The sequence below is a fragment of the Dipodomys merriami genome, unplaced genomic scaffold (assembly GCF_024711535.1).
Source record: "Dipodomys merriami isolate MVZ:Mamm:240054 unplaced genomic scaffold, mDipMer1.0.p SCAF_25, whole genome shotgun sequence".
In the NCBI taxonomy this organism is placed as follows: Eukaryota; Metazoa; Chordata; class Mammalia; order Rodentia; family Heteromyidae; genus Dipodomys; species Dipodomys merriami.
In genome coordinates this window covers 21,044,331-21,116,419 of record NW_027203937.1, presented here as the reverse complement: position 1 = coordinate 21,116,419, position 72,089 = coordinate 21,044,331, and the positions used below count along the sequence as shown (strand labels likewise).

Here is a 72,089-nt window from a genome sequence, read left to right as displayed (position 1 = left end):
AGACACTAGGAAATGGAAAGACCTCCCATGCACTTGGATAGGCCGACTTAATATAGTAAAGATGGTAATACTTCCAAAATTAATATACAAATTCAATGCAATTCCTATTAAAATCCCAATGATGTACATCACTGAAATACAGAAAAAAGTCCAAAAATTCATATGGAACAATAGAAGACCTAGAATAGCCAAAACAATTCTAGGGAATAAAGAAAACATGGGAGGGCTATCCATGCCGAACATCAAACTCTACTACAGAGCTATAATAACAAAGACAGCATGGTACTGACACAAAAACAGACCTGAAGACCAATGGAACAGAATAGAAGATCCAGAAATAAATCCACAGGCCTACAGCCAGCTGATATTCGACAAAGGAGCCAAAGACATACAACAGAAGAAACACAGCCTCTTCAACCACTGGTGCTGGGAAAACTGGGTGGCCACATGCAGAAAACTAAAAGTGGACCCCAGCCTATCACCATGCACCAACATCAACTCAAAATCGATTAAAGACCTTAACATTAAACCTGAATCTCTGAAACTACTGCAGGACAGAGTAGGAGAGACACTTGAATTAATAGGCACAGGAAGGAACTTCCTGAACAGAGTCCCAGGGTCACAACAAATTGGAGACTCGACAAATGGGACTACCTTAAAATAAAAAGCTTCTGCACAGCTAAATCTATTGCAACCAAGCTAGAAAGACAACCAACTAATTGGGAAAAGACATTTATCAGCAATATATCAGACAAGGGGTTAACATCCTGTATATACAGGGAACTCAAGAAACTAATCCCTCCCAAACCTAACAAACCAATTACTAAATGAGCAAGGGAACTAAAGAGGGACTTCTCAGATGAAGAAATAAAAATGGCAAAGAAACACATGAGGAAATGTTCATCATCCCTGGTGGTGAAGGAAATGCAAATAAAGACAACCCTGAGATACCACCTTACCCCAGTCAAAATGTCCAAATCCACAAATCAGCCAACGACAAATGCTGGAGGGGATGTGGAGAAAGAGGAACCCTATTACACTGCTGGTGGGAATGTACACTTATACAACCACTTTGGAAAGCAGTCTGGAGGGTCCTTAGAAAGCTAAAGATTGACCTCCTTTATGACCAAGTCATACCACTTCTAGGCATCTACCCTGAACAACAGGAACCAATATACAAGGACACGTGCACCTCCATGTTTATTGCAGCACTGTTCACAATAGCTAGGATATGGAAACAACCCAGATGCCCCACCACAGATGAATGGATCCAAAAATTGTGGTATCTACACACAATGGAATATTATGCAGCCATTAGAAATGACAAAATAATGGCATTTGCAAGGAAATGGATGGAGCTAGAAGGAATCATGTTGAGCGAGGTAAGCCAAGAGCAAAGAGACAAAAGGTACATGGTCTTCCTGATAAGTGGATGCTAAATCCAAAATGTTAGCTGATATGACAAAATTAACAGGACTTAAGAAACAAAGAATTCCTACTCATCTGGTCGAACCACTACTAAATATCCCCATGCTGCTGATCACATGTATGGTGTATATGTGTACACTGTTATATGTTATAGACTGTGATAGACAATTTGCTCCAGGAAAGTTAGAATGAACTTGTGACTTTAAATGAGAATCATTATTCCACAATACTGTGAAATTTGGGAAATTATGTAATCACTTAATCACAATTAAAAAAAAAAAAAAGAACCTCGGGGAAGGTAGGGAGGAAAGGGATGGTAGGGGAAAAACAATGGAGGGGGTAACAATGCTCAATAGGAAGTGTACTCATTACCTTGCTCATGTAACTGTAACCCTCTGTATAGTATCTTTACAATAAAAATTAAAAAATTAAATGTTTCTTTTATGGCCAATACACACATTTCTTTGTGTGTATTGGCTAGTCTTTTGAGAAGTCTCTTTAAGTCATTAGCCCATTTATTAAGGGAATTGCTGTTTCTTTGAGGGTTTTTTTAGGCCATCTAAATTTTTGAGCTCTAAGTATATTTTAGGTATGATATTCTTGTCTGATTCATTTTGTGGGCTTTGTAATTATCATGTTAGCTATCTCCTTTGCCAAGCAAAAACTCTTCAGTAATTAGACCCAAAGAAACACAGTTTGTGTGGTTTCCTTCATTTGTTGTAACTAGAATGTGCCTGTAAATCTACAATTAAACACACTGGGTGGTAAAACAAAAAATTACACTTGGACATGATGAATTATATAGGATTTTAGATAGTCACACAGTGAGACCAAAGGAGGATATTCTTAGGAGAGGATTATAAGGGCTCAATACTTACATGGGTATGATTATATAAAATGATATTTAAGAAAATGAACACCAAGAAATGGAAATGAGGTTTTTCTTTATTTCCCCTTTGTTATCATTTTTGTTTTCTGTACTTTTTGTCTTGTTTGTAAGTATATAATTTGGGGGAGACAAGGAAAGAGCACAGAAATGGTGGGTCAAATACAACAGTAATACCGCATAGATGCTATGTTGAAAATAAACTACACAACCTTTTGGGGGAATGGGAGGGGAAAACTGAGAAAACAAGGGAAAGGATGACACTATTCAAAGAGAAACATGCTTATTATAAGACTTTTGAAACTGTAACCCATCTGTACATCACCTTTACAATAACAATGGAAAACATTAAATATGTAACACCGATGAAATAGCTGGTTACATTCAAATATCCATATGATATAAATTTATACTAACACTTAATATTTTCAGAGTAATATAATCCTTGGAGACTTAGGTTTCATGTGAAGTAATTATTATGTGGTGGATGCCTCACTATCATCACATGTATTTTAGAGTTTCAGCTTCCCAATTATACTATGAAATGGAATTCTATACAACTGTAACTTTATCACTTACAGGACTGCTGACTCTGGTTCCATAAGGGTAACTATCATATTCCATATTAGTGAAATATGTGTGTTGTATTACATTCTAACTTGAAGAATTCTATAGTCCAGAAACTGACCCAAGACTCTTCACTATTACTTAGTTCACTATTGCTCATAATGCAGAGGAAAGCATCACTAAGTACCATACATGAGACATTGCTCTTCATGAACATATGAAAGCAGTAAATGTATACCTACATTGAAAATGGAAGGAAACTCATCTAAAAGTATACAGTAGTCATGGTAAAGAAATTTCACATTTTTCCCATATCTAGTCTAGTCAGTAGACTTATTTGTAGAAAGTACTTTAACTCATTTAGGAGCTACATATAAGCATAAGATTATATATACATATATAAATGGTTTATCTTATTATGCTTTGCATATATATAATGCAAAATATTAAAATGGGATTAAATACTTATCAATTTAATTAAATTTATTTTTCTGACATTACTGCATTTTGAACATAGAGCTTGCCACTTTATTTTTCTAAAATTCAATTTTATTGTAAAGGTGATGTATGGAGGGGCTAAAGTTACATAAGTTAGGTAAAGAATACATTTCTTTCTGGACATAGCTAGCAAGATCAATAGAAAGCACACTAATTGGGAGAAGATCTTCACTAGCCATACAACGGACAAAAGTCTCATATCTGAAATACACCTGGACATCAAAAAACTAAATTCCCAACAACAAATCCTCAAAGAAACAACTGCCCAATAAATAAGTGGGCTAAAGACTTAAAGAAAAACTTCTCTGAAGAGGAAAGAAGGATGGCCAATAGACACATGAAGAAATGTTCAACCTCTCTACCCATAAAAGAAATGCAAATCAAAACAGCATTGAGATACCACCTCACCCCAGTTAGAATGGCTATAGTCAAGAACTGTAATAACAACAGATGCTGGAGGGGATGTGGACAGAAGGGAACCTTACTTCATTGTTGGTGGGAGTGTAAACTTGTTCAATCACTTTGGAAAGTAGTATGGAGGCTCCTCAAAAGACTCCACATAGAGCTCCCCTATGACCCAGCAATCCCACTTTTGGGCATTTACCCAAATGATCACAAATAAGACCATATTAAAGCTACCAGCACAACTATGTTTATTGCAGCATTATTTACCATATCTAAGATATGGAACCAACCCAGATGCCCCTCAGTAGATGAATGGATCAAGAAAATGTGGTATATATAAAAAATGGAATTCTATGCCTCCATCAGAAAGAATGACATAGCCCAATTTGTTAGGAAATGGAAAGACTTGGAAAAAATTATATTAAGTGAAGTAAGCCAGGAGCAAAGAAACATAGGTCCCATGGTTTCCCTTATTTGCAATAACTAGTATATGCCTGAGACAAACAGAAACTGTCAGACAAGTTGATGTTACACAAAATGAACCCTAAGGAAAGTATTCAAATGTTTTTTTTTAATTTCTTGCAATTGTTTCCAACATATTTATAAGATGATTTCTTTGTTGTTTTGTATGCACCTCCCCCATGGTAAGCCCTGCTTTCACTGTATTTGATGTTGGTATAATTTGTGGAGGGGAAGGAAAAAACAAATTGTTTAAATAGGATTACAGGTGGACCCATTACAACAATGAGATGTACAAGATGTTATGTTGAAAAAACGAACTTTACAACTTTGGTGGGGGGTTGTGGGGTGGGGGAGGAGGTGGAAAGGGGAAGGGATGGGAAGGGGAAACAAAGGAGGAGGCTACAATGCTTGATAAGAACTGTACGCACTATCTTGCCCATTTACTTGTAACCCCTCTGTATGGTATTTTCACAATAAAAAATAAAAACAAATACATTTCTTTCTGAACAGCATTACCCCTCCCTCATTTTCTCCCACCTTTACCTAACACCCCTCCCCCCAAGTTGTAAAGTTGAACTTATGGCATCTAGTGTATCATTGTTGGAATTGGTTCACCTTTTGTCCCACCATTTCTGTGATTTCCCTTCCCTTCCCCAAATCAGATAAACTTATATACAAGACAACGGGTACAGAAATCAAAAGGATGACAACTGGGAATAAAGCAAAGGAGAAAAAAGAAAGAAAAAACAACTGCAAACAGTACCATAAAAAAATCCTCATTTCCATTTCTTGGAATTCATTTCAATAAAGATAATTTTATATGGTCATATACTTAGAGGTATTGAGCCATTATGATCCTCTCTTAGGAATATTCTCCTTTTTTCTCAGTGTGTGAATGCTTGGAATAAAAATTATATTAAGCAAAGTAAGCCAGACCCAAAGAAACATAGGCTGCATGGTTTCCCTCACTTGTAATAACTAGAATATGTCTACAAGTCTACAAGTTAATCCAATGGACAGTACAAGACAAATAATTACACTTGGATGTGATTAGCTACTTAGCACTCTAAGCATTCCCACACTGAGAACATAGGACCTTGTCACACACAATTCATTTTGTCGCCCAATGCTGGAGCTATCCCACTGAGCCACACCTCCACTTCCTTCCTTGCTTCCTGCACAATGTTCAGAATCCTTTCAATCTTCTTGTGAATTACTGTCCATTACTCCCATCTACAGTCATTCTACTATGGGATAACACACTAGACCTTCTTGTTTCTATCTAACCCCATCTAAAAACCCAGAACAAGAGTCCTCTGTTTATCTCATTTACCAAGACTGGAAACCACTGCTGTATTTTCAACTTCAATAACATTACTTAAATAGAAATTCTTTTAATGTTATAAATAAAGTAGTTTTAGTTCTAATTTATTTGGAGGAAAATTAAAAAGCACGATGAAAGCAATGACCAAATTTCCAGAGAATAAGACCCTTTTCAGTATAGCATAGCATACATAAGTTAGTTACAAAATAAATTTTGTTGTCTTCTTCTTCTCTATGTCAAATTATATTTATGTGTAGGTGATATATAAAAATGTACATTATGCTGGGTGCCAGTAGCTCACACCTATAATCCTAGCTACTCAGGAGGTTGAGATCTTAGGATCATGGTTCAAATCCAGCCTTGGCAAGGAAAGTCCATGGGACTCATATCCCCAATTAAGCACCAGAAAACTGGGAGTGATGCTGTAGCTCAAGAGGTAGAACACTTGCCTTGAGCTGAAGAGCACAGGGACAGCATCTGGGCCCAGAAATGAAGCCCCATGTTTAAACATGTACTATGTTAGACTGTATTTTGATAAGTGTCTGCTTTTTTAAATTAAAACTTTATTGTTATTATAAATGTGATGTTCAGTTACATACGTGAGATAATGAGGACATGTGCTTTTGGATAATATCACTTCTTCCCTCACTGACTCCCAGGTTTCTCCTTGAGTCATGTGTGTGCATTTGATAATGTAGAAATACAACACCCACACCAAACTTGAACACCTTTCACAGCTATACAGGCATAACAAGCTTAGAAACCAGAAAAGCACATTCTTACTCTGTTTCTTTTTTTTATCAAGAAGAATGAAACATAGATGGTTTACTTAAATTTCCAGTGAGACAAAAATATAATAAAAATTATAGATATCAACAATGGCTCCCTCTTATGGAATCATATTCTTGTATTGGAATTTTAATAATTCCATGTGAAGTACAAAACACTAATACACACAAAGTATAATGATATATGTCAGAGCACACATGAAGGCTAATGCTAGGAAAAGGCTGAACAAGACACAAAGACCTGATAATGACTACAGCAGGTTAGTAGAAAAAAATTCTGTCACTATCACCCTATTATAATTTGTGCAAATTTCTGAGCCTTATTAGAACATCTTTCTGAAACTATTGGTTATCAAATTGATTCAAAATGGTGCACAAAGATCATGGGCCATGTCCAACTTGGTGATAATCTTTAAAAAAAAAAAAAACCTCTTAAGAAACCAGCTACCAGACAGGAGAGAGACTAAGTTAGAAACAGAACAGCAATCCTACTGTAACTGGTGGCTCACACCTGTAATCCTAGCTACTACTCAGTAAGCTGAGATCTCAGATCTACTTGCAGCGCTATCCTGTGAAGGAAACTCCATGAGATTCTTATATCTAGTTACCCATCAAACAGTCAATAGTAGAGCTGGAGTTCAAATGGGACAGCAACAAGATCCTGAGTTCCAATAACAGTACCATCACACACACACACACAAACACACACACACACACACACACACACACACAGAGAGAGAGAGAGAGAGAGAGAGAGAGACAGAGACAGAGACAGAGACAGAGACAGAGACAGAGAGAGACAGAGAAAAATAAAGAGAGGGATGAAGATGTATGAGAAGACAAGAGCACTAATAGAGACAAAAGTCTCTATGTATCTTAGAATGATGGACAGGGACCCATGCTAATGGGCCAGATTTTGAAACCATTTCTTTGGTAAGGGCCATCCCTAGCCAGATCAAAAGGGACAAAGACATTCATCAAGTCAGAGCTAATTTATAGTGATATTTTGTTAACAAATGTAACATTTTAGATGGTATCACAGGGCACCAGTCCAGAGAGACTAATTAAAATGAAAGTTCCAGGAGTTGTGTTTTCTTGGGAGCCCATGTCACCAGGGAGGAGGAGACAGTGAAAAGTCCCCCAGGACGAGGCCAGATTCCTGCTGCCTCTGACACATTAAAAATAAACAATAGAAGGTTCCCTTTGAGTATCCCTGACCATTCTCCTTTCCAAAAGTCCTACCAGCCACCTCTATCATTGGTGACTCAAACTGGGAAGGAATATGAAAGTTGGGGCACATGGACTCATCCTCATCCATTACCAGTGCAGAGCTGAAAACAGATTGGATGAGGACATTCTGAGGGAATCAACTTAGGGCTTCCCCAGCCACCCTTTTCCTAGAATTAGCCTTCATGTGTGCTCTGCATGATCTGATTCTCAGATCATTATCTGCATCCAATCCTTTCCTCGGAGAGGACTGGCCATGGTGGAGACAGCATGTGCCTTTGAGCCCTCAACGTAGTGGCAGCCATGCCCACCCACACCCTCCCCCTCAGAAGAAGCACCTTCTCTTTCCTCAGCATCTTTAGCCTCTTCACCTCACAAATGACACCCAGGACACGGGTATGATTGAAGGCTGTATCTTTCCTCTTTAGAGGTAAGGGTTATGTCTTTGACCCTAAAAGGTGTGTGGAGGTAGTGAACCTGCGGTAACCAAGACCAAGATTTACTATCGTGCTCTCAGAACGTCTCATTCCTCAGACTAAACAGCAAAATTGCTCAATCTGTACTCCAGGTGCTTGATAACAGCACATGCATCTGTATTGGTGCAGGTATCTCAGTAACGCATACAAGAGTGGGCAACTGCAATATTCAGTACTATTGACCAGACCTAAGTTTCTAGAATTCCTGATAATGGTTTTTGGGTAAAATTCTCATTGCATTCTGGGTTCACATGGCTCATGCCTATAAGTCCTAGCTTCTCAAAATCTGATACCTCAAAAATATGGGTTGGAAGCCAGCCTAGACAGAAATGTCCACTAGATTGGAATTAGATAGTGAAAAAGCTGGGTTGCAAGTATGACAGAACACACACATTAGCATATGAGCCAAGGAAGCACCAGGGATCCAAGTTCAACCCCAACTACTGTGTTCAAGTCTCAATACTTTTGGTGCATCTGCATTTCCCTAGGCTCTAGTAGACAGTTAAGAACTCCTTGAATAGTACCTCAAAAGAGAACTATCACAAAACCATGTCAATACATTAGTTTGAGCTTCACTCTTCTACATAACAACTTGGTTGTAAATATGCATCACAAAAGCCAAGTAAAAACAGGCATGAATATGCCTGTTGTACTAGCATTCAAGGGGCTGAGGGAGGAGGATCCATACATCAAATTTAGCCTGGGTCTACTACTAATAGCCTTTTTAACCCAATCCCAATAAATAGAAAAAAATGGAAACCAATTAATCATTTAATACACTGTGCAATACCCTAGCAATACAAAAGAAAAAATTAATTTAAAATTAAAATTAATTTCAAATTTTAGCTTTATTGAGCATTTCTGAGAAATACATATCTTGCATTTTTAGTAATCTCAGCATGTGAGGAGAGTTATCAGGGTGAAGCTCACCCTTCAGAACTTCCTTACACCACACACTTTACAAGAATGGGCCATCCTCTGTACACCCAATGTATATTTACTGGCCTGTCTCAGATGATAGAAGCAGTAGATATGTGTGTATCTGTGTATACCCTTGTTTCTGAGTGTATATGTATATACCTATGTGTCTATATGTACACACATACAAAGGAGATAAACAATTTAGTGAATAGTTTTCACTCCTCTTCCACAGTGCCTCTTAGGTCTTCTAGGCATCTTGGAATGCATTTATGAAGAGCAGGCTTAGTGGAAGATTTCATACACATACTGCATATCCTGTATTTTTCCGATTCAAACCATTCCATTGGTGTTATTGCTTACATTCAGTGCCATCAGAACAGCATCCTTCCACATATACTAAAATTTGTGAGAGGAAATTATGTATGGTTCCTGCTCAGAGTGTTGCTGTGAATCTTAGGTAGTGGGATGGCTTTTACCATTCCTACAATGTCTGTATTATGAACATGACCCTTAAATACATACCCTTCACTACCAGAAACTGCTTCCAGGCTTGCAGAGATCCACCATTTCTTACCTTAACTTCCATTGAGTAAATATTTTACCACTACCTTGAATTTTTAAATTTAAATAATTTTATACTGTTTCTATTAATTTATGACTTAATGTACTCTTGCCTATCCATTTATACTAGCCCTGAATTCCTTTACCTCCAGGAGACCAATAGTACAACCGCCAAGGAAAATAATATATTTGAAGACTATAAGAAATCAAGTGACCAAGACCTAGAGATTCCTATAGGGACAAGCTAACAACAAAGCAGATACCAGGTCAAGAAGAACATGGCAAAGAGTTTTATATGCAACAAACTTTTAAAAATGAACTGTATTCCTAAGTAGATTGTAAGCATGGAAACTCCTAGATTTTATACTAATGCTAGATCTACTTCATGATTATGACTCAAGGGATGTGTTCTTTCTCTGTAAGAGTATGTCTGAGTGTATAATTCTATTTGATGCTTTATATATGATACAATTCATGGTGAACGGTAGTCAATATGTCTGTACTCTGTTTAACTGAAACATCATTATAATTCACTGAAAACATTCAAGAAAATCAGAAAGCACAGGGGGATCCTAGGGGATGAATAGATATTCCACAAGATTGCTGTTGGCTCTCCTAGTTGGCCTGAGTCAATTCAAACATAGACTGAAAACCCTTAGAAAGACTTCCATTAGACATCTGATTCTAGACAAGATAGAATGGAGGTCTGGAACTCGACCTTGGGAAGTGGCTTCATCTTAGTGGGCATTCTGAATGACAGCAGGGTTCCTGAACTGCTCTGTGCCACAATGACATTCCTGTACATGCTGGCCCTGACCAGCAATGGGCTGCTGCTCCTGCTCATCACAATGGATGTGAAGCTCCACGTGCCCATGTACCTCCTGCTTAGACAGCTCTCTCTCATTGACCTTCTCCTCACATCAGTTATAGCCCCCAAGGCCATCATGGACTTTCTGCGTGGAGATAACACCATCTCCTTTGGAGGCTGTGCCCTTCAGATGTTGCTGGAACTGATTATGGGTGGGGCTGAGGACATCCTTGTGGCTTTTATGGCTTATGACAGGTATGTGGCCATTTGTCATCCTCTAAACTACACAACCTTCATGAGTCCAAGGGTCCTTTGGTTCATGGTGATGACAACATGGATTGTGGCATCTCTGAGTGCCATCGTATATACCAGTTACACTATGCACTATCCCTTCTGCAAATCCCGGCTGGTAAAACATCTGTTCTGTGAGATCCCACCTCTGCTGAAGTTGGCCTGTGCAGACACCTCTAGATTTGAGCTCATGGTTTATTTGATGGGTGTGATGTTACTGATTCCACCACTTGCTGCCATTCTGGTCTCCTATATGCTAATCCTGTGCACTGTGCTCCGCATGCCCTCCAAGGAGGGGAGGAAGAAAGCCCTTCTCACCTGCTCCTCCCACCTGACTGTGGTTGGAATGTACTATGGCCCAGCCTCATTTATATATGTCCTTCCCATTTCCTTCCATAATCCCAAACAGGACAACATCTTCTCCTTTTTCTATACAATTTTCACCCCAGCCCTGAACCCCATCATCTACAGCCTTAGAAATAAGGAAGTCATGGGGGCCTTTAGAAGGGTCCTTGGAAAATACATCCTGCCTTCACACTCCAGCACTTAGAGTTTACCTTTTACTATACATTTTCTCCCCCAAATTGTCAAACTTACCACTTCGTTAATAATAGAAAAACACTGTTAAGGATGTTATATACACTTTTCAAATTCTTATTTTTACTTCTTACTGTAGCTAGTATATTCACTGAACTGGCAGGGATGACCTTAGGTTTGGAATCCCCTCATACAAAAACAACTTGGGGAAGTCAAGCTTTGAAGGGATCAGGCTCACTCTGGTGGGGTGGTCTGCATCATCTACACTATGTGGTAGACAGGGAGGGGATTGGTCATTCCTTGATAAGTAGACAATATGGCATTGAACTTTGTCTTAAAAAGTTTGGTCCTTAAACTATATTCTAAAGAATTGATAGTTCAGTTAATATGGTTACTTCTAATTTTGTAGTGATTTATTTCAATTATGTAGTCAGTCATGTCTTATTTCTTATTTAAAAGCTACCAACATACATGGTAAATTTTACTGAAATAGCCATGTTGTTATTCAATTACCTTAATCTTTTTTTTTTAATTTTTGGTCAGTCGTGGGGCTTGAACTCTGGGCTTGGGCACTGTCCCTGCGCTCTTCAGCTCAAGGCTAGCACTCTACCACTTGAGCTATAGCGCCGCTTCCAGTTTTCTAGTGCTTTACTGGAGATAAAGAGTGTCACAGACTTCCCTGCCCAGGCTGGCTTTGAACCGTGATTCTCAGATCTCAGCCTCCTGCATAGCTAAGATTACAGGCATAAGCTACCAGAGCCCAGCTTCAATTATCTTAATCTTTTATGTCCCCTATTTACTATAGCTTTTAATTTACAAGTTTCTTAATTATTAATATTCCTTCTTTTTATGAGGAAGCCACATGTAATGCAGGAAACTGTTGCATTTAATTTACAATGTATTTATCAAAAAACATAATATCCTTAAATCAAATGTTAAAGTCCTTTTTACTAAACAGTTGCCATTACTCTGTAGGTTGTTAACACTTGCACACTACTATGTATGTGTGCACGCATGCACATACACACACACAATCACATTCAATGATTCTTGGAGGTAGGTTTGGGAATAGAATTGGAATAGAATGAAGTAATCATATGAATTAAGGCATAAAAAGGAACATTTTCTATCCTGATAAATACAATGAAAATCAAACAAAATGCATGGTAACCTGCTTAGAGTTGCGTGCACATTACTTAGATTGGTAAGTTCTTTAACAAGCTAATGCTGTAAATGGTGAATTGTAAGAAGCCATGCATATTTCATAAAAGAATTCTGTAGACTTATGAGAAAAGCTAATTGATACTAAATAAGAATGATTATTAACTGAGTACTTCAAAAATAGTTTTGAGGGCTGGGAAGGTGGCTCAGTGGTAAAGCGCTTGCCTTGCATGCTTGAGGCCCTGGGTTCGATTCCTCAGCACCACATAAGCAAAAAAAAGCCAGAAGTGGCACTGTGGCTCAAGTGGTAGAGCGCTAGCCTTGAGCTGAAGAGCTGAGGGGCAGCGCCCAGGCTCAGAGTTCAGGCCCACAACCGGACCCAAAATAAAAATAGTTTTGAAAAAATAAAAAAGATTTGGGAGAAAAAGCAAAAGATATAAATTATTGCATACAGAACTTATGAAATAGTCCAGCCTATGAGTAAAATTTATAGAAGATAACAATAGCATGCTCACTTGTTCAAATACTTTACTATCTTTTTCATTTTGAAAGCTCCCTCATCATGATTTAAATAATGCCAAATTAGAAATTTACAAAAGAAGCTATTATTATAATAATGAAATGATCCATGACTTTAAACATAAAATGGTCAAGAATTTATTAAGAAAATTATACATTGTACAATTTAATAGATTTAAATGTTATTCCTAATAAATTAGTAAAGACTGGCTAATTACATTACAAATGTCCATGATATAAATTTATACCAACATTTACCATATTCAGCACAATATAATCTTGAGGATTGAGGTTTCATACTAAGTAATTCTTACTTGGCCAATGTCTATCATCACATTTATTTTTAGGGCTTAAACTTTCCAATTAGAATAGGAAATGGATCTCTATATTACTATCACTTTATTGCTTACATGACTGCTGACTCTGGTTTAAGAAAGTTAAGTAGCAAATTCCACATTAGTGAAGAATGTGTGCTATACTGCATTCTACCTTTAATTTTGTAGTCCAGCAATTGACCTAAGAATCTCCATCACTGTTCAGTCTGCCACCACACACTGCAGAAGAAAGCATCACTAAGTAGCCATTGGTGAGAAATACCTGTTCTACATGATCATATGGTCATGGAAATGTGTATCTCCATTAAAAATGGAAGGGCACTCATCTAAATATGTATAGAGGTTATCTCATGATGAAGGAATTTCACATGCTTTGACCACATTTAGTCTAGTCCATGGATTCATTTCTTTATTCACTGTAGTAAGCATAAAATTATATATGCATATATAAATGGTATATCATATTAGGCTTTCATCCCTATTTAATGTAAAGTATTTAACTGGGATTAAATATGTTCATCTCAAATATTCATCAATGGCCTTTTATTTTATTTATTGTTTTGTGACTGGGTTTTTTTCAATATTTTTGTATTGTAAAGATACTGTACCTAGGGGTTACAGTTACATAGGTAAGGCAATGAGTACATTTTCTATCAAGCATTATTACATTATTACCCCTCCTTTGATTTTTCCCTACTATCCCTTACCTCCCCACCACCCCAATTCCTCCCTCTCTCACAAAAATTGTAATTTGTTTTCAACATAATGTCTTGTACATCTCATTGTTACAATGGGCCAATCTGTATCCTCATTTCAGTATTTTGTTATTTCCCTTCCCCTCCCCAAATTAGAAAAATGTACAGACAAGATGCAGGACACCAGTATCAAATACAGTGACAACAGTTATACCATGGAGGAAGAACATACAAAAGAGACAAAAAAAATCCTATAGTACATTAAAAACAACAGCAACAAAAGATAAAATCCACTTGTTTTCCTGTGTTGGGATTCAATTTGCTTAGCAGCATTTTATTTATTTTTTTAGTTCTTTTTTTAATTTTATTTTATTTTTGTGAACATACTGTACAGAGGGGTTACAATTACATGGGCAAGACAATGAGTACATTTCTTATCAAGCATTGTTGCCTCTTCCTTTGTTTCCCCTTTCCATCCCCTTCCCAGCCTCCCCCTGCCCCCCCCACCCAATCCTCCCCCAGCATCATTTTATATGGTCATATGTACATAGGTTTTGACTTTTTCTACTTTTCTTGTAAGATTATCCTAGCCATATACTAGTTATTGAAAATAAGGGAAACCATGGGACCTATGTTACTTTGGGTCTGGCTTGTGACTAGGTTTTGAACATAGAATTTGCCACTTTCAGTTTGCCTTGTAGTCTAATGCTGGAGCTCTACTACTTAAGCCATAGCTCTATTTCCTCTCATTGTTTCTTGGTACAAGTATTCAGAATCCTTTCAAGTTTCTTGTGAATACAATCTCCTTTACTCCTATATACAGTCACTCTACTATGGAACAGCACACTAGACTTTCTTGCTTTTCTCTAACCCATCTCAATACCCTTCATCAGGAGCAAGCTTTCTGTTTTTCCACAACCCTCAATTTACCAAGGCTCTGAAAACCACTGTTGTATTTTCAACTTCAATAGCATTTCTTAAGTAAAAATTCTTTTAATGTTATAAATGAAGTAGATTTAGTTCTAATTTATTTGGAGGAAAAATAAAAAGCATCAGGAAGGCAATGACCAAATTTCCAGAGAACAAGATCCTCTTCAGAATAGCATAGAATACATGTTAGTCACAAAACAAATGTCATTGTCTTCTGCTTCTCTTCTCAAACTTAAATCTATGTGTAAATGATACATAAAATATACATTATATCATGTACTATGTTATAACTATGTTATACTGGGTGTGCATGCACACACATGATATTGGTTTATTGTTATTATAAGTGGGATTACAGTTATATGAGATAATGAGAACAAGTGCTTTGGATCATATCACTCCTTCCCTCACCGACTCCAGGTTTTTCCTTGAGTCATGTGTGTGCTTTTGATATTATCGAAATAAAATACCCACACCAAACTTGAAAACCCTTTACAGCTGTACAAGCACAATAAGCTTAGGAAAATAGAAAAGCGCATTCATACTCTGTTTCTTCTGTTTTTATCAAGAAGAATGAAGCACAGATAAGACAAAAATATAATAAAAAATTTAGATGTCAACAACAGCTCCCTCTTATGGAACCATATTCTTATATTTGAATTTTAAGGACTATGAAATAATCCCATGTGAAATACAAAACACTAATACACACAAAGTCTAATGACACATGTCAGAGCACACATGAAGGCTAATGCTAGGGAAAGGGTGAACAAAACACGAAGACCTGATAATGACTACAGTAGGTTATTAGAAATAACTCTGTCAATAAGATTCTATTATAATTTGTGAAACTCTCTGAGCCTTAATGGAAAATCTTACTGAAACTATTGTCACTGGTTATCAAATTGATTCAAAATGGTGCACAAAGATCATGGACCATGTCCGACTTGGTGATAGCCTTTAAAACCCTCTGAAGAAACCAGCTACCTGACAGGATAGAGACTAAGGTAGAAAGAGAACAGCAATCCTACTGGAATTGGTAGATCACACCTTTAATCCTAGCTATTACACAGGAAGCTGAAATCTCAGAGTACCTTGCAATGCTATCCTGTGAATGAAACTCTATGAGACTCTTATCTCTGGTTAACCATCAAGCAGCCATTAGTAGAACAATGGTTCAAATGGCAGAGCCTCAGTTTAGGTACAGCATCAAGACCTTAAGTTCCAATAACAGTATCATCACACACAGAGAGAGAGAAAGAGAGAGGCAGACAGAGAGAGAGAGAGAGAGAGAGAGAGAGAGAGAGAGAGAGAGAGAGAGAGAGAGAGAGAGAGAGAGAGAGAGAGAGAGAGAGAGAGAGAAAGGGAGGTATGTGGATATACGAGGAGAGTAGGGCACTAACACAGACAGGAGTTTGTATACAGAATGATTGACAGGGACTCATGCTAAAGGGTCAGATGTTGAAACCATTTCTTTGGTCAGGGCCATCCCTTGCCAGACCAAAAGGGACAAAACCATTCATCAAGTCAGAGGCAATTTCATAATGATATTTGTCAACAAACATACCATTTTAGAAGGTACCACGGGGTACCATCCTGGAGTCGTGTTTTCTTGGGAGCCCATGTCACAAAGGAGAAGGAGACAGTGAAAAGTCCCCAGAACAAGGCCAGAGTTTGTCCTGCCTCTGATACGGTATGAATACACAATGGAGGAAGTGGTCCTGTGGCTCAAGTGGTAGAGCATTAGCCTTGAGCTGAAGAGCTGAGGGACAGTGCCCAGGGCCTGAGTTCAAGCCCTACTACCAACAAAAACAACAACAACAACAATGGAAGGTTTCCTTTGAGTATTTCAGACCATTCTCCTTTCTAAAAGTCCTACCAGCCACTTCTGTCATTGGTGACTCCAGATGGGAGGAAATATGAAAGTCTGGACACATGGACTCATTGTCATCCATTAACAGTGCAGCGATAGGAACAGACATTGGACATTCTGAGGCAATCAGCTTTGGGCTCCCATAGCCTCCTGTCTGGATCCTCAGATCATTATCTGCATCCATCCCTTTCCTCAGAGAGGACTGGCCATGGTGGACACAGCAGGTGCCTTTGACCCCGATCTTAGTGGCAGCCATGCCCACCCACACCCTCCCCTTCAGAAGAAGCACCTTCTCTTTCCTCAGCATCTTTAGCCTCTTCAACTTACAAATGACTCCCAGGACACGGGTGTGAGCTGAAGGCTGTATCTTTCCTCTTTACAGGTAAGGGATATGTCTTTGACCCTAAAAAGTGTGTGAAGGCAGTGAATCTTGGGTAACAGGACCAAGAATTATTGTCCTGCTCTCAGACTGTCTCATTTCTCAGACTTCAGAGTGCACTTGCTCCCATCTGTACTCCAGGTGATTGATTACAGACACATGTACCTGTATTGGTGCAGGCATCTCAGTACTTCATGCAGGAGTGGGCAATCGCAATATTCAATACTATTGACCAGACCTAAGTTTCTAGAATTCCTGATAATGGTTTTTGGGTAAAATGCTCATGCCATGCTAGGTTCACCTGGCTCATGCTTATAAATCCTAGCTTCTCAAAAGGCTGACACTTAAACACATGGTTTGAAGCCAGCCTAGACAGAATGTCCACGAGACTGACATTATACAGGGAATACAGTGAATACAGTGGGCTGCAAGTATGAAAGAACAGGTCGACCACCAACGTGAGCAAATGAGACAAGGAAGTACCAGAGCTCTGAGTTCAAGCTCTGCTACTATATTTTCTAAAGTCTGAATACTTTGGGTGCATCTGCATTTCCCTAGACTCTAGTAGTCTGTTAAGAACTCCTTGAATAGTACCTCAAAAGAGAACTATTGCATGACCATATCAATACATTAGTTTGAGCTTCTTTCTCCTACATGAATACTTTGTAGTAAATATGTATCACAAAAGCCAGGTAAAACCAGGCATGGTGATTCCTGTAGTTCTAGCCTTCAAGGGGATGAGGGAGGAGGATCCATACATCTAGTTTAGCCTGGGTCCACTAGTAATAGCCTTTTTAACCCAATCCCAATAAATAAGAAAAATGGAAATCAATTAATCTTTTAATACACTGAACAATACTGTAGCAATACAAATGAGAAAATTAAACTATACTTTCAAATTTTAGCTTTTATAGAGAGTGAGCATTTCCAAGCCATATACATCTTGTTCTTTTAGTAATCTCAGCATGTGAGGAGAGCTATCAGGGTGAAGCTTCCTGAACTTCCTTAAACCACACCCTGTACAAGAATGGGCTCATCCTCTGTACATCCAATGTATATTTACTGACCTGTCTCAGATGACAGAAGCAGCAGATATGTGTGTAGCTGTGTATACCCATGTGTCTATGTGTATGTGTTATACATATGTGTCTATATGTATTCACATCCAAAAGAAATAAACAAGTTAATGAATACTTTTAACTTATATTCCACATTGCCTTTTAGGTCTTCTATTCATGAAGGAATGCATTTATAAAGAACAGGCTTAGTGCACGTCCTATGTTTTTCCAATTTAAACCATTAAACCAGTTTTATTGTTTACATGCAGTATCACTAGAACAGTATTCTTCCACATTATTAAGATTTGTGGGGAAAAAATGTCTATATTTCATGCTCAGAGTAATGCTGTGAATCTTAGGTAGTGTGATGGCTTTTACCATTCCTACCATGTTTGTATTATGAGCATGACCACTTAAATACATACCCTTCACTACCAGAAACTCTTCCTAGGCTTGCAGAGATCCTGTTGTTTCTTGCCTTTGCTTCAACTAAGTAAATATTTTACCACTGCCTTGAAAATTTAAGTAATTTATACTGTTTCTAATAATTTGTGATTTAAACTAATTTCACACATCCATTTATATTAGTCCAGGATTAAATTTCCTCCATCAGACCAAATAGTACACCATAAAACATAGGAGCATATTTGAAGATTACAAGAGATCAAGTGACCAAGACCTAGAAATTTGAGACCAGAAAGTAAAGGCAGACATCAGGTCAAGGTAGAACATGGTAAAGAGTTTCACATGAAAGAAATTTTTAAAATTAACTGCACTTCTAACTAAATTGTAACAAAGGAAACACCTAGATTTTATACCAATGCCATAGTTATTGCATTATTACAAATTGAGGGATATTTTCTTTCTCTTTAACTAATATACTTTATATATAATGCATTTCATGGTAAACAAGAATCAATATGCCTATACTGTTTAACTGAAAGATGATTATAAGTCATTGAAAAATTTCAGAAACTCAGAAAGCACAGGGGGACCTGACAGGGGTGAATTGATGTCCCATACAATTCCTGTTGACTCACATAGTTGCCCTGGGTCTATGAAAATAGTGACTGAAATCCCTTAGAAAGACTTCCACTAGACATCTGATTCTAAACAACAACAAAGAACACACAAAATGGAGGTCTGGAACTCCAACTTGGGAAGTGGATTCATCTTGGTGGGCATTCTGAATGACAGCAGGTTTCCTGAACTGCTCTGTGCCATAATGACAGTCCTGTACATGCTGGCCCTGACCAGCAATGGGCTGCTGCTCCTGCTCATCACAATGGACGTGAGGCTCCACGTGCCCATGTACCTCCTGCTTAGACAGCTCTCTCTCATTGACCTTCTCCTCACATCAGTTATAGCCCCCAAGGCCATCATGGACTCTCTGCGTGGAGAAAACACCATCTCCTTTGGAGGCTGTGCCCTTCAGATGTTGCTGGAACTGATTCTGGGTGGGGCAGAGGACCTCCTTCTAGCTTTTATGGCCTATGACAGGTATGTGGCCATTTGTCATCCTCTAAACTACACAACTATCATGAATCCAAGAGTCCTTTGGTTCATGGTGATGACAACATGGATTGTGGCATCCCTGAGTGCCATCGTATATACCAGTTACACTATGCACTATCCCTTCTGCAAATCCCGGCTGGTAAAACATCTGTTCTGTGAGATCCCACCTCTGCTGAAGTTGGCCTGTGCAGACACCTCTAGATTTGAGCTCACAGTTTATTTAATACATGTGATGTTCCTGATCACTCCACTTGCTGCCATTCTGGTCTCCTACATGCTAATCCTCTGCACTGTGCTCCGCATGCCCTTCAAGGAGGGGAGGAAAAAAGCCCCTCTCACCTGCTCCTCCCACCTGACTGTGGTTGGGATGTACTATGGCCCTGCTTCATTTATATATGTCCTTCCCATATCCTTCCATAGTCCCAAACAGGATAATGTCCTCTCCTTTTTCTGCACAATTGTCACTCCAGCCCTGAACCCCCTCTTCTACAGTCTTAGAAACAAGGAGGTCATGGGGGCTTTTAGGAGGGTCCTTGGAAAATACATCCTGCCTTCATACTCTAGAGCTTCCCTGTTACCCTTTCTCCATCAACTTGTCACTGTTTCCACTTCTCTAAGCATGTTGCATATACTTTCAAATGATTTTTTTTATTTCTTACTGTAGCTAGTATATACAAAGTCATTACATTAATGTGACATGACAGGGGTGACCCTAGGTTTGGAATCCCCTCATTCAAAAACAACTTGGGGAGGTCAAGCTGTGAAGGGAACTTTGAGGCTCACTCTGGTGGAGTGGTCTGCGTCATGTATACTATGTAGTAGACTGGGAAGGGATTGCTCATTCCATGATAAGTAGACAATATGGCATAGAACTTTCACTTAAATAGTTTGATCTTTAAACTATTTTCTAAAAAATGATAGTTCATTTAGTATGGTTGTTTCTAAATTTCTAGTTATTTCTTTCAGTTATGTAATCATGTCTTATTTCTTATATCAAAGCTGCCAACATACATGCTAAATTTTACTGTAATATCCATGTTGTTAGTTAATTACCTCTTTTTTTTGGGGGGGGGGGTCCGGTCATGGGGTCTGAACTCTGGGCCTGTGCACTGTCCCTCAGCTCTTCAGCTCAAGGCTAGCACTCTACCACTTGAGCCACAGCACCACTTCTGGCTTTTTTCTTTTGCTTATGTGGTGCTGAGGAATCAAACCCAGGGCCTCATGCATGCAAGGCAAGTGCTCTACCACTGAGCCACCTTCCCAGCCCCTACAGAATTCATTGTATTTGATGTCGGTATAATTTGTGGAGGGGAAGGGGAAAAAATCCTTTAAATAGGGATACAGGTGGACCCATTGCAACAATGAGATGTGCAAGTTGTTATGTCGAAAACAAACTTTACAACTTTGGTGCGGGGGGGGGGGGGTCGGGGGTTGGGGAGTATTGGGTGGGGGAGATGGGGGAGGGGAGGATGGAAAGGGATGGGAAGGGGAAACAAAGGAGGAGGCTACAACGCTCGATAAGAAATGTACTCATTATCTTGCCCATGTAATTGTAACCTCTCTGTACAGTATTTTCACAATTAAAAAAAATAACTGAAAAAAATACTGTCGAGGAGAAAAGATCAATCACTTATAAAGGGAAACAAATCAGAATAACTTCAGATTTCTCAGCAGAGACAATGAAAGCAAGAAGAGCCTGGAATGATGTATTCTACACTATAAAGATAAACAATTATCAACCAAGAATACCGTATCTAAACTCTCCTTCATATGAGAAAGACAAATAAAAACCTTCCACAACAAGGAAAATTTGAAACAATATGTTTCTACCAAACCATCCCTACAAAAGATACTTAACATTGTCCTACACATAGAAACCAACAAGACCACAATGAAGGAAAAAAAAAAAAAAGAACAGCTTTCAAACAGAGGATCCAAGAATCATAGGAAGAAACTAGTTGACACAGCCTCCAAGGAGGTGGATAACATGGCAGGCACTACCAAACACCTCTCAGTCCTTACTATCAATATTAATGGACTTAATTCTCCAATTAAGTAATAGTACAGTTGGATCAAAAAGCAAGATCTTTCAATCTGCTCCCTTCAAGAGAGACATTTTGCCCACAAAAGCATACTTTGAAAATGAAAAGTTGGAATAAAGTCTACCAAGCAAACAGCCCCCATAAGCAGGTAGGAGTTGCAATCTTAATGTCAGATAAAATAGACTTCAAATTAAAATTAGAGAGAAGAGATGAAGAAGGTTATTACATACTAATTAAGGGATCACTCCCTCAGGAGGATATTACAATTTTAAATATCTATTCACCAAATAACAGAGCACCCAGATTTATCAAAAAAAAAAAAACCCCACTACTTTCCCTAAAATCTCACATCGATCCAAAGACATGAATTGTTGAGGACTTTAACACACCACTATCCCTGCTGGATAGATCAATCCAGCAAAATTTCAACAGTGAAACCTCATATCTATACAACTGTATATATCAACTAAACTTAATGGACATCTACCAAATATTTCACCCGGCAGCATCAGAATACACATTCTGTTCTACAGCACAGGGAACATTGTCTAAAATAGACCACATTTTAGGTCACAAAGCAAATTTCAGAAATGTTGAAATTATGCCTGGCATTCTCTCAGACCACGAAGGAATAAAATTAGTATTCAACACCAAACGCCACCAAAGAAAATCCTATAACACATAGAGACTGAACAACATACTGCTGAACCACCAATGGGTCATGGAAGAGATTAGAAAAGAAATACAAATGTTCATGATAGTCAACAAAAATGAGCACACAAATTACCAGCTTCTCTGAGACACAGCAAAGGCAGTACTCAGAGGCAAGTTTATAGCTCTGAGTTCCTACATCAACTAACATAGAAAGAGAACAGTAATCGTACTTGAACTGGTGGATCACACCTGTAATCCTAGCTATTACTCAGGAAGCTGAGATCACAGATCTCCTTGCAATGCTATCCTATGAAACTCCATATCTTTAGTTAACCACCAAAGAGCCATTAGTAGAGCTGTGGCTCAAGTTGCAGAGCACTAGCTTAGAGACAGCATCAAGAGCCTGAGTTCCAATAACAGTATCATACACACACACACACACACACACACACACACACACACACACACACACACACACAAACTCACAAAGAGAGAGAGAAAGAAAAAGAAAGGGAGATATGTGGATGTATGAGGAGAGTAGGGCACTAACACAGACAGGAGTCTGTATACAGAATGATGGACAGAGACCCATGCTAAAGGGTCAGATGTTGAAACCATTTCTTTGGTCAGGGCATTCCTTGCCATATCAAAAGGGACAAAATCATTCAACAAGTCAGAGGCAAATTCATAGTGATTTTTGTTACCAAACAAACCATTTTAGAAGGTACTGTGGGGCACCAGTCCAGGGAGGCTCATTAAAATCCAGCTTCCAGGAAAAGCATTTCTTGAGAGCCCATGTCACCTGGGAGAAGGAGACAGTAAAAAGTCCCCCAGGAAAAGGCCAGAGTCCCTCCTGCCTCTGACACAGTATGAATACACAATGGAAGGCTTGCTTTGCCTATCCCTGACCATTCTCCTTTCCAAAAGTCCTACCAGCCACCTCTATGATTGGCGACTCCAGCTGGGAGGAAATATGAAAGTCTAGACACATAGACTCATCTTCATCCATTAACAGTGCAGAGATAGGAACAGACATTGGATAAGTACATTCTGCGGGAATCAACTCTGGGTTTCCCCATCTCCAGATCATTATCTGCATCCAATCCTTTCCTCAGAGAGGACTGGCCATGGTGGACACAGCAGGTGCCTTTGACCCCTCATCTTAGTGGCAGCCATGCCCACCCACACCCTCCCCCTCAGAAGAAGCACCTTCTCTTTCCTCAGCATCTTTAGCCTCTTCACCTCACAAATGACTCCCAGGACACGGGTGTGAGCTGAAGGCTGTATCTTTCCTCTTTACAGGTAAGGGTTGTGTGTTTGATCCTAGAAAGTGTGTGGAGGCAGTGAATCTTGGGTAACAGAGCCAAGAATTACTGTCCTGCTCTCAGACTGTCTCATTTCTCAGACTTTAGAGCGCACTTGCTCCCATCTGTACTTGTGCTTGATTGTACAGGTGATTGATTACAGACACATGCACCTGTATTGGTGCAGGTATCTCAGTATCTCATACAGGAGTGGGCAACTGCAATATTCAGTACTACTGGCCAGACCTAGGTTTCTAGAATTCCTGATAATGGTTTTTGGGTAAAAAGCTCATTCCATGTTTGGTTCACATGGCTCCTGCTTATAAATCCTAGCTTCTGAAAAGGCTGACATCTCAAAAATATGGTTTGAAGCCAGCCTAGACAGAAATGTCCACCAGACGGGAATTAGATAGTGAAAAGCTGGGCTGCAGATGTGACAGACACCTACATGAGCAAGTGAGCCAAGGAAGCCCCAGGGCTCCGAGTTGATTTTTTTTTAAGTCTGAATACTTTGGGTGCATCTGCACTTCCCTAGACTCTGGTAATCTGTTAAGAACTCCTTGAATAATACTTCAAAAGAGAACTATCTCATAACCATATCAATACATTAGTTTGAGTCTCTCTCCTACATAACTACTAGGTAGTAAATATGTATCACAGAAGCCAGGCCTGATGATGCCTGTAGTCCTAGCATTCAAGGGGCTGAGGGAGGAGGATCCATACATCTAGTTTAGCCTGGGTCTACATAGTCATAGCCTTTTTAACCCAATCTCAATAAATAGGACAAACGGAAATCAATTAATCTTTTAATACACTGCACAATACTGTAGCAATACAAAAGAGAAAACGAATTAAACTATACTTTCAAATTTTAGCTTTTTTATTGTGAGTAAGGTAATGAGTACATTTCTTATCAAGCATTGTCGCCTTCTCCTTTGTTTCCCCCTCCCCTCCCTTCCCATCTCCTCTCCCCACCCCCCCACACCTGTTCTCCCACCACGCCAAAGTTGTAAAGTTTGTTTTTTGACATAATGTCTTATACATCTCATTGTTGCAATGGGTCCACCTGTATCCCTATTTAAATAATTTGTTTTTGTCCTTCCCCTCCCCAAATTACACCAACATCAAATACAGTGAAAACAGAGGTTATATCATGGGGGATGGACATACAAAGCAATGAAGAAATCATCTTATAAATATGTAGAAACAATAGCAGCAAAGAAAAAAAACATTTGAGTCCTTATCCAACACAACTGTGTTTATTGCAGCATTATTTATCATAACTAAGATATGGAACCAACCCAGATGCCCCTCAGTAGATGAATGGATCAAGAAAATGTGGTATATATACACAATGGAATTCTATGCCTCCATCAGAAAGAATGACACTGCCCCATTTGTTAAGAAATGGAAAGACTTGGAAAAAATTATATTAAGTGAAGTAAGTCAGGCCCAAAGAAACATGGTTTCCCTTACTTGCAATAACTAGTATATGTCTGAGACAAACAGAAATTTTAGCTTTTATTAAAGAGTGAGCATTTCCAAGCCATATACATCTTGTTCTTTTAGTAATCTCGGCATGTGAGGAGAGCTATCAGGGTGAAGCTCCCCCTTCCTGAACTTCCTTACACCACACACTGTACAAGAATGAGCTCATCCTCTGTACACCCAATGTATATTTACTGGCCTGTCTCAGATGATAGAATCAGCAGGTATGTGTGTAGCTGTGTACACCCATGTGTCTGTGTGTGTATATGTACATATGTGTCTATGTGTATACACATCCAAAAGAAATAAACAATTTAGTGAATATTTTTAAATTCTATTCCACATTGCCTTTTAGGTCTTCTATTCATTGAGGAATATATTTATAAAGAACAGGCTTAGTATACATCCTATGGTTTCCCAATTCAAACCAATAAACCAGTTTTATTGTTTACATTTCATGTCATCTGAACAGCGATCTTCCACATTACTAAGATTTGTGGGGGAAAAAATGTCTATAGTTCATGCTCAGAGTATTGCTGTGAATCTTAGGTAATGGGATGCCTTTACCATTCCTACCATGTTTGTATTATGAGCATTACCCCTTAAATACATACCCTTCACTACCAGAAACTCCTCCCAGGCTTGCAGAGATCCTGTTGTTTCTTGTCTTTTCTTAAACTGAGTAAATATTTTACAACTTCCTTGAAAAGTTAAATAATTTTATACAGTTTCTAGTAATTTGTGACTTAAACTAATCTCAAGCTTCCATTTATATTAGCCCAGAATTAAATTCTTCCAGCAGACCAACAGTACAATCATCAAAGAAAGGAGCACATTTGAAGATTACAAGAGATCAAGTGACTAAGGCCTAGAACTTGGAGACCAGAAAGGAAATGCAGACATCAGGTCAAGGAAGAACATAGTAAAGAGTTTCACATTAAACAAACTTTTTAAATTAACTGTACTCCTAAGAAAATTGAAACAAGAGAAATGCCTAGATTTTATCCCAATGCCATGTTCATTGCATGATTACAAATTGAGGGATATTTCCTTTCTCTGTAAGTGGTATGTCTAAGTGTATTATTCTATTTGATGCTTTACATGTGATACATTTCATGGTGAACAATAATCAGTATTCCTGTACTCTGATTAACTGAAGATACTTATAATTCACTGAAAACTTTCAGAAACTCAGAAACCACAAAAGGTGAATAGATGTTCCATGCAATTCCTGTTGATTCACTTTGTTGGCCTCAGTCTGTGCAAATAGTGACTGAAATCCCTTAGAAAGACTTCCACTAGACATCTGATTCTAGGCAACACAGAATGGAGCTCTGGAACTCCACCTTGGGAAGTGGCTTCATCTTGGTGGGCATTCTGAACGACAGTGGGTTTCCTGAAGTACTCTGTGCCACAATGATATTCCTGTATACGCTCTCTCTGACCAGCAATGGGCTGCTGCTCCTGCTCATCACAATGGACGTAAGGCTCCATGTGCCCATGTACCTCCTGCTTAGACAGCTCTCTCTTCTTGACCTTCTCCTCACATCAGTTATAGCCCCCAAGGCCATCGTGGACTTTCTGCGTGGAGATAACACCATCTCCTTTGGAGGCTGTGCCCTGCAGATGTTGCTGGAACTGATTATGGGTGGGGCTGAGGACATCCTTGTGGCTTTTATGGCTTATGACAGGTATGTGGCCATTTGTCATCCTCTAAACTACACAACTATCATGAGTCCAAAAGTCCTTTGGTTCATGGTGATGACAACATGGATTGTGGCATCCCTGAGTGCCATCGTATATACCAGTTACACTATGCACTATCCCTTCTGCAAATCCCGGCTGGTAAAACATCTGTTCTGTGAGATCCCACCTCTGCTGAAGTTGGCCTGTGCAGACACCTCTAGATATGAGCTCGCAGTTTATTTGATGGGTGTGATGTTCCTGATCCCCCCACTTGCTGCCATTCTGGTCTCCTATGCACTCATTCTGTGCACTGTGCTCCGCATGCCCTCTAATGAGGGAAGGAAGAAAGCCCTTCTCACCTGCTCCTCCCACCTGACTGTGGTTGGGATGTACTATGGCCCAGCCTCATTTATATATGTCCTTCCCATTTCCTTCCATAGTCCCAAACAGGATAATGTCCTCTCCTTCTTCTGCACAATTGTTACTCCAGCCCTGAACCCCCTCATCTACAGCCTTAGAAACAAGGAGGTCATGGGGGCTTTTAGGAGGGTCCTTGGAAAATACATCCTGCCTTCACACTCCAGCAATTAGGGCTTCCTTGTTACCTTTTCTCCATCAAATTGTCACAGTTCTCACTTCTATAATAATAGACATTGTTAAGCATGTTACATACACTTTCAAAGGATTTTTTAATTTCTTACTGTAGCTAGTATATGCATAGTGATTACATTAATGTGGCTTGGCAGGGATGACCCTAGGTTTGTAATCCCCTCATACAAAAACCACTTGGGGAAGTCAGGGTGTGAGAGGATCTGTAAGGTTCACTCTGTTGGAGTGGACTGCATCATCTGTGCTATGTGTTAAACAGGGAGGGGATTCATCATTGTATGATAAGTAGACAATATGGCATAGAACTATGGCTTAAATAGTTTGATCCTTAAACTATTTTCTGAAAGTAGTTCAGTTAGTGCAGTTGTTTCTAATTGTATAGTCATTTATTTCAATTATGTAGTCAGTCATGTCATTTCTTATTTCAAAGTTCCCAACATACTTGCTAAATTTTATTGTAATATCCATGTTGTTAGTCAATTACCTCACTCTTTTATTTCCCCTATTTATTATAGATTTTACTTTTACAAGTTTCTAAATTATTAATATTCCTTCTATTTATGAGGAAGCCACATGTAATGCAGAAGTATGCTGTATTTAATTTACAAGGTATGTAGCAAAAAAGATAATATCATTAAATCAAAATATTAAACTCCTTTTTATTAAGCAGTTGCGAGTTTCATGCAGTTTGTTAACACATGCACACATGTTCATATACACACATACACACACAGTCATATTTAACGATTCTTGGAGAGAGGATTTGGGAATAGAATTGAAATAGAATGAAGTAATCATATAAATTAAGGCATAAAAAGGAACATTTTATATCCTGATAAATACAATGAAAATCAAACAAAATGCATAGTAACCTGCTTAGACCTGCATGCACATTACTTAGATTGGTAAGTTCTTTGACAAACTACTATTGTATATGGTGAATTGTAAGAGGTCATGCATGTTTGATAAAAGAATTCTGTAGACTTATGAGAAAAGCTAATTGGCACTAAATAAGAATGATTATGAACTGAGTGCTTCAAAAATAGTTTTGAACAATGGAGAGGGTAACACTGCTCAAAAGGAAGTGTACTCATTACCTTACTCATGTAACTGTAACCCTATCTTTACAATAAAAAATAAAAAATATAAAAAGTAGTTTTGGAAAAAATTAAAGGTTAGGGAGAAAAATTGAAAGATTCATAAATTATTGCATTCAGAACTTATGGATTAGTCCATCCTATGAATAAAATCAACAGGGAATAACAATAGCATGCTTCTTGTTCAAATACTTTACTATCTTTTTCATTTTTAAAACCCCCTCATCATGATTTAAATAATGCCAAATTAGAAATTTATAAAAGAAGCCATTATTATAATAATGAAACTACCTATGCCTTTAAATATAAAATGATAAAGAATTTATTAAGAAAATTATACATTATAAAATTTAATATAGTAGATTGAAATGTTATTGTTAATAAATTTTCTAAGAAAAAGCATGTCATGTGCTCAATGGTTACTACTGCTGTGTAATACAAACAGATAAACATACACAAGACATTAAATATATAACACTAATGAACTAGCTAGTTACATTAAAAATTTGTCCATGATATAAATTTATACCTACATTTACCAGATTCAGAGCAATATGATCTTTGAGGGTTTAGATTTCATATTAAGTAATTCTTACATGGCCAATGCCTAACATCACATTTATTTTAAGGGCTTAAGCTTTCCCATTAGAATAGGAAATGGATCACTATCACTTTATTGCTTTCATGACTGCTGACTCTGGTTTAATAAGGTTAAGTAGCAAATTCCACATTAGTGAACTATGTGTGCTACAATGCCTTCTACCTTTAATTTTGTAGTCCAGCAACTGAATCTTCTTCACTGTTCAGTCTGCCACCAAACACTGTAAAAGAAAGCATCACTAAGTAGCCATTGGTGAGAAATACCTGTTCTACATGATCATATGGTCATAGAAATGTGTATCTCTATTAAAAATGGAAGGGCACTCATCTAAATATATATAGAAGTTATCTCATGATGAAGGAATTTCACAAGCTTTGCCTACATTGAATCTAGTCTGTGGATTCATTTGTAGAAAGAAACTTAATTCACTATAGTAGCTACATGTAAGCATAAGATTATATATGCATAGATAAATGGTATATCATATTATGCTTTCATCCCTATTTAATGTGAAGTACTTAACTGGGATTAAATATGTTCATCTCAAATATTCATCAATGACTTTTTATTTATTGTTTTGTGACTGGGTTTTTTAATTAAGTTTTTTATTGTGAAAATACTGTACAGAGGGACTACAGTTACATGAACAAGGTAATGAGTACATTTCTTATTCCACATTTTTGCCTCCTCCTTTGTTTATCCCCCTACGATCACTTACCTCCCACCTCCTCAGCTACACCCCCCACTCCCCACCAACCCCTGCCTATACTGTCAAGTTCTGTGACTGGGTTTTGAGCATAGAATTGCCACTTTCAATTTGTCTTGCAGTCCAATGCTGGAGCTCTACTACTTGAGCCATACCTCTACTTCCTCTCATTGTACAAGTATTCAGAATCCTTTCATGTTTCTTGTGAATACACTGTCCATTACTCCAATCTACAGTCACTCTACTATGGAATAGCACACTAGACCTTCTTGTTTGTATCTAACCCCATCTCAATACCCTTGATCAAGAGTTTTCTGTTTTCCCCCTTCTTTCAATTTACCAAGGCTATGAAATTCACTGTTGTGTTTTCAACTTCAATAGCATTTCTTAATTTGAAATTCTTTTAATGTTATAAATAAAGCAGTTTTAGTTTTAATTTCCAGGAAAACAATGAACAGATTTCTACAGAAAACAAGACTCTCTTCAGAATAGCACAGCATATTTAAGTACTAAATAAATTTAAATAAAATTTTTCTTCCTTTTTCAAATTTAAATTTATGTAGAAATCATACATAAAATACACACTTTAAGGAGTATCATGCTATATTTTGATATGTGTTGGCATTTTTAAATTTTTTAATGTTTTTATTATTATTATAAATGTGATGTACAGAGAAGTTCCAGTTACATCAGTCAGGCAAAGAGCACATTTCCTTTTGGACAAAATCACTCTTTCCCTTACTTTCTCCCAGATTTTCCAATGTGTTTGCATTTTGTAATGGTTGAATACAATCCTACACAAGGTAGTACACCCTTTACAGTTGTAGGGATATAACAAGCTTAGGGGAAAAAAGCAAATTTTTGTTCTGCTTCTTCGGCTTTTATCAAGAAGAGGGAAACACAGGTGTTTACTTCTATTTCCAGTGAGACAAACATATAATAATAATTGCAGATATAACACATGCTTACCTCTTATGCAACCATATTCTTAAAATATTTGAATTTTAAGCATTATGAAATAATCCCATATTAAATACAAAGCACAAATACACACAGTGCTAATGACACTTGTCAGAGCATACAGGAAGGCTCAAGCTAGCCAAAGGGTAAACATGACACAAATACCTGAAAACTATGATAGTAGCTTATTATACAAAAGTACCTCTGTCAATATGACCCTCTTACAATTTGTGCAGACCTCTGAGCCCTTATAAGAGAGCCTTTGTGAAAATATTGTCACTGGTTCTCAAATTGATTCAATATGGACCAGGAAGTTCATCGGCCATTTCCAAGTTGGCAATAACCTGTAAAAACCTTTCAAGCATCGAACTATCTGGCAAGATAGAGCCTGTTTGAAAAAGAACAGAAATCCTCCTGCTACAACTATAATCCCAGCTACTCAGGAAGCTGAAATCTGAGATCATCTCACAATGGCAGCCTGTGCAGAAAACTCTGTGAGACTCTTATCTCCAGTTAAGCATCAAACAGCCATTAGTGGAGCTGTGAGGTTTGCAATAGTCTGCCCTCTCATTTAACTCATAGACAACAAATGAATACCAGCAAGCTGAAGTATCTGCTATTGGGTAGTAGCAGTGAAATGGAGAGATAAAGGGTATACTCATAATTTCAATGTACACATGTGGAAATGGAAATGGGGTAACTTGAGGGAATTGGTAAAGTTGAAAGAGATGGGGAGAAAGATGGGAGTGGTAATAGTAATCAAGAGGCATTATACTCATAAATTGAAATGTTGAATTGGAAATCCACTGTACATCTACTCTACAGTCTCTTGGCATATATCAGCTGGGTTTTGAACTCCCTCATTTTTAAGGACCAGGAGTACAAATGTTTGGATGTCTCAGGTTCGCTCTGTTTACTACCAAGTGGACAATGGATTGATTTTCATTTAGATTTTGCATAGCAGGGACACATAGTTATCCTTTGGTACTAAGTAAACACCAGTAGCATCCAATATTAAAGACTGCTCCCTTTATATTGGATTTTACCTATCCTAAAAAAGAAGGACCAACCAAAAGTATGTTGGGTTTCTATATTATTGAGAAAAAGTTATTAGTGGGGAAGAATAACAGAGTCATGATAGAAAAGGAAGAGTGTGAAAATAGGAACACACAATTTACCCTGAATATCTTTTATTTTACCACATTGCTAATGGACATAAGAGACTGAAAACAAGCAATGAGAGACTGGAGTTCAGAAGCCTCCACACTACTGTGTCTCATATAAGAACCCTTGACAACAGTGCTTGAAGAAAACACAGAAATTCTGTCCTTCATTTAATCATCTTAAATTGTTCCACCTCTAAAACTAACCTCTAAGAGCTAAAGCTCATCAAACCAAGTGCCTTTTAAAAACTGCTGAAATCAATTGTGCACTTGTGGCTCATATTTATAATCCTAGCTACTGAGGAGGTTGAGATGTGAGGATGGAGGACTGAAGCTAGTCCAGGCTGAAAAGTCCATGCAACTCTTATCTCCAATAATCTACTAAGAAAGTCAGAAGGAGATCTGTGGCATGAGTGGTAGAGCACTGGTTTTAAGCCAAAAGCAGCTCAGGGACAGCACCCAGACCATGAATTCAAACACCAAGACAGGCACAAGTAACAAAAAAAGAAAACTGGATAAAATTCAAATGCCTAGAAAGAAGCAAAAATTGTTTCGAAACATTACCCTTTGCTAAACTGTTATTTGAGTGATAATTTACCTCACTTGCTTGTTTAATATTTGGTAGCTCTTCTTTCCTTAGTGTGATCTGACTGTGTATAGTGGGAGAGGGCCTGAGTCCCTAGGTTTGAATACTAGTCTGTTCTTTGTCATCTGTGCAACCTTGCACACTGTTTTTTGTTTTTGTACCTTGATTTTCTCATCTGTTAGAAGTACTGATAACTAGAAGCCTTATCTCATGACTCTCATGACAAAAAAAACAAATGTCAGGCATTTAGAATGGTGCTACACATATGTTGTCTTTTATATTTATGGAGAAAAAAAAGAGTCTTCAGAATTCTAATGTGAATTGTTCTTTTTAGAAAGGACTTATGTATTCACTAGAATAAACAGACACATAGATAGACAGACAGACAGACAGACAGACAGACAGACAGACAGACAGACAGACAGACAGATAGATAGATAGATAGATAGATAGATAGATAGATAGATAGATAGATAGATAGATAGATAGACAGAGACAGTATTCATTATGATGTTTTGATGGGTTTGTAAATTATAGCATTGGTAATTAAAGTTTGTTGATATGTGCATGAATTTGCATCCTATTGGTAAGAACAAATAAAATTTGTTCAGCAATTTTAAATATGCAATGTATCACTTTTGTAATTAATATCATGGCCACAATACACAAAGAACACATATGCATAAAAGTGATTTTTTAATAATTCCCTTCTATAGCCAATTTCTTCACTTTTTAAATTTCTCTCTCTCCTCAAAGTGACCAAACTCTCTTCAGTATATAATTATTATTTGTCCATTAAAATCAAGTTTAAAAAGAAAGCAAATCAAAGAAACTGGCCACCATGGGACAAAAAATTAAATAACATTAAAGGAAAGAAAATTCTCAGAGAGATAAAACTAGAGCAAGCATGAAAACATGGTCAAAGGAAAGAAATGAGACAGGAAGAACAATATGAGAGGCTAAACAGTAGCTACTTTTTCAATTACATAAACTCTATAAAGGAAATTAATGCTAAGTTCACATACCTATAGCAAAGAGCCAACAACAATCTAAAGAACTACTATAGTAGGATATCAGACAAGAACATTACTATCAATATGATCTTTTCAAAATTTATACAAATCTCCAAGGATACCTGAGCCTTCATGAAAGACTCCAGTTGAAACTACTGCCTGTTTCTCATATGGGTTCAATATACAAACAAGAATGCTCAGAAGCCATGATGAAGTTGGTGATACCTCCAGAGCCCTTTAAGTAGCATGATGAAGACTAATATTTATAGAGAGAATATCAATGAGAAATATTGAAAGTTATATCCTCTAAAATGCCTCCTGAGGAGGATTAAAGTGTATCTCACATGTCCAATCACATTGCTATATTATTCTGTCAAATGATACACCTTTCACTAGAGTTGTTGGACCATGATTATTATTTGAATCATATTTGACTTTAAGGAAGAATTAATTTTAGAAGGCAGCTGAGCTCTACTTAGACGGTACAGTGTTCCAGAAACACTTGTTTAATGAGGACAGCATACAAGGACCCCAAAACATTATCCATCAACTGAAGATAGGTCTGTAGTACTGTAGACATATGGAGAAGGATAATACAAGAATGTTGTCTGACCATGGAATGTCAAGTCATACATCAACCAATGTGGCATTCCCATAACACAGCACAACCACAGAAAGGTGGGAGAAACAGCTTTCTGTCTTCTGTCATTTTATGGCAAATGAAGCACAGAGAAGAGAATTAGTGTGTAGGAGATCAGATGGTATCAAGGAGGAAAATTACAGGATCTGAGCTAGGGTAAAGTTTCAGACATGAACCTTACAATATACTTATCAATTGAATAATTAAGTTTTTTAATTTTTATTTTTTTATTGTGAAAATACTGTATAGAGGGGTTACAATTACATGGGCAAAATAGTGAGTACATTTCTTGTCAAGCATTGTAGCCTCCTCCTTTGTTTATCCTTCCCATCCCTTCCCAGCCTCCCTCCCCCCCACCCAATCCTCCCCCTCCCCCAAGTTGTAAAGTTCATTTTCGACATGACAACTTGTACTTCTCATTGTTGCAACAGGTCCACCTGTATCCCTGTTTAAACGACTTGTTTTTCCCCTTCCCCTTCACAAATTATACCGACATCAAATACAGTGAAAGCAGGGGTTATACTGTGGGGCAGGGACATACAAAGCAACAAAGAAATAATCTTATAAATGCGTTAGAAACACATGCATGAAAGAAAAAAAACATTTAAAATACATATCTTAGGGTTCATTTTCCTAACATCACATTATCTGACCTTTTCCGCTTGACTCATACCTATACTAGATATTGCAAATAAGGGAAACCACGGGACCTATGCTTCTTTGGGCCTGGCTTACTTCACTTAATATAATTTTTTCCAAGTTTTTCCATTTCCTAACAAATGGGGCAATGTCATTCTTTCTGATGGAGGCATAGAATTCCATTGTGTATATATACCACATTTTCTTGATCCATTCATCTACTGAGGGGCATCTGGGTTGGTTCCATATCTTAGCTATGGTAAATAATGCTGCAATAAACATAGTTGTGCTGGTAGCTTTAGTGTGGTCTTGTTTGTAAACATTTGGGTAAATGCCCAAAAGTGGGAATGCTGGTCATAGGGGAGCTCTATGTGGAGTCTTTTGAGGAACCTCCATACTACTTTCCAAAGTGGTTGAACAAGTTTACACTCCCACCAACAATGAAGTAAGGTTCCCTTCTGTCCACAACCCATTCAGCATCTGTTGTTAGAGTTCTTGATTTTTGCTGTTCTAACTGGGGTGAGGTGGTATCTCAATGTTGTTTTGATTTGCATTTCTTTTATGGCTAGGGATGTTGAGCATTTCTTCATGTGTCTATTGGCCATCCTTATTTCCTCTTCAGAGAAGTTCTCTTTAAGTCATTAGCCCAATTATTTATTGGACAGTTGTTTCTTTGAGGATTTGTTGTTGGGGGGTTTAATTTTTTGAGTTCCAAGTATATTTTAGATATGAGACCCTTGTCCGTTGTATGGCTAGTGAAGACCTTCTCCAAATCCGTGGGATTTCTATTGATCTTGCTAGCTATGTCATTTGCCATGTAGAAGCTCTGCAACTTCATTCAATCCCATTTGTCCAACCTTTCTTTGATTTGTTGTGTTTCCGGGTCTCTATTAAGAAAATTTCAGCCCGAGCCAAGGAGACCTAGGGTTTCTCCTATTCCATCCTGTAATGTTTTCAGAGTGTCTGCTTTGACTCTGAGGTCTTTGATCCATTTGGAGTTGATTCTGGTGCAGGGTGATATATAAGGATCTAGCTTTATTTTTCTACAAGTAGTTAACCAATTTTGCCAGCACCATTTACTGAAGAGTCTGTCTTTCTTCCATTCTATCGTTTTAGCTCCCTTATCAAAGATTAGATGGCTATAGGTCTGTAGGTTCATTTCTGGGTTTTCAATTCTATTCCATCTGTCCTGAGGTCTGTTCTTTGTGCCATTACCAAGCTGTTTTGATTACTATGGCTTTATAGTAGAGTTTGAAATTTGGTATTGATATTCCTCCAGCAGTGTTCTTTCCGTTGAGGAGCGTTTTTGCTATTCGGAGTTTTTTATTGTTCCATATGAATTTTTGGATTGCCTCTTCTATCTCCTTGAAGAATGAGGTTGGAATTTTGATAGGTATCGCGTTGAATTTGTAGATAGCCTTGGGAAGTATTGCCGTTTTCACGATGTTAATCTTTCCAATCCAGGAGCATGGGAGTTTTTCCCATTTTCTAAATTCTGTTTTGATTTCCTTTTTCAAGTTTTTAAAGTTTTCATCATTGAAGGACTTCTATGATGAAGTTAATTCCTAGGTATTTTATTTTTTGTGGGGCTATTACAAATGGAGTTGCTTTCCTGATTTCAGCCACACTCTTCTCATTATTGGCATACAGAAAAGCCATTGATTTTTGAGGGTTAATTTTATACCCTGCTACTTTGCCAAAGTTTTGAATCAGCTTGAGTAATTTGGGAATGGAGTCTATGGGATTCTTTAAATACAAGACCATGTCGTCTTCAAAGAGGGAGAGTTTTATTTTTTCTTTCCCTATTTGGATCCCCTTTATATCTGCATCTTATCTTATTGCTGTAGCTAGGCATTCGAATACTAGGTTGAAGAGAAGTGGACAGAGTGGACATCCTTGTCTTGTTCCTGAGTTAAGAGGAAATGGCTTTAGTTTTTCACCATTGAGTATAATGCTGGCTGTAGGTTTGTCATATACAGCCTTTATTGTATTGAGGAAGGTTCCATGGATTCCTAATTTTTCCAAAACCTTCATCATAAAGGGGTGTTGGATCTTGTCAAATGTTTTTTCTGCATCTATTGAGATAACCATGTGGTTCTTATCCTTGCTCCTGTTGATGTGATGAATTATATTAATTGATTTGCGTATATTGAACCAGCTTTGCATCCCTGAAATGAATCCTGTTTGATCATGGTGTATGATTTTTTGGATGAATTGTTGAAGTCGATTGGCCAAAATTTTGTTGAGAAATTTTGCATCAATGTTCATCAAAGAAATGGGTCTATAGTTCTCTTTCTTTGATGAGTCCCTGCCTGGTTTTGGGATGAGGGTTATGATGGCTTCATAGAATGTGTTCGGTAGTGAGCTTTCTCTTTCAATTTCATTGAAGAGTTGGAGGAGTATTGGTGTGAGCTCTGCTTTGAAGGCCTTGTAGAGTTCCACTGTAAAACCATCTGGTCCTACTTTTCTTAGCTGGGAGGTCTCTTATTGCTGTTTCTATTTCAATGGTATAACTCATCTTGGTTTAGTTTTGGCATGTCAATATTTGCTAGGAAAAGGTCCATTTCTGCCAAGTTCTCAAACTTATTAGCATAAAGTTTTGAGACGTATTCCCTTAAAATGTTCTGAATCTTGGTTGTTTCTGTGGTGATGTTTCCATTCTCATCTCTGAGTTTATTTATTTGGGTGTGTTCTCTTCTTTTTCTGATAAGATTTGCTAAGGGTCTGTCAATTTTGTTAATTTTTTTCAAAGAACCAACTCTTTGTTTTGTTGATTCTTTCTATAGCTTTTTTGGATTCTAAGTCATTTAATTTTAATTATTTCTTTCTGTCTACTGGATTGGGGTTTATCTTGCTGCTCTTTTTCAAGGAGATTCAGATGTCTCATTAAATTGTTGGTTTCAGATCTCTCCAATTTGTTGATGTAAGAACTCAGAGCTATAAACTTGCCTCTGAGTACTGCCTTTGCTGTGTCCCAGAGGAGCTGGTAATGTGTGTGCTCATTTTTGTTGAATAGCATGAACATTTGAATTTCCTTTCTAATCTCTTCCTTGACCCACTAGTGATTCAGCAGTGTGTTTTTCAGCCTCCATGTGTTACCAGACTTTCTTTGGTGGCTTTTGGTGTTGAGTTCTAATTTTATTCCCTTGTAGTCTGAGAGAATGCAAGGTATAACTTCAATGTTTCTGAATTTGGACAAGTTTGCTTTCTGGCCTAAAATTTGGTCTAGTTTAGAAAATGTTCCATGTGCTGCTGAGAAAAACGAATATTCTGATGCTGTTGGGTGAAATATTTGGTAAGTGTCTGTTAAATCTAGTTGATCTATGCAGTTGTTTAGATCTGCGGTTTCTCTGTTGAGTTTTTGCCGATAATTAAAGTGTTTATATTCCAAAAGTATCAAAACATTATTTCTGTTATGTATGTGCAATGTTGTGGGGAATATGTACATTTTATAATCAATACGTGAAAGGTATTTTTTTTATTTGCTGCAAGTTGAGAGTGCAGAGATAGGAAAACTCCAGCAGGTCTTCAGTAGTCTTGACTGGTGGCAGGAGTGACTGAAGAGAGAACAAAGACTAGGGGAGATGAAGAGCTAACTGAGAGGAGACAAAGGCCTGAGCTGGAGTTGTAACAGTGAGGGATGGAGCTGTGTCATCATCTTGAGATCTGTGTGGATCTGTCCTCTGAATACAGATAGAGAGGCAAAGTCACACTAGTATCATGAATGACAAAGGACAGACAAGAGAAAAACAACTAGGAAAGCACAGAGTCATGTACTTAATCAGTGTTGCATGCTATCTAAAGGTCAGTGATGGAAGACGACCCCTTTATAAGTTGGGCAGAGGCTGGCCATGCCTCTTGCTGCTGGGCCAGTTACTGAAACCAGCCATTGAATCAGGGTCTTCAATGGCCAGATCACGTGGAACAAAACAACTGTGCAGGACTGAGGGGGCAGGCAGAGGAGCAAGCCCAAGAGGATTCATTAAAATCCACTTTCCAGGAGAAATATTTTCTTAGGAGCCATATCACCGGGGAGGATGAGACTGTGAGAAGGCTCCCGGGACAAGGCCAGAAACCCAACTGCCCCAGAGACAGTGGGTGTGACTCCTTGGAGCCCTGCCCATGTAGGTCTTGTCTCCTAACTTCTCTGCCAGGCACATCTTCTATCAGAGACGCCAGCTAAGAATACATAGAGTCCAGACCCAGCCAGAACCCCTGCAGAACCCCTATGAGAGACTTTCTCTCCTGGAGATTGAATTGAGGCAAACACTACCTGCCTTACCCAGCATCCTACCTGGAATCAAAGATGATTAACTGTAACACTTATCACTTTATACAGAGAGGACTGGCCATGGTGGTGACCCCAGGAAACTTTGACTCTTAAATCTGCTGTCAGAAGAAATACCTTCTCTTTCCTCAGCATCTTGAGCCCCTTTTTTACTCTAATTATTCCCGGACACTGTCTGTATCTTTCTTCTTTAGAGGTAAGGGCTCTATCTTTGTTTCTAGAAACTATGAGGAGGCCATGAATCTTGAATAACAAGACTAAGAATTACTGTTCTGCTACCTAACTGTCTAGTTTCTCATACTTCATTCCTAACTCACTTCCATCTGTACCCTAAACACTTTGACAGATATCCATTTCACTCATGAATATACTGAATATCCAGTACTACTGGTCAGGCCCAAGTTTTTAGATTTTCTCATACTGACTTTATGGTATAAGTCTCAGTACTAGCTGCATTCCAGTGGCTCTTTCCTGCAATCCAACCTTCTCAAGAGACTAAAACCAGGAGTCTCCTGATTGTCTACTGATTCTACTCAGTCAGAGTAGAAAAGTCATGAGATCGATCTCTATAATCCAGGAAAATGAGAGAGCTTGGATGAACTGGTAGAATGCAAGAGAGAAAGAAATTCAGGAAAGTAGCTGACCACTTTATTCACACCCTGATACTGGTAATAAAACAAACTTCAGCCCTTACTTTTATTACATTTATTTCCTGGACTCCAATAGTGTGATGTGAGCCCTCACAAAAAAATGGTATTTCAAAAGAGCACTATCAAATAACAGCATATTGATTCAAGTTCCTCTCTTCTACATACTGGCTTAATGTGAAAAGGTATGTCAGAAAAGCCAATTAAAATTTGGCAAGATCTTGTAATAAAATTTGGCATGATCTTGTAAAATTTGGCATGAACTTGTAATCCTAATACCTGAGCACTGAAGTAGTAAGATGCACAGATCAAGACCAGCCTGGGTCTACATAATGAAATTATTTTACTTCTCTTTCATAATACCATTTAATCCTTCAAAACAACAAGGATATATGGATATTTTCATACAGTCTACCTAAACTATATCATTTGCAATGAAAAACTTTCCAGCAGTACTATCACTTGGATTCAGTGTATTCAGACTGAATGCTTCCTCATATCACCAAGATTTCTGATTTCTGTGAGGGAAAGAGACAATGTTTCATTTTCAGGGTGTTGCTACAATGCTCAGGTAGTGGGATGTCTTTTACCTTTCCTACAATGTCTGTATTATACACCTGACACCTTAAGTGCAGTCCTTTCACTAATAGAAACTGCTACTATGCCTCCCTCCAGAAGCCACATCTAGTTCCTTGCCTTTGCTTTCCTCTGATTAAATAATTTATTATCAGCTTAAAGAGGTAAACAACTTTGGTGCAGTTCTACTCAAATCACTTATAAGATCTATCTAACCTATCAATTCATTTTAGCCCGGATTTGCTTTTCCTCCAGAAACTAAAAATACAACCATCGAGGAGAGGAGTATATTTGAAATCAAGTTGTCCAGAGATTCCTGTGTGGAGGAAGCTAACAATTTTGAGGGGGGAAAAAGAAGAGGCTGACATCAGGTTAAGGAAGAACAAAACAAAATTGATTTCCGAGCAAACTTTAATAATGAATTGTAACCTCAAGTAGATTATAAATATGAAAACAGCTAGTTTTTATACCAATATCAAGTTCCTTTTTTTCGTTATGAATTAAAAGGTGTTTTTTCTCATTGAAGGTATTTGTTCAGGTACACACTATTTGATAATTCATATATAGGGTAAACTTAATGGTTAGTAATACTCAACATATCTGTAATCCGTTTAACTGAAAGATCATTGCAATTCACTGAAAACAGTGAGAAAATCAGAAAGCACAGAGACAACATAAGAAATTGAAGGACTTTCACGGAATTTCTGTTAGCTACCTGCTTAGACTGAGTCCATCAAAATATTGACTAAAGTTCCAAAGAAAGGAAATTAAAGAAACTGCATAGAATGGAGGTCTGGAATTCCACCTTGGGAAGCAGCTTCATCTTGGTGGGCATTCTGAATGACAGCAGATTTCCTGAACTGCTCTGTGCCACAATGACAGTCCTATACACGCTGTCTTTGACCAGCAATGGGCTGCTGCTCCTGCTCATCACAATGGATGTGAAGCTCCACGTGCCCATGTACCTCCTGCTTAGACAGCTCTCTCTCATTGACCTTCTCCTCACATCAGTTATAGCCCCCAAGGCAATCACAGATTTTCTGCGTGGAGATAACACCATCTCCTTTGGAGGCTGTGCCCTTCAGATGTTGCTGGAACTGATGCTGGGTGCAGCAGAGGACCTGCTTCTACCTTTTATGGCCTATGACAGGTATGTGGCCATTTGTCATCCTCTAAACTACACAACCTTTATGAGTCCAAAAGTCCTTTTGTTTATGGTGATGACAACATGGATTGTGGCATCCCTGAGTGCCATCGTATATACCAGTTACACTATGCACTATCCCTTCTGCAAATCCCGGCTGGTAAAACATCTGTTCTGTGAGATCCCACCTCTGCTGAAGTTGGCATGTGCAGAGACCTCTAGATTTGAGCTCATGTTTTTTGTGATGGGTGTGATGTTCCTGATTCCCCCACTTGCTACAGTTCTGGTCTCCTACACACTCATTCTCTTCACTGTGTTCCGCATGCCATCCAATGAGGGGAGGAAGAAAGCCCTTCTCACCTGCTCCTCCCACCTGGCTGTGGTTGGGATGTACTTTGGCCCTGGCACCTTTGTTTATGCCCTACCTATTTCCTTCCATAATCCCAAACAAGACAACATCCTCTCCTTTTTCTACACAATTGTTACCCCGGCCCTGAACCCTCTCATCTATAGCCTTAGAAATAAGGAGGTCATGGGAGCCTTGAGGAGGGTCCTTGGAAGATATATCCTACCTTCACACTCCAGCACTTAGAACTTCCCTGTTACTATTCCTTTTCTCCATCAATTTCTCCACTTACCACTTCTATAATAATAGACACTGGTGAAGATTCCTTTATCTCTTACTGTAGCTAGTATATTCAAAGTCATTACATTGAAGTGAACTGGCAGGGATGATCCTAGGTTTGGAATCCCCTCATTCAAAAAGAACTTGGGGAAGAACAGCTGTGAAGGGATCTTTAAGACTCACTCTGGTTAAACACTCTGCATCATCTATACTATGTGGTCGACAGGGAGGAGATCCATCATTCTATGATAAGTAGACAATATGACATAGAACTTGGCTTAAATAATTTGATTCTTAAAATGTTTTCTAAAGGAATTGATAGTTCAGTTAGTATGGTTGTTTCTTTTTTTTTTTTTTTACTATGTAATTAGTCATGTCTTATTTCAACATGGCTTCCATTCACACTAAATTTATCGCAATGTTAAATTTTATCAATTACCTCACTCTTCTATTTCCCTAAATTTTGTAACTTTAGCTTTTTTACTTTTTACAAGTTTCTTAATTATTAATATTCCTTCTTATCAGCAAGCACAATCCAGTTTTGAAAATACCACATTAATAATAGAGGCTGCTGCAATTGATTTACAGGTTACTTAGCAAAACATAATCACTTTAAATCAAAATGTTAAAGTCTTTTTAACCAAGATATTGGTGTTTTCTTCTAGGTTGTCAACACACACACACACACACACACACACACACACACACACACACACAAACACACATACACTCACTTTCACAGGATTTTTGGAGAGAGGTTTTAGTAATAGAATTAGATAAGAATGAAGTAAGGAAATAATGATGTAAACTAAGGCATAAAAAGGAAAGTTTTCTATCATGATTATGATAATTAAATAAAACCAGATGCATGGTAACATGCTTAGTGTTACTTAGATTGGTAAATTGTATGACAAGCTAATATTTAAGCTGAGTTTAAATGATGATATGTAGTAAGTCATACAAATTTGGCAAAAAAACAAACAAACAATGAATTCTGTGGACATACGAGAAAATGTAATCAGTACTAAATAAGAATGATTATGGACTAAGTGCTTTAGAATACTTTATATGCTGGGTGTGGTGGTTCCTGCCTGTAATCCTAGCTACTCAAGAGGCTAAGATCCGAGGATCAAGGTTCAAAAGCAACCCGGGCAGGAAAGGCCATGAGACTCTTATCACCAATAAACCACTAAGAAAACTGAAAGTGGCACTGTGGCTCAAGTGGTAAAGTGCTAGCTTTGAGCTGAAGAGCTGAAGGACAGTGCCCAGGCCCAGAGTTCAAACCCCACTACTGACAAAAAAAAAAAATTATAAAATGTAAAACAATTAGAGAGAAAAAAACAAGAAATACATAAATTATTACTGACAGAGCATATGGAATATTATATCCTACTAGTAATATTAATACAAGAAAACAAATATACATTTCACTGTGCTGTATTTTACTAGATTTTTCTATTTAAATCCCCATCAACATTATTTTAAAAATGACAAATAAGAAATTTACAAAATAATTTATTACTATAAGAATGAATATCCATATCTTCAAACTACAAACTAAAGGATTTAATAAGAAAATTATGCATTGTACAAATAAAAACAGGTTTAAAAATTATTCCTAATAAATTATTAAAAACTTGTTAGATAATGTAAAATGTTTATCGCTGTTAAAAAATAATCAAGTTGATAAGAAATGTACTCATTATCTTGCCCATGTAATTGTAACCCCTCTGTATGGTATTTTCACAATAAAAAAAAGAAAATAATCAAGTTTCCTTTAATTAAAGAATGTTCAGTTGATTTAAGCCTTGATTTAGATAATTCTATTCAAAAATTTTTTTCTAAGAAAAAGCACCAGTCATATGTTCAAGGGTTACTATTGCTCTTTAATATAAACATATCAACACACATGTAAAACATTAAATATTTCTTTCATGGCCAAAGATATTGAACATTTCTTTATGTGTATTGCTAGTCTTAATTCTTTTGAAAAGTCTCTTTTTAAGTCATTAGCCCATTTATTAATGGGATTGTTGTTTCTTTGGGGGTTTATTTTTAGAACATTTAGTTTTTTGAGCTCTAAGTATATTTTAGATATGATGCCCTTGTCTAGATAATAAAAATCATCTTCCCATTTTGTGGGCTTTCTATTTATCTTGTTAGCTATCTCCTGTGCCAAGCAGAAATTCTTCAGTTTGATGCAATACCATTTATCTAGTTTTCCTTTTTTTGTTGTGATTCTAGATCTTTACTTAAGAAGTTTCAACCCATGCCTAGGAACCCTGCTCTTTCTCCTACTGCTTCCTGAAATCCTTCCATGGTATCTGGCCTTAACATTAAGATTCCATCTCACCCCAGTTAGAATGGTCATTATCAAGAAAACAAATAATAACAGATGTTAGAGGGGATGTGGCCAAAAGGAAGCTCTATGTCACTGCTGGTGGATATGTAAACTTGTCCAACCACTCTGGAAAGCAGTATGAAGATTCCTCAAAAGACTAAACATATTCAACATAGTGTCTTGTACATATCATTGTTACAATAGGTCAATCTGTATCCCTATTTAAGCATTTTGTTTTTTCCTTCCCCTCCAGGGATAGTAGGAGATAAACAAAGGAGGAGGTAACAATGCTTGATAGGAAATGTACTCATTACCTTACTCATGTAACTGTAACCCATCTGCACACTAGTTTTACAATTAAAAAAACGTATTAAAAAGACAAACAAGACTAAACATAGAGGTTCCCTATGACCCAGCACTTTTACTCCTGGGCATTTCTCCAATAGAATACAAACAAGGAATTGTTTACCATCACCAAGATATGGAATCAATCCATATGTCCCTTAGTGGATGAATGGATCAAGAAAATATGGTACACAAGAGAATTCTACACTTCCATCAGAAAGAATGATAATGTAACATTATTCTAAGGAAATGGAAAGGCTTGGGAAAAATTATACCAAGCAAAGTAAGACAGAACCAAAAACACCAGATTGTGTGATTTCCCTCATTTCCTGTAACTAGAATGTGCCTGTAAATCTACATGTAAACACACTGGATGGTTAAAAAAAATACAAAGGAGGATATAGCAAAGGAGGTTATTCTTCAGAAAGAATTACAAGGGCTCAATAGCTATGTGCATATGATCATATAAAATGATATTTGTCAAAATGAACTCCAAGAAATGGAAGCAAAAGGTTTTTCTTTTTTTCCCTTGTTGTTGTTTTTGTTTTCTGTACTTTTTGTCTTGTTTGTAAAGTTATATGTTTTGTAGAGGGTAAGGGAAGAAGACAGAAATGGTGGGACAAATGCAACAGTGATGCCCACTAGCCACTATGTTGAAAATAAACTATACAATTTCTGACACTAATGGGTTTTGAACATAGAGTATGCCACTTTGTTTTTTAATTCAATTTTATTGTAAAGGTGATGTATATAGAGGTTACAGCCACATAAGTAAGGTAATGAATGCATTTCTTTTTGAACAGTGTTGCCCCTCCCTCATTTTCTCCCACTTTTCCCCCAACATCCCACCCCCAAACTTGTAAAGTTCACTTCCAACATAATGTCTTGTGAGTATCATTGAATTGGTTCACCATTTGTCCCACCATTTCTGTGATTTCCCTTGCCCTCTCCAAATCAGATAAATTTATAGACAAGAAAAAGGGTACAGAAATCAATATGATGACAACAAGGAATAAAGCAAAGGAGGAAAAAAAAAAGAAAAAGAAATAACTGCAAACAGTAAAATAAAAAAAATCCTCATTTCCATTTCTTGGAATTTATTTCAATAAACATATTTTTAGGTTTTTCATTATATATGTTTTTTATTGTAAAGATACTGTACAGAGGCTTTGCAGTTACATGAGCAAGGTAATGAGTACATTTCTTATCAAGCATTGCTACCTCCTCCTTTGTTTTTTCCCTATCATCCTTTTCCTCCCTGTGGAGCACATGGTCAGCAAAGATGGCGCTGGGAGGAGGTTGAGTGGGCAGAGCCTAATTTACTGTAGAGCACATGGCCAGCCAAGATGGCTCGGGGAGAGAGTAGAGTGGGCAGACCCCAATTGATCTTCTGATCAGTGCCTAACCAGCCCGTGAAGGCTCAGGTGAATGATAGGGTGTGACCTTGACAGTGATTGGTTCCTCTTCCTCCCTTACCATACCACCCACCCTTTTTGTCTGTAAAAGGGGCTGCTCTCTGTTAATAAACGAGTTTTTCTACCTGCTGGATTTGGCTCCCCACTGTGTCTGATTGTCTCCTGGGCTGAGGGAGGCTAGGGAATGGGCAAGCACCGCACTTACCTTTCCTGGGACCCTGTCCGTCTTTTGTGGGACAGAGGAAGACCCAACACCTCCCCATCTCCCCAACTCCTCCCTCTTCCCCACAAAGTTGTAAAGTTCATTTTCAACATAGTGTCTTGTGCAACTCATTGTTACAATGGGTCATCCTGTAACCTTATTTCAGCATTTTGTTATTTCCCCTCCACTCCCCAAATTAGATAAAAGTATATACAAGATGCAGGACACCGGAATTAGATACAGTGACAACAGGGGTTATACCATGTGGGAAGATCATACAAAAGAAACAAAAAAATCACATAGAACATTATAAGAACATTAAAAAGAACAGCAAGAAAGATAATAATCTCTTGTGTTCCTATCTTGGGGTTCATTTCGCTTAACATCAGAATATGCACAATTTTATATGATCATATACACATAGGTATTGAGCCATTATAATCTTCTCCTAAGAATATCCTTTGTTCTCAGTGTGTGAATGCTTGAAAAAAATTATATTAAGCAAAGTAAGCCAGACCCAAATTACATAGCATGGTTTCTCTCATTTGTAATAACTAGAATATGACTATAAATCTACAAGTTAATCTAATAGATAGTAAAAGTCCAATCGTTACACTTGGATATGCTTAACTAAACAGCACTCTAAGCATTCATACACTGAGAACAAAGGAGCTTGCCACATGCAATTCACTATGTAGCCCAAAGCTGGAGCTCTACTACTTGAACCACACCTCCACTTCCTCTCATTGTTTCATGTCACACTGTTCAGAATCCTTTCAATCTTCTTGTGAATACACTGTCCATGACTCCTATCTACTGTCACTCTACTATGGAATAGCACACTAGACCTTCTTGTTCCTATCTAACCACATCTCAATACCCCAGAACAAGAGTTCTCTTTTTCCCCTGCCCCTCATTTACCAAGGCTCTGGAAACCATTCTTGTATTTTCAACTTCAATAGAATTACTTAAGTAGAAATTTTTTTTGGTCGGTTCTGAACTCTGGGTCTGGGCGCTGTCCCTCAGCTCTCCAGCTCAAGGCTAGCTCTACCACTGGAGCCACAGCACCACTTCCAGTTTTTTCTCCTTATGTGGTGATGAGGAATCGAACCCAGGGCCTCATGCACGCAAGGCAAGCGCTCTACCACTGAACCACCTTCCCAGCCCAAAATTCTTTTAATGTTACAAATGAAGTAGTTTTAGTTCTAATTTATTTGGAGGAAAATTGAAATGCACGAGGAAAGCAATGACCAAATTTCCAGAGAACCAGATTTTCTTCAGAATAGCAGAGCATATATGTTAGTCACAAAACAAATTTTTTGTCTTCTGCTTCTCTTCTCAAATTTAAGTCTATGTATAAGTGATACATAAAAATATACATTATATGGTGTACTGTTATACTTTGTTTTGATATGTGAGTGCATTTTTTAAATTAAAACTTTCTTGTAATTATAAATGACATGTCAAGTGGGATTACAGTTACTTAAGTCAGATAATGAGAACATGTGCTTTTGGATCACATCACCCCTTCCCTCACTGATTCCCGGGTTTTCCCTTGGGTCCTGTGTGTGCATTTGATAATGCTGAAATACAATACCCACACCAAACTTGAACACCCTTTATATCTGTACAAACATAACAAGCTTAGGAAAACAGAAAAGGACATTCTTACAATTTCTTCTTTGTTTGTTTATCAAGAAGAATGAAACATAGGTAGTTTACTCAATTTCCGATGAGACAAAAATATAATAAAAATTTTAGATGCCAACAATGGCTCCCTCTTATGGAATCATATTCTTATATTTGAATTTTAAGGACTCTGCAATAATCCCATGTGAAATACAAAACACTAATACACACAAAGTCTAATGACACATCTCAGAGCACACATGAAGGCTAATGCTCAGAAAAGGGTGAACATGACACGAAGACCTGATAATGACTATAGTAGGTTATTAGAAAAAAATGTTCTCTGTCAAGAGGACCCTATTGTAATTTGTGCAAATCTCTGAGCCTTAATATAAAAACTTTCTGAAACTATTGTCAATGGCTATCAAATTGATTCAAAATGGTGCACAAAGATCATGGGCCATGTCCAACTTGGTGATAACCTTTAAAAAAAAACTCTTAAGAAATCAGCTACCTGACAGGATAGAGACTAAGTTAGAAACAGAACAGCAATCCTACTGGAACTGGTAGATCACACCTGTAATCCTAGCTGCTATTCAGGAAGCTGAGATCTCAGATCTGCTTGCAATGCTATTCTGTGAAGGAAAATCCATGAGACTCTTACCTGTAGTGGGAGAGCACCAGATTAGGAAGGGACAGCATCAAGACCCTAAGTTCCAATAACAGTACCATCACACACACACGAGAGATAGACAGAGAGACAGATAGAGAGAGATGTATGCAAATGTATAAGGAGACTAGAGCACCAACAGACATAAGTCTCCATATGTCTTAGAATGATGGACAGAGACCCATCCTAAAGGGCCAGGGGTTGAAGCTATTTCCTTGGTTAGGGCCATCCTTAGCCAGATCAAAAGGGACAAAACAATTCATCAAGTCAGAGCTAATTTCATAGTGATGTTTGTTAACAAACATTCTATTTTAGAAGGTACCGCAAGGGCATCAGCCCAGAGAGACTCATTAAAACCCCGCTTCTAGGAGAAGGGTTTTCTTGGGAGCCCATGTCACCAGGGAGAAGGAGACAGTGAGAAGTCCCCCAGGACAAGGCCAGAGTCCCTCCTGCCTCTATAAACAATGGAAGGCTTCCTTTGAGTATCCCCGACCATTCTCCTTTCCAAAAGTCCTACCCGGTACCTCTGTCATTAGTGACTGCAGCTGGGAGGGAATATGAAAGTCTGGGCACATGGACTCATCCTCATCCATGAACAGTGCAGAGCTGGGAACAGAGATTGGATGAGGACATTCTGAGAGAATCAACTTTGGGCTTCCCCAGCCACCGCCTGGATTCTCAGATCATTATCTGCATCCATCCCTTTCCTCAGAAAGGACTGGCCATGGTGGACACAGCAGGTGCCTTTGACCCCTCATCTTAGTGGCAGCCATGCCCACCCACACCCTCCCCTTCAGAAGAAGCACCTTCTCTTTCCTCAGCATCTTTAGCCTCTTCACCTCACAAATGACTCCCAGGACACGGGTGTGAGCCGAAGGCTGTATCTTTCCTCTTTAGAGGTAAGGGTTATGTGTTTGACCCTAGAAAGTGTGTGGAGGCAGTGAATCTTGGGTAACAGGACCAAGAATTACTGTCCTGCTCTCAGACTGTCTCATTTCTCAGACTTTAGAGCGTATTCGCTCCCATCTGTACTTGTGCTCGATTGTACAGGTGACTGATTACAGACACATGCACCTGTATTGGTGCAAGCATCTCTCTACCTCATACAGGAGTGGGCAACTGCAATATTGAGTACTATTGGCCAGACCTAGGTTTCTAGAATTCCTAATAATGGTTTTTGGGTAAAATTCTCATTGCATTCTGGGTCCACATGGCTCATGCCTGTAAGTCCTAGCTTCTGAAAAGGCGTACACCTCAAGAAATATGGTTTGAAGCTAACCTAGACAAAAAAAAGTCTACAAGACTCAATTAGACAGTGAAAAGCTGGTCTGGAATTATGACAGAACAGGTAGAATACCAGCATGAGCAAATGAGCCAAGCACACACCTGGGCTCCAAGTTCACACCCCACCACTGGTTTTTAAAAAAAGTCTTAGTACTTATTTTTGGTGCATCTGCATTTCCCTAGACTAGTAGTCTGATAAGAGCTCTTTGAATAGTACCTCAAAAGAGGATTATCCCGTAACCCTATCAGTACATTAGTTCAAGTTTCTCTCTCCTACACACCTCTACTAAAAATATCTCATCAATGTCAATCAATAACAGGCATGATGGCGCAAACTTGTAAATGCCATACATTATGTATTTAATATACTCAGCAATATCAAAGCAATACAATTAATAAAAATATGCTTTTGAATTTTAGCTTTACTGTAAAGAGTAAGCATTTCCATGAACCTATGGTCTTCTAGTACTCTCAGTGTCTGAGTACAGTCAGTGTGGAGCTCATCCTTCCTGACCTTCCTTACTCCACCAACACTTTACAAGAAGAGGCTCATCCTCAGTACACCCAAGGTATATCTACTGGCTTCTCTCAGATGATACGTGTGTGTATGTGAACACACATATGTGTACATACACATATATACATTTGGGTCTATATGTATATACATACAAAGGAGAGATAAAAAATTAGTGAATACTTTTCATTTTTCTTCTACAGTGCCTCTAGACATCTAGAAATGCATTTATGAAGAGCAAGTTTAGTGGATGCTTTCACACACACACACTCACACACATATGCATGTGCCCACACACATGTATAAATATATATATATATATATATATATATATATATATATATATATTACTTGCTCTATGTTGTTCCAATTCAAACCCTTCCATCAGTACTATCATTTAGAATCACTGTCCTCAGTATAGCATCTTTCCACATATTAATAAGACTTGTGAGGGAAAAAATCTATATTTCATTTCTTAAATGGTGGTGTGACTCTCAGGTAGAGAGATGGGTTTTGCCATTCCTACAATGTCTATACTATGAACCTGACGCCTTAAATACTACTCTTTACTACCAGAAACTGGTACAAGGCCTCCAGAAATACTGTCATTTCTTATCTTTGCTGCTGCTGAGTAAATATCTTACCACTATCTTAAGAAGTTAAGTAATTTTGCCTGGTTTCTGACAATTTATTACTTAAATTTATTTCACTCAGCTGGGTGCCAGTGGCTCACGCCTGTAATCCTAGCTACTCAGGAGGCTGAAATATGAGGGTTGCAGTTCAAAGCCAGCCTGGGCAGGAAAGTCCGTGAGACTCTTATCTCCAATAAACCACTAGAAAATTGGAAGTGGTGCTGTGGCTCAAGCAGTAGAGCACTTGCCTTGAGCTGAAGAGCTGAGGGACAGCACCCAAGCCCAGAGTTCAAGCCCCAAGACCAACAACAACAGCAAAAAATTATCTCACTCACTCATCCATTTATTTTGGTCCAAAATTAATTTATCTCATGCAGACCAAGAGTACAACCATTAAGAAGAGGAGTTTATTTGAAGACTGCAAGAGATCATGTGACCAAAGCCAAGAGATTCCTATGTGGAGGAAGCTAACCACTTGAAGACCAGAGAATAGAGTTAGACATCAGGTCTAGGAAGAACATGACAAAGAGTTTTACATGAACCAAATTTTTAAAATTAATTGTACTCCCAAGGAGATTTCAAGAATGGAAACATCTAGATTTTATATCAACTCCAGGTTTATGGCATAATTATTAATTGAGGGATGTTTTCTTTCTCTTTAAGTAGTATGTCTGCGTGTATTTTACTTGATGCTTTATATATATGACACATTACATGGTTAGCAGTCAACATATCTGTGATCCATTTAAGTAAAAGATCATTATAATTCACTGAAAACATAGAGAATATCAGAAAGCACATGACAAAATAAGGGATGAATAGATATTCCATGGGATTTCTGTTGGCTATCCCTAGTTAGTCTGAGTTTCTTCAAATATTGATTGAAATCCCTTAAAAGAACTTCCACTATATATCTGATTCTAGACAACTACAAAGAACACACAGAATGGAGGTCTGGAACTCCACCTTGGGAAGCAGCTTCATCTTGGTGGGCATTCTGAATGACAGCAGATTTCCTGAACTGCTCTGCGCCACAATGACAGTCCTGTACACACTGTCTCTGACCAGCAATGGGCTGCTACTCCTGCTCATCACAATGGATGTGAAGCTCCACGTGCCCATGTACCTCCTGCTTAGACAGCTCTCTCTCATTGACCTTCTCCTCACATCAGTTATAGCCCCCAAAGCCATCATGGACTTTCTGCGTGAAGATAACACCATCTCCTTTGGAGGCTGTGCCCTTCAGATGTTGCTCGAACTGATTCTGGGTGGGGCAGAGGATCTCCTTCTAGCTTTTATGGCCTATGACAGGTATGTGGCCATTTGTCATCCTCTAAACTACACAACTTTCATAAGTCCAAAAGTCCTTTGGTTCATGGTGATGACAACATGGATTGTGGCATCTCTGAGTGCCATCATATATACCAGTTACACTATGCACTATCCCTTCTGCAAATCCCGGCTGGTAAAACATCTGTTCTGTGAGATCCCACCTCTGCTGAAGTTGGCCTGTGCAGACACGTCTAGATTTGAGCTCGCAGTTTATTTGATGGGTATGATGTTCCTGATTCCCCCACTTGCTGCCATACTGGTCTCCTATACACTAATTCTCTTCACTGTGCTCCACATGCCCTCAAATGAGGGGAGGAAGAAAGCCCTTGTCACCTGCTCCTCCCACCTGGCTGTGGTTGGGATGTATTATGGCCCTGCTACATTTGTTTATGTCCTGCCCATTTCCTTCCATAGTCCTAAACAAGACAACATCCTCTCCTTTTTCTACACAATTGTCACCCCAGCTCTGAACCCCCTCATCTACAGCCTGAGAAATAAGGAGGTCATGGGGGCCTTGAGGAGGGTCCTTGGAAAATACATCCTGCCTTCACACTCCAGTGATTGAGCTTCCCTGTTACTATTCCTTTTCTCCATTCAATTGTCACATTACCACTTCTGTAATGATAGACACTTTTAAGGATGTTCCATATACTTTTCAAATTGTTTTTTTTTATATCTTACTGTAGCTAGTATATTCAATTCATTATATTGCAGTGAAGTGGCAGGGATGACCCTGGTTTCAAATCCCCATATTAAAAAAGAACTAAGGGAAGAACAGCTGTGAAAGGATTTCTCAGGCTCACTCTGAATACTCTGCACCAGCTACACTATAGACAGGGATGGATCATTCTAAGATATAAGTAGGTGATATGACATCGTATTGTGGTTAAAACTGTTGGATCTTTAAAATATTTTCTATGAGATTTTATACTTCAGTTTGTATAGTTGATTATTTCTAAATTTCTAGCTATTTCTTTTTTATTGTGAAAATACTGTACAGAGGGGTTACACTTACATGGGAAAGGTAATGAGTACATTTCTTATCAAGCATTGTTGCCTCCTCCTTTGTTTCCCCTTCCCATCCCTTCCCATCTCCCACCCACCTACCCCCAGCCCTCCCTACCCCCCCCACCAAAGTTGTAAAATTCGTTTTTTGACATAACAACTTGTACATCTCATTGTTGCAATGAGGAAAAAACAAATTGTCTAGCTATTTATTTATATAGTCAGTCATTTCTTATTTCTTATTTCAAAGGTACAACCATGCATACTAAGTTTATCATAAAAGATCACATTTTTATCAGCTACTTCACTTTTTATTTCCCTTAATTACTGTAGCTTTAGCTATGAGTTCTACATTTTTAAATTTTTAATATTCCTTCTTAGCATGAAGCCACAATACAGATTGTAAAATTGCCATGATAATAATAGAAGATGTTGCACTGAATTTACAAGTGATTCAGCAAAACATAACATCTTTAATTCAAAATGTTAAGCTCCTTTAATCCAGAAAGTTGATTTTTCCTCTAGGTTGTCCACACATACACACACACACACACACACACACACACACAGAATTCTTGGAGCAAGCTTTGGGGATTAGAATTAGATGGGAATGGCATGATGAAGTTATGATGTAAACTAAGGCATAAAAAGGAAAACAAGAAAGCATAAAAGAAAAACAAAACAAGATGAGTGGAAACCTACTTTCATTTGGGTGCTAATATTTAAGTTGAGTTTAAAAGTTGAGATATAGTGAGTCATAAATATTTGGTGAAAGAATTCTGCAGACTTATGAGAAAAGCTAATTGTTACTAAATAAAACTTATTATAAACTTTGTGTCTTAAAACTAATTAAAAAAATAAAAGATTAGAAAGAAAAATCAAAAGACACTTGAGCTATTACCAACAGAACTTTTGGAATATCCCATCTTGTTAGTAAAATTAAAACAGGAAAATGAAGATTTCTTTCTCAGTACAAATATTTTACTATATTTCTTTTTAAATCTCATCATCACAATTTTTAAAAATGTCAATAAAATTTACAAAAGACGTTATTACTATAATAAAGAAAATATCCATATCTTTAAAATTAAAGCAGTAAATAATTTAATAAGAAAATTATACATTATGCAAATTAATAGATTTAAATGTTATTCCTAATTTGTGAAAGAGTGAAGATTGTGTATCGTTATTAGAAAATAACCAATCAGGGCTGGGAAGGTGGCTCAGTGGTAGAGCGCTTGCCTTGCATGCCTGAGGCCCTGGGTTTGATTCCCCAGCACCACATAAGCAAAAAGAAAAAAAGCCGGAAGTGGCGCTGTGGCTCAAGTGGTAGAGCGCTAGCCTTGAGCTGAAGAGCTGAGGGACAGCGCCCAGGCCCAGAGTTCAGGCCCCACGACTGGACCCCCCCCAAAAAAAGAAAAGAACCAATCAGTCTTTTAATAGTAAGAATATTCAGTTGATTGAAGTGTTGAGTTAATCTATTCAAAAGAATTCTCTAAGATAAAGCACCACTCGTGCTAAAATTACTTTCATTGTTTAATATACACAGATAAAGCATTAAATATGTATACCCATGAAATACCTAGTTGTATTCAAAACATGCATATGACATAAATTTATACAAACACTTAGCATTTTCAGAGCAATATAATCCTGGGAGATTTAGGTTTCATGTGAAGTAATTATTATGTGGTGAATGCCTCACTAACATCACATTTATTTTTAGGGCTTAAGCTTCCCAATAGTTCTATGAAATGGATTTTTTTTGTTGTGTTGTTGGTTGTGGGGCTTGAACTCTGGGCTTGGGCACTGTCCCTCAGCTCTTCAGCTCAAGACGAGCACTGTACCGCTTAAGCCACAGTGCCCTTCCAGTTTTCTAGTGGTTTATTGGAGATAAGAGTCTCACAGGCTTTCCTGCCCAGGCTGGCTTTGAACCATGATTCTCAGATCTCAGCCTCCTGAGTAGCTAGGATTAAGGCATGAGCCACAGGCACCCAGCTATGAAATGGATTTCTATACCACTGTCACTTTACCACTTACAGGACTGCTGACTGGTTCATTAAGGGTAAATACCACAGTCCATATTAGTGACATATGTGTGTTGCATGGTATTCTAACTTGAATTCTGTAGTCCAGAAACTGACCACAGACTTCACCATCGCTCAGTCTGCCACCACACAATGCAGAGGAAGGCATCACTAAGTACCATAGGTGAGAAACACTTACTCTACATGAACATATGGAAACAGTAAATTATACTTGCATTAAAAATGAAAGAAGTTATCTCAGGGTAAGGGGATTTCACATGTTTTGCCTATATCTAGTTGCTCAGTGGATTCCTTTGTAGGAAGAACTATTACTCATTTCAGTAGCCACATATACACATAAGATGATATATGCATACATAAATGATATGTTATGTTTTCATGTATATATATTATAAAACACTTTACTTGGATTAAATGTGTACATCTCAAATACTTATTAACTCCCTTTAATTGTTGTTTTGCCACAATGCTGGGTTTTGAACATAAGAGTTTGCCACTTTCAATTCATTTTGTAGCCCAATGCTGAAGCTCTACCACATGAACCACAATTCCACTTCCTCTCATTGCTTCGTGGCACAAGTGTTCAGAATCCTTTCAGCCTTCTTGTGAATACACTGTGTCCAACACTTCTATCTACAGTCACTCTACTATGGAATAGTACATTAGTCCTTCTTGTTTCTGTCCAACCCCATCTCAATACCCTTGATCACGAATTCTCTGTTTGTCCCCTACCCATAAGTTACTAGCATTCTGAAAACCAGTGATTTATTTTTAACTTCAATAGCATTACTTAAATAGAAGTTCCTTTAATATTATAGACAAAGTAGTTTTAGTTCTAATTTATTTGAGAAAAAAAAGCACCAGGAAAATGATGACCAAATTTCCACAGAGAAAAATATCCCCTTCAGAATAGCATGGCATGTATAAGTCAGTCAGAAAAAAAAATTGTTGTCTTCTCAACAACAAATTTCTCTTCTCAAATGTAAATTTATGCATAAATAACACATAAAATATACCTTATATGAGGTAAACTATCTTATATTTTGATATGTGTATGCACTTTTAATTTCTAAATTTTTATTGCTATTATAAAGGTAATAGGGCTTACAGCTACATACATCAGGTAACGAGTACATTTCTTTATGGACAATGCCACCCCTTTCCCCACTTTCTCCCAGGTTTTTCCTCCAGTCATGTGTGTGCTTTTTATAATGTCTAAATACAATGCCCATACCAAAGGAGTACAGTTTTAAGAACATAACAAGCTTAGGAAAACAGAAAAGCAAATTTTTGTTCTGCTTGTTTGGCTCTATGATCAAAAAGAGTGAAATATGGGTGTTTACTTCTATTTCCCGTGAGACAAAAATATAATAATTACACATATCAATGATGATTCCCTCTAATGGAATCATATTTTTATAATATTTGAATTTTGAGCACTCTAAAATAATTCCATGTGAAATACATATACACAAAGCTAATGACAGCTGTCAGAGCACATATAAAGGCCCAAGCTAGGAAAAAAGGAAAACATGACACAAATACCTAAAAACTATGGCATTAAGATTATTGAAAAACTGTCTCTGTAAAAGTAACCCTATTATAATTTGTGCAGATCTCTGAGACCTAATAAGAGAATCTTTATGAAACCATTGTCACTGGTTCTCAGATTGATTCAATATGGACCAGAAATCTCAGGGGCCATGTCCAAGTTGGTGATAACTTTTAAAACTTTCTTTTTTTTAATTTAATTTAATTTTATTTGTGAACATACTGTACAGAGGGGTTACAATTACATGGGCAGGATAATGCGTACATTTCTTACCAAGCATTGCACCCTCCTCCTTTGGTTTACCCTTCACATCCCTTCCCAGCCTCCCCCCTCCCCCCCCCAATCCCAATCCTTCTCCTTCCCCTCTTCCCTCCCCCCCCCCCGCACCGACATTGTAAAGCTCGTTTTGGACATGACAACTTGTACTTCTCATTGTTGCAACAGGTCTACCTGTTGGGAGGGACATACAAAGCAACAAAGAGATAATCTTATAAATGCATTAGAAACACATGCATGAAAGAAAAAAACATTAAAATACATATCTAAGGGTTCATTTTCCTGACATCACATTATCTGACCTTTTCCGCTTGACTCATACATATACTAGATATTGCAAATAAGGGAAACCATAGGACCTATGTTTCTTTGGGCCTGGCTTACTTCACTTAATATAATTTTTTCCAAGCCTTTCCATTTCCTAACAAATGGGGCAATGTCATTCTTTCTGATGGAGGCATAGAATTCCATTGTGTATATATACCATATTTTCTTGATCCATTCATCTACTGAGGGGCATCTGGGTTGGTTCCATATCTTAGCTATGGTAAATAATGCTGCAATAAACATTGTTGTGCTGGTAGCTTTAGTGTGGTCTTGTTTGTAAACATTTGGGTAAATGCCCAAAAGTGGGATTGCTGGGTCATAGGGGAGCTCTATGCGAAGTCTTTTGAGGAACCTCCATACTGCTTTCCAAAGTGGTTGAACAAGTTTACACTCCCACCAACAATGAAGTAAGGTTCCTTTCTGTCCACATCCCCTCCAGCATCTGTTGTTGTTAGAGTTCTTGATTTTTGCCGTTCTAACTGGAGTGAGGTGATATCTCAATGTTGTTTTGATTTGCATTTCTTTTATGGCTAGGGATGTTGAACATTTCTTCATGTGTCTATTGGCCATCCTTCTTTCCTCTTCAGAGAAGTTTCTCTTTAAGTCTTTCGCCAACTTATTTATTGGGCAGTTGTTTCTTTGAGGATTTGTTGTTGGGGGGTTTAATTTTTTGAGTTCCAAGTATATTTTAGATATGAGACCCTTGTAGAAGAGGCAATCCAAAAATTCATATGGAACAATAAAAGACCCCGAATAGCAAAAACGCTCCTCAACGGAAAGAACACTGCTGGAGGAATATCAATACCAAATTTCAAACTCTACTATAAAGCCATAGTAATCAAAACAGCTTGGTATTGGCATAAGAACAGACCTCAGGACCAATGGAATAGAATTGAAAACCCAGAAATGAACCTACAGACCTATAGCCATCTAATCTTCGATAAGGGAGCTAAAACAATAGAATGGAAGAAAGACAGCCTCTTCAGTAAATGGTGCTGGCAAAATTGGTTAACTACATGTAGAAAACTTAAGCTAGATCCTTATATATCACCCTGCACCAGAATCAATTCCAAATGGATCAAAGACCTTGAACTCAAAGCAGACACTCTGAAAACATTACAGGATGGAATAGGAGAAACCCTAGGTCTCCTTGGCTCAGGCCAAAATTTTTTGAATAGAGACCCGGAAGCACAACAAATCAAAGAAAGGTTGGACAAATGGGATTGCATAAAGTTGCAGAGCTTCTGCAGGGCAAATGACATAGCTAGTAAGATCAATAGAAAGCCCACGGATTGGGAGAAGATCTTTACTAGCCATACAACTTTTAAAACTTTCTACACAACTCTACACAGACTTTCTACACAGACAGGGTAGAGAGTAAGTTATAAAGAAAACCATATCCTGAAAGCACCAGTGGCTCACAGCTATAATACCAGTGACTCGGGATTTGAGATTTGAGATCATGGTTCAAAGCCAGCTGGAGCAGGAAAGACCTTGAATCTCTTATCTTCAATTAACTAATAAAAACCAGATGGAGCTTAAGTGGTAGAGCACCAACCTTGAGCAAAACAGCCAAGGGACAGTACCCAGGTCCTAAGTTCCAACACCAGAAGCCTAACACACACTCAGAGAGAGAGAGAGAGAGAGAGAGAGAGAGAGAGAGAGAGAGAGAGAGAGAGAGAGAGAGAGAGAGGAAAAAGAGCAGTAATATAAAATAGTGAAACTTCTAACCTGTAACATACCCACTGAAGAGAACATTTAAAGAGCAATTCACACATGCAGTCACATTCCTATATTACTCTATCAAAAGATTCACTCTTCACTATAGTGATTGTACCTAAAGGGTAGAATGTAGCTGAAACATGTGTTTTACCAGGACTATCCTCTTGACTCCTAGGATATTTTTATTCCTCTAGCTGTAAGTGAGGGATTCAGTGCCATAGTGATCATTGAGAAGAGAGAGAGAGAGACAGAGACAGAGACAGACAGACAGAGACAGAGACAGAGAGACAGACAGAGACAGAGAGACAGAGAGCATTGTCAGATTTAGGAATGTAGAAGGATGGGACAGGAGATGCATGAATATGGCAACCCCATAATGCATCCCAACCACAGCCAGGTGAGACAGCAGGTAACAAGTGCTTTCTTCCTCCTCTCATTTCAGGGCACCTGTGTTACAGAGAAGACAATTAGGGAATAGATTACAATGGTACCAATGAGTGACACCATTTCAGCCATGAACCTCACAATATACTCACCATTATAATAGTCAGAACAACAGAGAAGATTTATCTTTTCCTTCTTTATAGAATACATACTGTTTGCACAGTAACATTTGGGAATATATACATTTTATAACTGAGATGTAAAAAGATGTTATTGATTATTTGAAATTTGAGGGTAAAAGATAAGAAAGCATCAGTATCTGTTTTCCAGTCTTGACTGGTGGGGAGAATGGAGACAGACTGGAGACTGAGGAGGGAAGAACTGGGTGAGAGAAGAGGAGGGCTTGAAATGAAGCAGTGACAGCTGAACGCTAGAGCTGTGTCATCATCTCCAATTCTGTCCAGAGCCATCCAAAGCTCACAGAATACAGAGGGTCAGGCATATATGAGAGAGGGTAGAGATGAAAAAAAAGAACTTGAACACCATACAAGCATCCATCATATCAGTATTATGGTTCATTAAAAGTTAGTGAAGGAAGCCCCGCTCTTAACAAAATTACACTGTTAAGCCAGGACTCAAGAGTCCTTTTAGGGTGATGTGTGTAGAAATGGCAAGTCATGGAACAAGCCCTGGAGAATTCATTAACATCTAGTTTCCAGGAGAAGTATTAACCTGGGAGTCCAAGTCACCAGGGAGGATAAGAGTGGATAAGTCCTCCAGGACTGGGCTGGGAAGATGGCTCAGTGGTAGAGTGCTTGCCTAGCATGCATGAGGCCCTGGGTTCAATTCCTTAACACTACATAAGCAGAAAAGGCCAGGAGTGCTGCTGTGGCTCAAGTGGTAGAGCACTAGCCTTGAGCTGAGGAGCTGAAGGACAGCTCCCAGGCCCAGAGTTTAGGCCCCACGACTGACAAAAAAAAAAGTCCTCAGGATAAAGCCAGAATCCCAACTGCCCCAGAGAAGGAACAGTGAAGAGAAACAATGGCAGGGTCCTTTGAGCAACCCTGCCCATTCTTCTTTCCCTGATCATGCAAAGCACATCATTTATCACAGATTCCACCTTGCAGAGCATATAAAAATCTGAGGACAGGAACTCCAGACCCAGCAATACACACTGCACACCCATGAAAAGGAAATTGGTAAGGACATAATGAGCAGTCACATCCTGAGTACCCCAGCTGGCAGCCTGAATTCTCAGGTGATTGTCTACATTTGTCCCCTTCTTTCCTCAGAGAAGATTGGCGATAGTTGTGACAGGATGAACCTTTGACCTTTGACCTTTAGCCCTAGTGGCAGCCTTGCACATCTACACCCCACCCTTTCAGGAGATACACCTCCTCTTTCCTCAGCATCCTGAACCACTTCAAGGCCCAATTGAATCCCAAGACTTTGGCTTTACCACTCTTTGGAGGTAAGTACTTCGTCTTTTTTTTTTCCTATAAAGTACATGAGGCTTTGAATCTAGAACAACAAGTGCAAAAGTTCCCGTTCTGCTCTCAAACTGACTAGTTTCTCAGGCTTCATGGTTCTCCTGCTCACATTTGTGTTCAAGGCTCTAGATAGAGATGTCCACCTCCTATATGTGAAACATCTGTAATATTCAGTACAATTGGTCAGACCTAAGTTTCTAGAATTCCTGATGCTGGTTTTATGGTAAATGTTTCAGTACTGATCAGGTTCCAGTGGTTCATGCCTATAATCCTAGATGATCAAAATGCCTGATACCATAGTTCAAAGTCAGTGTGGGTAGAAAAGTCCATGAGACTATATCTCCAATTGTTCAAAATAATGAGCACTTCCATAATATATAATAATTCTCCTCCACTAACCTCCACCTCTGAGGATAGTTTTCAGTGTGATGTAGTTTCAGTGTGAAGTTCACCCTTCTTGACCTTCCCTACACCACCAGCAGTTTATTAATAGGGCTCTTCCTTTGTAAATAGAGTGTATATTCACTGCCCTTTCTCAGAAGATAGAAACTGCAGAGGGAGAGGGAGGTATATATGTATGCATGTGTATATATACTAAAAAAAATAATGTATACATTTTTACTTTTCTTCTACAGTGCCTCTTAGGCTTCCAAACAACCAGGGATATGTTTACAAAGGGCAGGATAGTGAATACGTTAATATATATCACATATTCCAGGTCCCTTCCAATTCAATTACATTCACAGTAGTATCATTTACATTCAGTGTCCTCATAACATCATACTCAGAGTGTTGCTGTGAATCTTAGGTAATGGGATGTCTTTTGCCTTTCTTTTTTTTTATTGTGAAAATATGGTACAGAGGGGTTACAATTACATGAGCAAGATAATGAGTACATTTCTTATCAAGCATTGTTGCCTCCTCCTTTGTTTCCCCTTCCCATCCCTTCCCATCTCCACCCTCCTCGTCCAGCACCAAATTTGTAAAGTTCGGTTTTCGACATAACATCTTGTACATCTCATTGTTGCAATGGGTCCACCTGTATCCCTATTTAAACAATTTGTTTTTTCCCTTCCCCTCCACAAACAGTGACCTTATTATGTATCTGATACCCGAAACACATACTTTCTACTACCAGAACCTGCTAGCATGCCCCCAGAAATCTCATCCAGATTCTTCTCTTTGCTTCCATTGAGGAAATATTTTATCACTATCTTGAAAAGTTAAATATTTTTGTACTATGTCTACCAAGTTATTATTAAAGCCTATCACTCAATCATTCCAATTGAAAGAATTTTTTTTCTTCCAGTAGACCAACCATACAACCATCAAGAGAGGAGTATATTTGAAGACTATAAGAGATCATGTGATTAAAACCCAGAGATTGCTGTGTGATGGAAGTTAACAATTTTGAGACCAGACAAAGGAGGCAGACATCAGGTGAAGGAATAACATAGCAAAATTAATTTATGAGCCAATTTTAACAATGAATTACAATCCCAACTAGCTTTTAAGCATGAAAATAGCTAGATTTTTTTGACCAAGGCCAAGTTATAGTTTTTGTTATGAACTGAAGGATATTTTTTCCTTTCTCTATGAGGTTATTTGCCCAGGTGGATTCATTTTTATTATTTATAGAAAGGATAAAGTTATTCATTAGTCATAATCAGCATGCTTGTAAGCCATTTAACAGAAAGATCATTATAATCCACTGAAAACATTGAGAAAATCAGAAAGTATGGGGGAACAGAATTCTGCTGGTATCCACAGTTGGTTTAGCCTATCCAAATATTGAAAGACTTCCCATTAGATATCTGATTCTATGCACAGAATAGAGCTTTGAAACTCCACCTTGGGAAGCAACTTCATCTTAGTGAGAATTCTGAATGACAGTGGATTTCCTGAACTGCTCTGTGCCATAATCACAGTGCTGTACATACTGGCCCTAACCAGAGATGGGCTGCTGCTCCTGCTCATCACAATGAATGTGAGGCTCCACGTACCCATGTACCTTCTGCTTAGGTAGCTCTCTCTCATTGACCTTCTCCAAACAAACTACATTACTAATAGACAGAAGAGACTGAAAACACACATCGAGAACCTTCTGGGTGCAGAAGCTCCACACTGCTATGTCTTATGTAGGAATCCTCTTTGACAAGAGTGCTTGGGGAAAACCCAGAATTATATTCTTAAGTTATCCATCTGTAAAACTAAGCTAAAGCAGCTAAAGTTCATTAAACCAAGAGTCTTAAGAACTCATGAAATACAGTGGGGGGGTGGGTGGCTCAGGCCTGTAATCCCAGCTACTCAGGGGCTTGATATCTAAGGACTGAAGTTCGAAGCCAACCCAGGCAGGAAAGCCTGTGAAACTCCACTAAGCTACTAAAAAGTCAGAAGGGGAGCTATGCCTAAATTGGTAAGTACTAGCCTTGAGAAATATAAAAGCTCAGATTACAGACCCTGAATTCAAGCCTCAGGACTGGCACAAAATGAAAGAGTGAAAGAAAGAAATAGCAAAAGAAAGAGTGGAAGGAAGGAAGGAAGGAAGGAAGGAAGGAAGGAAGGAAGGAAGGAAGGAAGGGAGGGAGGGAGGGAGGGAAAGAGGGAGGGAGGGAGGGAGGAAGGAAGGAAGGAAAAGGATAAAATGTGAATGACTAGAAAGAAGCAAACATTGCTTTAAAAGTTCCCCTTTATTTTTGTTATACTTTGCTAAATTTCTGAGTGATAATTTGACTCATTTTCTTGTTTAATATTTGGTGGTTCTTCTTTCCTTATTTTGATGTAACTGTGTAGAGTATTGATAGTGGGAGAGGCCTAAGTACCTAGGTTTGAATCCTGTCCGACCTTTGTCATCTGAGCACCTGTAAACACTATGTTCCAATTTTGTACCGCAGTTTTCTCATCTGATGGAAATATTTATAAATAGAAGCCTTATCTCATGACTCTTAAACCAAGATAACAAAGGTCAAGCATTCACCAAGACTGGTGAATGGTGCTACACATATATTGTCTTTTATATTTATGAAGGGAAAAGTGTCTTCAAAATCCTAACATAATTTATTCTTTTTAGAAGAGATACCTGTGTTCACTAGAACAAGTAGATAGATAGACAGACGGACAGACAGACAGATAGGCAGGCAGATAGATAGGCAGGCAGACAAAAAGACTGACAGATGACAGACATATAAATATAGTGTTCATTCTGATATATTGATGTGTGTGTAAATTATAGCTTTGGTAATTAAAGCTTACTCATATATGCTTAAATTTGCATTATATTATATTTAAAAACAGATAAATCTTTGTTCAACAATTTCAAGTATACAATGTATTATCATTGTAATTAATGTCATTTTGATGAAAAAAAAGGACAGATGCACATAAAAGGGTTTTCCTATAAATTATTCCCTCTTACATCTCATTCTTTCACTTTGCAGATTTTTTTCTGGTATCTTTTATCACACAAGATGAATAAACTCTCTTCATTATATTATTATTGTCAATTAAAATCATATTAAAAAGATAACATGGTCATAGATCTAAAATCAATACCAATAAAGAAAAAGACATATAAACGAAACAAAGGGAGAAAAAGAGACAGAGCTAAAGAAAAACATGAAAAGAGGGAAAAGAAAAGAAAGAAGAAAGAAGAGAGAGATGAAAGAAGATAAAGAAGAGCAATATGGGAACCTAAACATGATTACTTTTCAACTACATCAAATCTGTAAATTAATGGAAGTAAGTTTACAGACCTATAAAAAACAACAACAACTTCTAAACTAAACTACTACAGAAGGACATTCGACAAGACTACTACCATCAATAGGACCTTTTCATAATTTATACAATCTCTACTCCTCTCCATGGCTGCCTGAGACTTCATGAGGGTCTCCAGTCCAAACTACCGCCTCTGTCTCTCAAATGTATTCAGTAAACAAACAAGAAAGCTCTGAGGCCATGATCAAGTTTGTGATACCTTCAGAACCCTTTAATAGCTTTATGGCAAGAGGAAGACTAGTATTTAAAGAAAGTATTAATGCTAAATACGGAAATTCATAGCCTACAAAATGCCTCCTGATGAGAAAATTTAAAGAGTATTTCACATTTCCAATCACATTCCTATGTTACTTTGTCAAAAGATTCACTCTTCACTATAGTTGTACAATAATTTAGTATTTGAATCAGATATAACTTTGAGGAAGAATTAAATTTAAAAGGCAACAGAGCTCTACCTAGAGGGTAGGATGTTCCAGAAACATATGCTTAATCAGGAGAGCCCTTAAGGTCCCTAAAACCGTATTATTCCTCAAGCTATGGATAAGTTTTTAGTACTGGAGTCATTATGGAGAAGACTAACCTGAGCATGATGTCTTGTTTAAGCTGTAGAATGTCAGGACATATATCGTGTGGCAGTCCCACAATACAGCCCAAACACAGCCAGGCAGGAGAAACAGCTTTCTGTTTCTGTAATTTGTGGGCACATGAAGTACCAAGAAGAGAATTCGTATGTAGAAGACCTGTTGGTATCAAGGAGGGAAATCATAGGATCTGAGCTAGGGTAAAGTTTCAGACCTGAATGTTACAATATACTTACCAGTTGAATAGTTAGAATTAGAAGACTTCTATTGTTGTACTCGGACTCGAGACCTCCCGAAGACCACCAGAGACCAAGATCAATGTAAGTGAAAAAAGAGTCATTTATTGCAAGCTTGAGATTGGTCCTCCTCGCACTCGGTAACCAGTGACGCTGAGAAGCCCCAAGCATAGAATCAGCACACTTTTTATAGCATTGAACAAACAACTTTAAGGAACTTTTACATGCATGAGAAAGTATATGATTGGTTGACATTTAAAACAAGCTTACCTGGGTAAACATGATTGGTTAACACTGCTATTGACGAGAATTGTCTGACGACTGGGTCACCAGATCCTGTATAGCCACCCAGTGCTTGACTGATGCATCTGGAGGAGATTCCTGTGGTTTTTCCAAGGATTGTTTATGTCCCTGGTTGCCCAAGAATTATTTCTCCTTGTGTGCCATTCCTGGATCAGGCTCATGGTCAGTTCCATGACTCATACCTTACAGGATGGTTAGTAGCTTAAAGATGGAGTCACTCAGGCATCAGGCTCTTCACTATATTGTTTCTTCTTAAATTCAAAACAGTGTTGTGGTTGTGCAGTATCTTTTGGGGATATATACGTAATTTATAAGGTATTATTATGAAAAGGTATTATTTACTTTCTGCAAGTTGAGAGTGCAGAGATAGAAAACTCCAGCAGCTCTTGACTGGTGAGAGGACCGACACTGAGGAGACATGAAGAGCAGGTGGAGAGGGGAGACAGGCCTGAGCTGGAGCTGTAACACAGAGGGAGGGAACTGTTCATCATCTTGAGATCTTGTACAGATCTGTCCCCTGAATACAGATACGGAGCAAAGGAGCAGACAAGAAAAATGACAAAGGACAGACAAGAAAAAAAACTAACAAAGCACAGAAGCATGGATTCGATCAGTGTCGCACACTAACTAAAGATCAGTGATGGAACACTTGACTCCTTTATAACTTGGGCAGAGGCTGGCCATGGCCTCTTGCTGCTGGGTCAGTTACTGAAACCAGCCATTGAATCAGGGTCTTCAATGGCCAGATCATGTGGAACAAAACAAACCCTCAAGACTCAGAGTCATTTTGATGGGCGATGCCTGAAGAAATGGCAGTGCTAGGGGCAAGCCTGAGAGGATTCATTAAAATCCATTCTCCAGGAGAAATGTTTTCTTAGGATTCCATGTCACCAGGGAGGATGAGACTGTAATAAGGTCCCAGGACAGAGCCAGAAGCCCAACTGCCCCAGAGACAGTTAGTGTGACTCCTTGGAGCTCTGCCCATGTAGGTCTCCTAAATTCTCCCAGGCACACCTTCCATCATAGAGGTCAGATAAGAATACATAGACTCCAGACCCAGCCAGAACCCCTGCAGTGCTACTAGAAACTTTCTCTCTTGAAGACTGGGTGAGGACATTTCCAGAGAATCAGAGACTGTCTTACCTCACATCCTGCCTGGATTTGCAGGTGATTAACTGCACTCATCCCTTTCTACAGAGAAGACTGGTCATGGTGATGACTCCAGGAATCTTTGATTCCTGAAATGGCTGACTGCCATGAACAACTTCACCCCCACAGTCTCAGAAGAAACATCTCCTCTTTCCTCAGCGTCTTCAGTCCTTTTTTGTCCCTAACTAATTCCAGGACACTGGATATGGGCATCAGGCTGTATGTTTCTTCTTTAGAGGTAAAGGGTGTATCTTTATTTCTAGAAACTATGAGGAGGCCATGAATCTTGAATAACAAGACTAAGAATTACTGTTCTGCTGCCTAACTGTCTAGTTTCTCATACTTCATTCCTAACTCACTTCCATCTGTACCCTAAACACTTTGACTGATATATATTTCACACATGAAGGAACATACTGAATATCCAGTATTACTGCTCAGGCTTAAGTTTTTAGATTTTCTCATACTGACTTTCTGGTATAAGTCTCAGTACTAGCTACATTCCAGTGGCTCTTGCCTGCAATCCAACCTTCTCAGGAGATTAAAACCAGGAGTCTCCTGATTCAGCCAGAGTAGAAAAGTCATGAGATCGATCTCCATAAACCAGGAAAATGACAGGTAGAGGTATAGATGAACTGGTAGAATACTAGAAAGAGCAAGAAAGCAAGCAAGTAACTAGCCCCTCAATTCAAGCTTCCTTACTTTTCCTACATATGCATTTTCCTGGACTCAAAATAAACAGTATTTCAAAAGACAATTATCAAATAAAAGTGTATCAGTTCAAATTCTTCTCTTCTACATACTTGCTCAATGCCAAAAATATGTCAGAAAAAAACAATTAAAATTGGGATGATCTTTTGAAATTGTAATCTTAAAACTTGGGGGGTGAGTTCATAAGATCCATAGATCAAGACCAGCCTGAGTCTAAAACAATGAAATAATGTTTTTACTTCTATTTCATAGTATCACATAAGCTTTCAAAATAAACAGGAGTGAATTTATAAAAAGCAGAATACCTGGATGTTTTCATATACTCCACATACTTTATGTCCTTTCCAATTTAAACCCTTCCAACAGTACTATCATTTATATTCAGTGTATTCAGACTGAATCCTTCCTCAAATCAGCAAGATTTCTGAGGTGCAAAGGGAAGAATCAATGTTTCTGTTCAGGGTGTTGCTGTGAAGCTCAGGTAGTGGGAAGGCTTTTATGTTCCTACATTATCTGTATTATATACCTGACACCTTAAATACAGTCCCTTCACTAACAGAAACTGCTAATATGCCTCCAGAAAATGCATCCAGTTCCTTCTCTTTGATTTCCACTGAGTAAATAATTATTACTAACTTAAAGAGGTAAAAAAACTTTTGTGCAGTTGATCTCAATTTACTTTTAAGCCCTATTTAGCCTATAATTCATTTTTTCCCAGATTTACTTTTCCTCCAGCAAACCATGGGTAACCATCCAGGAGAGGAGTGCATGTGAAGACTACCTGGGATCAAGTCATCCAGCAATTCCTGTGTGGAGAAAGCTGTAGAGGAAGCTCACCTTTGAAATGAGAAAAGTAAAGGTAGACCTCAGGTCAAGGAAGAAAATGCAAGAATTTTTTATGAATATAATTTTTAAAAGGAGCAGCAGTCCTAAGTTCATCTCATATATGGAAACAATTAGATTTTATACCAATACCAAGTTGTTGTTTTTTCATTATAAACTAAGGGATGCTTTTCTTTCATTATGAAGATATTTGCCCTGATGTATTCTATTGGATTATATATATTATTTATTTATTAAATGGTTATTAATAATCAACGTATCTGTAACCCATCTAACTCAAAGATTGTTATGATTCACTGAAATCATTGAGAAAAATCAGAAAGCACAGAGGTAACATAGGGAACTGAAAGATATTCTACAGGATTTCTGTTGGCTACCCCAGCTGGTCTGAGTCTACTCAAACATTGACTGAAATCCCTTAGAAAGACCTCCATTAGGTATATGATTCTATGCACAGAATGGAGGTCTGGAACTCCACCTTGGGAAGCAGCTTCATTTTGGTGGGCATTCTGAATGACTGCAGGTTTCCTGAACTGCTCTGTGCCCTAATGACAGTCCTGTACACACTGTCTCTGACCAGTAATGGGCTCCTGGTCCTTGTCATCACAATGGACATGAGGCTCCACATGCCCATGTACCTCCTGCTTAGACAGCTCTCTCTCATTGACCTTCTCCTCACATCAAGTATCGCCCCCAAGGCCATCACAGATTTCCTGCGTGGAGATAACACCATCTCCTTTGGAGGCTGTGCCCTTCAGATGTTCCTGGAACTAAATCTGGCTGGAGCAGAGGCTCTCCTTCTATTGTTTATGTCCTATGACAGGTATGTGGCTATTTGTCATCCTCTGAACTATATGATCTTCATGAGACCAAGTGTCCTTTGGCTCACGGTGACAACAACATGGATCATATCCTCTGTGAGTGGCCTAGGATATACTATGTACATTATGCATTTTCCCTTCTGCAAGAGCCGGGAGATTAAACATCTGTTCTGTGAGATCCCACCTGTGCTGAAGTTGGCCTGTGCAGACACCTCTAGATATGAGCTCATGGTTTATACAATGGGTGTGATGTTCTTGATTCCCCCACTTTCTGCCATTCTGGTCTCCTATGCACTAATTCTCTTCACTGTGCTCCACATGCCCTCAAAGGACGGGAGGAAGAAAGCACTTCTCACCTGCTCCTCCCATCTGACTGTGGTTGGACTATATTATGGATCTGGCATAGTCATGTATGTCCTGCCCAGTTCCTTCCATAGTCCCAAACAAGACAATATCGTCTCCTTTTTCTATACACTTGTGACCCCAGCCCTGAACCCCCTTCTCTACAGCCTGAGAAATAAGGAGGTCATGGAGGCCCTGAGGAGGGTCCTTGGAAAATACATCCTGCCTTCACACTCCACTGTTTAGGACTTGATCTTTACTATTCTTCTTCTCATCAGATTGTTGCCTTCAGATATTTTTCCATAGTAAACTCAGTTGGAGAATTTACACTTTTTAAACTTCTTTCGCTTCTGTAGCTAGTATATAAAAACATTTTACATTCAAGTCATTTGCACATAACTTTGGTTTTGGAATCCTCCCCTTGAAAAGCCATTAGAAGAAGAAAAGTTTTGAATAGATGTGTAAATTTCACTCTGGTGAGGGAGCAGCTAGTCACCTACCTTACTCATTAGGGAGGTAGAATATTAACTTTCCATTTCAAAATTACAAAACAAGGTGAAATATCAGTTGTTTGGCCTAAGCAAATACCAATATCATCTTGCTTTAGAAGGCTGTTTTCCAACTATTAGGTTCCTATATAATTTAATAAGTGGTGGGATCTATATAAATAAATCTATACAGAGCTTCTCTGTATTAAGATAATTGGTATTGATTGAGACAAATAATGGACTATACTTGAATTATGCTTTGAGGAGAATTTCACGTTGATACCACAAAGACAAACTGCATTTACATAGAAAGTGCTAATGAAATAGAACCTGGACATTTTCATTAGAGATTGTCAGAATCCTTTTAAAATATCTGTGATTAAAATAAAAATGTAAACTGGGCACCTGTGCCTCATGTCTGTAATCCTATCTACTCAGAAGGCTGAGATATAAGGGTCACAATTTAAAGCCAGCCCAAGCAAAAATATACTCTTATCTCCAATGAACTACTCAAAAAAGTTGGAAGTTTCACTGTGGCTCAAGGGGTAGAGCACTAGCCTTGAGCACAAAGAGGCTCAGGGACAAGGCCCAGGCCCTGAGTTCAAGCCCCAGGACAGGCAATAATAATAACAATAATAATATTAATAAATATATATACATATACAGCTATATTTATAATGTAATTTGAAAAATAAAATAGAATTGAACATATATTTAAACAGACAAGTAGATGTGAGAATAGTGAGAGTATTGTCTGTGGCTTTAGTTTTTTTAATGTGGTCTTGCTGATATACTAGTGTGTTTTTTAAAATAACTGCAAGGATCTCATAGTATTGGTCTGGGAATAAGTTTATATCTGTGTACAGAGGAAAGAAAGCATAGACTATATAATCTTCCCTTTGTCAACCCTAAATATGCTTTATTTTATACCACTAATAGACATAAGAAAGCATAAAAATAAGTGAGAACTTTGTGGGTGCAGAAGTTCCACATTACTGTGGCTTCTTGACAGCGATGCTTGGTAAAAACCCAGAAATTCTGTTTTTTTCCTTAAGTCATCTTCAATGAATTTGTAAAACTAAGGATAACAGTTAAAGCTCCTTAAACCATTAACAATTTAGAAAATTTGGTATCTAGAAGGAAGCAAAAATCATAAAGTTTCCTTTTGTGTTAGACTTTGCTACATTTTTATTTGAATTGTAACATCTGATATTTAGTGACTCTTCTTGCTTATTATTATGTTATGATGTTTTAGAGTATTCATAGGGAGCAAAAGAATGATGGTCCCTGAGTTGTCATCTGTATATCCTCAGACACTGTATTCCATTTTCTTTGGACTTCGGTTTGCCCATGTGTTAAGTGCTGATAAACAGAAGCCTTATCTCATGATTCTAAGCACAAGTTAGCAAATACAAGCATTTAGACCAAGTCTGGTAAATAGTGCTTAACATATGTTCTCTTTTTTATGTATAAATAGTAAGGAATCTTCAAATTGGCTCTTTTTAGAATTGACATATCTATTTACTATGCTATTTATTTTCTGTGTACATTATGATGT

General features: G+C 38.1%; 6 protein-coding genes across 6 annotated transcripts; all 6 read left to right on the top strand.

Moving 5' to 3' along the window:
- The first annotated feature begins 10,241 nt into the window (after window positions 1–10,241).
- Window positions 10,242–11,192, top strand: LOC138836613 (olfactory receptor 2AG1-like). Its single transcript, XM_070035385.1, has one exon. It carries the CDS (start codon window positions 10,242–10,244, stop codon window positions 11,190–11,192), a length of 951 nt encoding a protein of 316 aa, XP_069891486.1.
- An 8,072-nt stretch (window positions 11,193–19,264) lies between these two features.
- LOC138836612 (olfactory receptor 2AG1-like) lies at window positions 19,265–20,308 on the top strand. The gene has a single exon (XM_070035384.1). It carries the CDS (start codon window positions 19,265–19,267, stop codon window positions 20,306–20,308), a length of 1,044 nt encoding a protein of 347 aa, XP_069891485.1.
- A 6,150-nt stretch (window positions 20,309–26,458) lies between these two features.
- On the top strand, window positions 26,459–27,409 carry LOC138836611 (olfactory receptor 2AG1-like). The gene has a single exon (XM_070035383.1). It carries the CDS (start codon window positions 26,459–26,461, stop codon window positions 27,407–27,409), a length of 951 nt encoding a protein of 316 aa, XP_069891484.1.
- Window positions 27,410–41,128: 13,719 nt separating this feature from the next.
- On the top strand, window positions 41,129–42,079 carry LOC138836610 (olfactory receptor 2AG1-like). The gene has a single exon (XM_070035382.1). The coding sequence runs from the start codon at window positions 41,129–41,131 to the stop codon at window positions 42,077–42,079; it is 951 nt and encodes a 316-aa protein (XP_069891483.1).
- Window positions 42,080–52,090: 10,011 nt separating this feature from the next.
- LOC138836609 (olfactory receptor 2AG1-like) lies at window positions 52,091–53,041 on the top strand. Its single transcript, XM_070035381.1, has one exon. It carries the CDS (start codon window positions 52,091–52,093, stop codon window positions 53,039–53,041), a length of 951 nt encoding a protein of 316 aa, XP_069891482.1.
- Window positions 53,042–69,338: 16,297 nt separating this feature from the next.
- LOC138836255 (olfactory receptor 2AG1-like) lies at window positions 69,339–70,289 on the top strand. Its single transcript, XM_070034748.1, has one exon. The coding sequence runs from the start codon at window positions 69,339–69,341 to the stop codon at window positions 70,287–70,289; it is 951 nt and encodes a 316-aa protein (XP_069890849.1).
- Window positions 70,290–72,089: the final 1,800 nt, after the last annotated feature.

What these genes read in the sequence shown, in the direction of transcription:
- LOC138836255 (XM_070034748.1), top strand. Translation starts at nt 69,339, where the DNA reads ATGGAGGTCTGGAACTCCACCTTGGGAAGCAGCTTCATTTTGGTGGGC.
- LOC138836612 (XM_070035384.1), top strand. Translation starts at nt 19,265, where the DNA reads ATGGAGGTCTGGAACTCCAACTTGGGAAGTGGATTCATCTTGGTGGGC.
- LOC138836610 (XM_070035382.1), top strand. Translation starts at nt 41,129, where the DNA reads ATGGAGGTCTGGAATTCCACCTTGGGAAGCAGCTTCATCTTGGTGGGC.
- LOC138836611 (XM_070035383.1), top strand. Translation starts at nt 26,459, where the DNA reads ATGGAGCTCTGGAACTCCACCTTGGGAAGTGGCTTCATCTTGGTGGGC.
- LOC138836613 (XM_070035385.1), top strand. Translation starts at nt 10,242, where the DNA reads ATGGAGGTCTGGAACTCGACCTTGGGAAGTGGCTTCATCTTAGTGGGC.
- LOC138836609 (XM_070035381.1), top strand. Translation starts at nt 52,091, where the DNA reads ATGGAGGTCTGGAACTCCACCTTGGGAAGCAGCTTCATCTTGGTGGGC.